Source organism: Thermobia domestica, chromosome 16, assembly GCF_964235325.1.
Source record: "Thermobia domestica chromosome 16, izTheDome1.hap1.1, whole genome shotgun sequence".
Taxonomy (NCBI): Eukaryota; Metazoa; Arthropoda; class Insecta; order Zygentoma; family Lepismatidae; genus Thermobia; species Thermobia domestica.
In genome coordinates this window covers 182,360,669-182,432,757 of record NC_137469.1, presented here as the reverse complement: position 1 = coordinate 182,432,757, position 72,089 = coordinate 182,360,669, and the positions used below count along the sequence as shown (strand labels likewise).

The window sequence follows — 72,089 nt, the reverse complement described above, 5'->3', positions numbered from 1 at the left end:
TGAAATAATCTCACGCAGCGAATGTATCTCTTCAATTAGTTCAGTTATTAGTTTACTCTGCGAAGATTTCTCCCAGCACGTTTGATCGTCATTTGTTTTCACCTCACTGATTCGAGTTTTGCAGTAACTACACTTTGCTAATGTAATGTTATCAATTTCGGGTATACTATTACTGTATTTACAGTTTCTACTTAGAGAACTCTTTCTTGACTCACCATCAGATATTTTACCATTACTAACTTGTTGAATTTCTACCAAATTTTTGTTGTTTTGAGGACCGTCTGTTACACCCACCACTGCAAGCGCCGCCATGTTAATGTTGGTCTCGAAAATATCACTGCGGATTCCCACTGGCAAAACCAGAGTAGTGAATACAGGGACATTTTATTGTGCAAAAGCCAGGAGCAATATATTATATAAATCCCCTATGTGGAGGCTGTGTAAATTATACAACGATATTGTAAATAAGCTTGATAAAGTGGATGTATTTAGTCTTTCAGAAAACAGGTTCAGATCATATGTGAAACAAGAAATTTTCTGTAGAAATAATTAAGAAATTTATATATATAACATTTGCTGTATGTACACAACACTGTAATTGGGTATTAAGCCTGTTGTGTTGTATATTAAATAAAATAAATAAATAAATAAATAAATAAAAAGTTATAACACATGAGCGAAATGCAATTTTACAATTTAAAACAACTAAAAATAATTATTTTACGACAAAACGGTATGTAGTTTGTTTAGGTATTTCGATTATCCACACAGACTGGGGTTAAAATCTGCCTTGAATGAAAGGGTGAATTTATTCCATCTGAAAATATCTGTTCCACTATAATTTTGTTTTAAGAAATGTTCGATTTTGATGTAATATGTTGTACATTTTCTTTTATTCTCCTCAGTAATCGCCTCTGCATGGAGTTAAAATTAGTAAAGATTAAAGTGGTAGACTTTCAAAGTTTCAGGATAACTTCCATCAAACGGAATCGATTTTGGTGGTATATTTTGTATATTTTCTTTGAGTATATTCCATAATCCCAAAAATTGCGAATTAAAATCAATCAAGAATAGACAGTGATCTTAACGTCCTAAAGTGGCCGGGGTAACTCTCCCACGCCCGATTAAAAATATGATCCACGATATCTTTCGTGAAAGTGTTTTACGTATTTCGTTGCAATATGACACATATATTTTTTGAAGCTTCATGACCATTCACACTACTTGGATTTGAAGTCTATCGAGAACTACAGAAGGACCTTGCTTTTTCCATTGATTAAAAATGCGTATTCTGTAATAACTCGCGTAGAAATATTCGATTTTCACACAATTTGATGTACTTGTTTGTTGAGTTCACTTACTCTCGATTGCTTGGAGTTAGTCATCCAAATATGAGGATTCTCTTATCTCCCCCATGATTTAAAGGAAAGTTATATGACAACTTTCGTTTTAAAATATATCGAACTTGGTCGAATATAGCATCATGTTGTCTACTGATTTTCCATTGTCTCAGCTGCTTAGAATTGAAACGAGTCAATAAAGAGGAAATATATACGATTTGTCCGATTTTATATTACACGATTTAAGTGAAAAACTGTTAAAAACCTGAGATTTCTATAGAACATACTCTGTATGTTCTGTTGGAGATTAGCTACTACAGTTTGAAGTTGGCATAATTGTGAAGGAAGAGGGAAGACGTTGTGCAGCATCACTAGTTTAACTCCATGGAGAGAGAATGATTGGAGAGCCTCAAAGAAAATGAACGACATATTTCACCAAAATCGACGAAGAGTAAGAATCATAATATTGTATCATTATGTTTTATTGAAATCGAATAATTTGTATGTGGTTTAATTTGGGAATTGTCTTGCATGTATTTGTTAACATTTATAAATGAGGTGGATTTTACCGCATTACTTTTGATGGATTGTAATCAGGGCTGTAGTCGAGGGTACACGGCGTATACCCTCTGCTTAATTTTAGTCATTAGAGTGTACCTTCTGCTTCAGGGCGTATAGCACTTTCTATCTTTGTTTCGAAGACCACAAAATTGCTTTCAAAATTCAGCAAGAATCGCAGGCAATAACATCGAAGAAGGCATTATGAAACTTACTTTAGCTGCAGAGGATACAGTGTTGGGAAGTAACGTAACGCAAGTAACGCGTTACTTGTAACGCGTTACATTTTAAGTAACGTTTCCTAGTAACGCGTTACATTTTTTCCAAAGTAACTGTAACGGTAACGCGTTACAAATTTTTAAGTAACGTACCTAGTTTGCGTTACTTTTTTCGCGTTACATTTCGGATGAGTAACTACAATATATGTATATATATTTTTTTTTCGGAAACAAATGTTTCTTTCCTGTAAGTGAATTTCTCAGAATAAAACAATCGAGCATGAACTACGTACGTCAGTGACCGACAGTCACAGACACACAGAGAAACAGGTAAGTTCGTAGTGCCACTTGCTGTTTTTTGAAGATGAGGACAGCCTTAGGGAAATCACGTGTACTGATTGCAAGCACCTGGAAGATTTTGTAGTAGATTTTGACAGCTCCAAATCAATACATTCAGTGAGTGAACCAGGAGTGAAATGATACCGGTAGTCTATTTTACTTTGATTGGTGTTGTTTTTATAAAGATGGATATCGAAAATATTTTACCGTTCGAACATTTAAAAGAATACTTTTTTCTTAAAAGCTGAGGATGATGGTGGACAGAATTTAAAAGGAAAATGTCTGAAGTGTCCCGGCAGAAAATATTTATCATCAACTAGGGTGCCATAATTAACGATTTGCAATAAGGGGTTAATATGAATAAACTGTGTTCTGATGAGCAGGCGTACTTTATTACTAGAAAATAGTTTGCTGATAGTATGTAATATTGGAGTTCTTTCAGATCACTTTGCTTATCCTATAGCCCAGTTGATTATAGAGTAGTGTAATGTTTCTCTATATTCTTTATTTTTAATTTTACATAACAACATTGTCGAGTTTCGAATTCAAGTCGAGTTTCGAGTCAAGTCAAGGGTAATATCCTCAAGTCGAGTTCCGAGCTGATTCAGTTTTTCGCGTCGAGTTTCGAGTCCAGTCGAGTTTGATAAATGGCTCGTTCGTTTTAAGTCGTTTTGAAAGAGTCGTTTTGTCTCATGGCCTGATTACACTGGAAAACGAAAGCCATGAGAAATGTAAGCTAAACAGTAATATGGAATACTTTTAGTGTTGCTCATGAGAGGGGGACACTGCTCGCATCTCGTCTCGTCTCGATAGCGAGACCACAAGAGATTTTTTATAACAAGCTCAGCTCGGCTCGGCTCAACTGAGAAGATGGCTCGAGCTGGCTTGGTAGGGATGAGCCATTTGCTCAGTTCGGCTCAACTGAGCTGAGGGCTGTAGCCGAGTCGGTTAGGTGAGCTGTTGGCTCGGCTCTCTTCTCGGTTCGGGTCGATAGTGAATGAGCTGTGAGCCGAGCTGCTCGAGTCCTTGACAATTCTAAACCCGGGCCGAGCAGTTTTGAAGATATTTGGCCAGTGACCTGTAACTTTCAACATTGTTTGGCTCGAGCCAGAATACTCAACCTAGACCCTCAACCCAAATTCAGAAGCTCGTGAACAATGTCCTTGACTCCTAGACTTCACGACTACCGAGGATGGCAATCAACTAGTTTTTTAGTATTCAACTACAAACCGCCTATCTTTCATTTTTATATACAGTGTTCTTATAATTATTATTATTATTATTAATAATAATAATAATAATAATAATAATGTAAGTTGTAGTAGTAGTAGTGTCATTGATAATAATTATACTATGTAATATACTTGAAAAATGTACTCGAAACTACACACCGGATTTGGCTCGAGTCGACTCGAAACTCGACCCCAATTCGAGTTGAGTTGGAGGAAATTTTTCGAGTCGAGTTCTCGGGTCGAGCTCAAAGATGTCTGTTTCTAGTCGAATCGAGTGTCAAAGAAAACTCTCTCGAACTCACTCGTGTCCATCCCTACAAGTAACGCAGTATGGCATTTTATTAATGTTACATTATATGAAAATGTTCATATATCAAGTAGAAATTTGTCCTTGCATTTACATAAAGGGATTCAGAACGTGCAATAATAATAATAATAATAATAATAATAATAATAATAATAATAATAATAATAATAATAATAATAGCGGTAGTAATAGTAGTACGGAAAATTGAAGTCATATTTTTTTCACATTTTTAAAGTTTCGGACCTAAAAGTAACGCGTTAGTAACGCGTTACTTTCGAAGTAAAGTAACAGTTACTTTTCTGGGGCAAGTAACGCGTTACTAACGCGTTACATTTTGAGAGAAAGTAAAGTAACTTGTAACGCGTTACATTTTTACAAGTAACTTACCCAACACTGAGAGGATACTACAATCAAAATATTTTGAACAGCTTACTGCCTGGCAAAGAAAAATTAATCTTTTTCAGATTAGGAAGACTTGATTCGTTCACTAGAGACAAATGGAATAAATATGGGTTCCATTTTACATTCCTGCTACACTGTCACCAATGTTATCTCTCATATTGCTGAAGAAATGAGGAACCAATTTGTTCTGTTAACGATCACTACAGATCAAAATTTAACGATCTTATTGACGAATCAACTATAGCTTGGAAAATAAAAGCGCACTTGTGGTATATGTAATTGTGTTTAGCAGGTAAAGCTCTATTCATTGACTTAATCGAGTTAGACTCCCAGGATGTTGAACCCATTGAGCACAAGTTGTTGAACTGTTTAAATCCATGGCCTTCCTGAAAATTATCTGAGAGAAAATTGGATTACGATTGCTATGATGGTGCTAGTGTAATGCTTGGATAACGTTCTGGAGTTGTCATGAAGATTGAAACAGAAATACTCTCAACTGTTTTCATGGCATTGTTTAAACCATAGACTTGAATTATCAAGTGTCTACGCTGTCAACGATATCCAGGGTACTGACCACTTCAATGTTTTTATGGATAAATTGTATAGTTTATACAACCAGTCCCTTAAGTATTGTCGCGCAATGGAAGAAGCGTGCCATGAGTTCGGTGTGCAGTTTCTGAAACTAGGACGAGTTCTTAGGATGCGGAGGGTTGTAAGTACACTCAGGACCGTAAAAGCTGTGTGGACATCATTTGGACACTCCATCTTCAATTCACTAACTCATTGCAGGATAGTACAATAAATCCTTCAACGAAAAGGCTTGCGAGTCTAGAATTTTTTGTGGATTTAGCACTAATGTATGACGTCTTGCAAGAGTTAGCTATGTTGTCAAAAGAGCTATAATCACCAGAGATAACGCTGCTAAAAGCTGATCATTTAGTGAAACGAACCATACAGGTGATTGAAAGTTTCAAGATGAACCAGGTGAACATATGCAATTTGCCTTGCAGGCTGAAAGTGATGGTATATTTCAAAATGTAATACTGGAACACAAGAAGATAGCTGCAATAAGCGTTCGTCAATTCATTCAAAGTGTGGCAGACAGAATGAGATCCAGACTGTGTTCTGACGCCGACTCAGAAAATAAGCAATTGTTTCGCGACATTTCAGCAATCGATTCTGTTAACATAATTAAGCGAAACATACGTCATGGAGAAGTTGAATATAAAAGAATCTACAGGTGTTTCAATCTTGATGAAACTGTCGCAATTCAAGGGTTAAGGGACTTGGCAGACAACCCTACGACCGAAAATATTCCAATAATATTAGTAAACCGGTGCAAGTAGCTCTAGAAGAAAACTGTAGTGTTGAAGGTAAATAAGATCTTTAAAGTAACGCTATTTGTTCAAGCTTTTAAAACTCTTTTACCAATGTTATTGAATTATTAAGGCTTTTCACGTGATAATTATGAAGTAATTTCGAGTTAAGAGATGTGAATAGCTGCAGAGGAAGAATTTATTATTCCAGAGGAAGTTAATGGTGGCTGCTCAAATTATTTTGTTCAAGCTTTCTACGTTTTATGTTGTTGTTACTGATATTTAAGGTGTTTAAAAGGTGTTTCAGCGACAAGTGTAAGGACAATTAAAAGTAGCACTTTCGAGTTTTATTGAGTAAACGGACGCGTAGCTTTCGAAAAAGACTATCAAAGTGTTAGTATCACATCTTACATTTTATCGAACGTTTTCATTGTTATTATTGTTACTAGCTGTTATTATTTGGATGTTATTATACAGGAAGGAATCGAAACACAAAAATGTTGGTTTTACAATGAGAGGATAGATCGATGCAAAATGGCACATTTTTGTTCTGAAAGAATATCCAGGCGTTTGAAGGTCGATGGTTGTGTTATTTCAGTTGATTTGTTTAGTTTTATATTTCAGTTAAAACTTTCTTCTGTGCTGAAGACAACCAAACTTAAGGTATGAATATTTTCAATATCACGACAATGTTAATACATAACTTTTAACTAGTGATGAGCGCAAGAGTCTCGGTCTTGCAGTTTTTGCAAGAGTCTTGCATGCAAGACCAAGACCAAGACCAAGACCAAGAGTCTTGCATAAGTACCGGAACTTCATGATTTTCTTTTATAGAATGTAAAAAGAGGAAAAATCATTACATCTCTCACTTGAATTTCTTGGCTTTAGTAAAAATGCCACTGGAGTGAATGTGTTTTCAGTAGTTTATGCAATCCGTGTGAGTCAATCTGCCAGTAGCGTCATTTCAGATTTAGCTTGGGGGGAGGGGCAAGACCCCTTGATATAAGTAAAATTTCGCGTTTTTCACTAACTTATTACTATTATATTGATAAAATCTATACAAATCTCAAACTCAGGGGGGGAAATGCCCCCCTGCCCCCCCCCTAAATGACGCCTCTGCAATCTGTTCCTGCAGCATATAGCTACAGTATGTCGTTTTCTGAGTTGGTTGTTCGCGTTTTCTGTAGATATTGCTCGTTTTCAAGAGGCACAGGTGCCACCTTGCGCCTGAGCTATTTTGAACAAACACAGTGTGCGTGGATTTTCGCAGGGTTTTTCCGTTTTCTCAGACTTTCTTCATTCCACCATTTTAGTCATTTCTCATCATCACTGTCTCCCTTAGAATTGGTGCATACACGTGGGACGTTAAACTGATGCTTCATTTCATTTCAAAACTTATTAGAGGTGTTCTTTTTCAAAAACTAAAGAAAAATGTAGTATTGAAAATCGGTAATTCCATACATCATAGATGGCGACTACATGGGTATTTGCTCCGAGACTCAAGCATCCGTTGGAAATTTTTAATGTGTGCTCATAAAATTAATAACGAAATAACATTTTCATGGCATTGACAAAAAATTAGTGCATGTGAGCGCAAGTTTGATTTCATGAGCGGATGCTTATACGTTGAATAATTGTTTATCAGTATAACTTTTAGCCTCCTTAGGTATACGACACATCGAGGTTTGGGCGATATAACATTATACTACAACAGTAAATCTATTTTATAAAATTGAAACTGACTATGTTCGAGTTATTCCTAATCTCTTGAACCACCCGCTCGATCTCGATCAAATTTTCAACATAGATGAGGTTTAGGCCAGGGAGTGTTTTCATCATTTCACTTTGACGATAAAACTTACAGGAGGGAGAGGAGGGGAGTTATAAAATAATAAATAAAACTTAATAACTCTTGAACTAAACGACCAATTTTGATCAAATTTTTAACATAGATGAGGTTCAAGCGTGGAATGTTATCAGTTCAGTTTGACGGAGCAACGTATGGGAGAAGGAGGAGGGGGAGATATACACAAATCAATATAAATAAAAATAAAAGTGACTAAGTTTGTGACTTAATAGCTTTTGAACCACTCAACCGATCTTAATCAAATTTTTAACATGTATGAGGTTCGGAACCGGAAAGTTTTCTTTTTTTTTTTTTTTTTTTTTTTTAAGTTTCACTTTGATGGTAGAACCTAGGGAGGGGAAGGTGTATATATAAAAATAAAACATAATAACTCTTGAAACACCCTACCGATCTCGATCAAATTTTCAACATGGATGAAGTTCAGTCCTGGAACGATTTTTATCATTTTACTTTGAGCTGCAACGTAGGGGAGAGGAAGGATATATATGTATATGTATGTATGTAAAAAATATATATTTAAGTAACTGTCTTTGTGACTTCATCACTCTTTAACCAGCCGATCGATCTTAATCAAATTTTCAACATAGGTGAGATTCGGACTTTGCAGGGGCGGATCCAGGTCCGACTTCTGGGGGGGCGGTGGGTTGTCATATTGCTACTTTTAGCGGCTCCAAACTTTGGGATGGGTTTTATATATATATATAATAAGAAAGTTTCCTCTTCTGGGGGGCGATCGCTCCGATCGCCCCCCCCCCCTTTATCCGCCCCTGGGACTTTGGGTGTTTTTTTGTCATATTACTTTGACGGTAGAACTTGGAGGAGGAGGAGGGGAGGGGAAGTAAACAAAAATAAATAAAACTTAATAACTCTTGAATCACCCAACCGATCTCGATCACATTTTCAACATAAATGAGGTTCGGACCTCAGATTGGTTTCTGTTATATCACTTTGATGGTGTAGCTTAGTGGAGGGGGAGGGGAGAGATATTTAAAAATGATCGAAAATGACTGATATTAGAGTGGAATCTATAGTTTTGGGGTCGCTGAGATAAACAGTAACACTTCCGATGCTGTTTAAATCCAAATTCAGCTTCGTAGCTTGGCGGAGAGGAGGGGAGATATATAAAAATGATCGAAAATGACGAATATTAGTGTTGAATTCATAGTCTTCGGGGTCCCTGTGTGAATACTGACACTTCAGATACCATTTACGACCAAATTCAGCCCGTAACTTAGGGGAGGGGTAGATACATAAACATGAGTTTTAAAAAATGACCAAACATTAGTGTCGAATCCATACTTTTTGGGGTCGCTAAGGTGAACATAGTTCCGATCCCGTTTAAAAGAAAATTCAGGACCGCAACTTGGTGAAGGGGAGGAAGGAGATACATAAAAATGATCGAAAATTACCATTATTATAAATATTGAATCCATGGTTTTCGAGGTCATTGAGATGAACAGTGACACTTCCAATGCCGTTCCTTGCAACATGGGGGAGGAGGAGATATATAAATTTATTGAAAATGATCGATATTAGTGACGAATCCATAGTTTTCGGGGTCTTTAAGATAAACAGTGACCCTTCTGTTACCGTTTAAATCCAAATTTAGCCCTGCAACTTGGGAAGGAGGAGGCGAGAGAAATATAAAAATAATCGAAAATGACCGGTATCAGAGAGCGGTTTAGTAATAGTAAAAAGTGACTGACTAACGACATATATTACTATTTTTTAAAATTTAACCCAACGAAGTGGGTAATTGATGCTAGTAATCCATATTCACAAATGAGACTGATTTTGTACAGTTATTTCAAATAACTTGGAGTTTGATGCCGTTATCTTGTATTTCTCGTCATCATAGCTATTCTGCCATTATTGGCAGGTTACTTGCTGCAACTGAGAAACTTCGATGTACGGTGGTCCTCAGCTAGTCTCTTCGTCTTAACGTAGCAGTTTTCCGTTTCAATACTGTACCTTCCTTCAACTGCAGCCTCCTTCGCTTCTTCCCTCTCTTTCCTTCCACCATACCCTCTAGCACATCCTCCTCAGCCAATATCCCAACCAGTTCCTCTTTCTCCTCTTTTCAATATCTAAAATTATTCTCTTTTTTCTCCCTATTGCTAATATTTCTAACACCTTCTCATTCGTTTTCCGTTCAACAGAGCTTATTCTCTCCTTTTTTCTCCATGCTAAAGTTTTGAAAGTCTGCAATTTTATCATCGCTTTTGTGTAATGTCCATGTTTCTGCTCTATACAGTACATATTGGAACCAGTAAAACAAAATCTCAGTATTTAATTGGAAGTTTGTTTAATACAAGAATTAGCTAATCGTGGTTGAAAAGAAGAATCTGACGCCTTTAGAGTGTAAAAATAATTTTGCAGTTCATGGTATCTCAATAATCTGAGCCGTCTTGATTTTCTTTCATGTGTCTCAGGGGTAGCCTCCCCAGATTGGGAACCAGTGGAGTGTTGGATCTGTTAAAAAGATCTAAAAAGATTACGAAACGTTGTGATTTATCTTATAGGTAGTGAAGAGTGGACAGCCATTAAAATAAAAAAAAAAGGTCATCGTATATGTTGTACACTATCATCATACTCACACGAAGGTAAACTATGTTACATTTAGAAACATACATTGTATTTCTGTTATTATTGGCACATTGTAGAATTTATTATCCCTAATGTCCAAAGTAAAATTTACCTATGAAAAGTATAAGATCATTTAAAAGCAAGATTTGCAAGACTCTTGCAAGCAAGACCAAGACTGGGTGTGCAAGACCAAGACCAAGTATTCCAATACAAGACCAAGATCAAGACTGAATGTGCAAGACCAAGACCACCCCTGTCTTGGTCTTGATCTTGCATTTGCTCATCACTACTTTTAACTATATAGAACCTATTAACTGAAAAAAAAATGTCAAGCTTTAATGATCTATAGAGGTAAATTTGGGCACAACTTTCTTACTTCTGGCACATCGGACGCGATTTTCTCTGTTCTTTCTCGCAGTGAGTTGGTTCCTTCTCCATACCTACTAGTGCTCTCAAACGGGTCGGGTTGACCCGACCCGACCCGTGACCCGACCCGACCCGAGTCGGGTCGGGTCAGCTCGGGTCGGGTTACGGGTCGGGTCGGGTCAGGTCAACTCGGGTCGGGTTATCGGGTCGGGTCAGCTCGGGTCGGGTTGTCGGGTCAGGCTACTCGGGTCGGGTCAGTCGGGTCAGCTCGGGTCGGGTTGTCGGGTCGGGTTATTCGGGTCGGGTTGTCGGGTCGGGTCAATCGTTTCAGCTCGGGTCGGGTTGTCGGGTCGGGTTATTCGGGTCGGGTCAATCGGGTCAGGTCGGGTCGGGTTGTCGGGTCGGGTCACTCGGGTCGGGTCAATCGGGTCGGGTTGTCGGGTCGGGTTATCGGGTCGGGTTGTCGGGTCGGGTTATTCGGGTCAGTTCACTTTGGTCAACTGAGTTTAGGATGAGTTTAAACTCGGCTGGAGTCGAAAGCTGCTGTTTTTCACTAGCTGCCTAATTAAAAATAGCAATTTTCAATTGATTTTATAGAAACCATAAATCTATTTTGAACACTTGCAGCTAGTGTTTTTATGATAAATGCTTATTTTTCTACTTGTGTGTACTTTAATTTTTAAATGTGGAAGATTGATTTTACCAATCGACTGTAGGCCCTAATATTAATATCTACGCCAATATGGAGTCTGAATTTAGAAGAAAACTAGAAGTTGTTTAAGCAACGCCAAAAGAGATATTGGATATGGACGACCAAGCCCAAGCAGGGCCGCGATGGCTCAGTGGTAGAGAATTCATCTCTGGTGCATGGTGTTCAGTAGCGTAGCTAGAGTTTTTTCAGGGGGGGGCAATGAAGGGCCCAAGAGGATTTTGAGGGGGACATCTCCAATATATATATATATATATATATATATATATATATATATATATATATATGTGTGTGTGTGTGCGTGTGTGTGTGTGTGTGTATTCAAGGTGAATGTTTCCATCTTTATTGTTCATGATTTTACTCTTTGGAAATAGTGAAAATATAAGAATTTAGTACCTCAAACAACTAGGATTCATTAATGCAATTGATTTCTAATAGAAGTAAATAGTTATTTAATCATGGCGTTTAAAATATGTGTAGCTAGTTGACTTAAGTGGAAGCAAATACACTTTTACAGGTAAAGAAAATAACTTATAGGTTTATGCCTCTACTTGAAGAGGATCTTTCTATTCGTGTGGGCAGCAGCAAACATATCCACAACTTGTTAAAGATCTAACGATTTAGCAATTTTCTTCTCAAAATAAAGTAACACTAAGTTTTTCAATCTATCATGAGTCATTGAATTGCGTATACAAGTCTTCAATCTTTTCAAAGAAGAGAATGACCTTTCACATGTAGCACTAGAAACTGATATAATCACAGAGATGATACCTAGCTTGTAGGTTTCTAGGAATGCGTTTTTGTAGACACAAAGAAGATCAACGAAATTCGTTAAGGAACCAGCTTTCGTTTTCTTCTTGTCTTCATACAACTTAATTGTTAGAGCAACCCACATTATGCTTTATTTCTTGTTTAATTATGCTTTTTTTTTAAATTATGCTTTATTGTTAATTTCAATGATTATTTTACATTAATCGTGTATAATGTATATTTATTATACATTAAATATTCTAAATATCTTGATCTATTTATTGATATTTTTTTGCAACTAGTTTCTCTCATATTTAATGAACTTTCTACTTAATTCATTGTAAAGAGATGTGCTTTGCTCCAATAATTTTTTTCTATCATTTGTGTGCGCCTTACAGGTACATATATACAGAAAGGGAAAGTAAAAGATGCCACCAAAAAGTACAGAAAGTGCTTAAGTTCAAAAAGTAAACATAACAATACAGTGACGACGCCAGAGGGGGGCAAGAGGGGCGAGCGACCCCTAGTAGCTACTTCTGCCCCCCTGACTAGACTAGGCTGCCCCTCCAGACTCGTACAATCTTTAAACATTCTTCACGTAGTATTTTATATCAGTATCATAACCAATCTCATTGACAAATTGTAGTCTACTTTCCATGAATTTACTATGTGGCAGATTAATCCTCAAGCTTTCTTCTTTGAGCGTCTGGGTATGCACGCATATTTCTGTTTTCTAATTTAGCCCCTTTTGAGGTAAATTTTAGTTATACTTCTTTCTTATGATTTTTAATAATTGTGCCTAGCGAACAATAGTAGATTTGGTCGACTTGTTTTCTTCTCATTGGATCAACTTCGATTGGAAACAAAAGAAAGGTAAAACCAGTTACGTAACTTGTTTGTATTTATCCAGGTTTGAAGTTTTCAGTTTCATATTTTGTTTTATTTAAAACTTCTTTTTTCTGAAACATTATTCTCGGCTTCCAATATTCAGAGGATGTGCTTATAACAGCTTAGTTTGCAACTACCAGGGCTTAATTTTTTGAAGGAGATAAAAAGAGTTGTGTTTTCCCTTCCTGCAAATGATAATAATAAAATTATGGAAGAAATTGATTCCCAATAAAATGTATTGTCAGAGTGCTGATCTTTAGTTAGTAATTGGTTTATACTAGTGCTCCTTTACTTATTTTGTTTAAAAGTACTGACGTGACGTCTACCATATTGACTAGGAACTGCTGAAAAATTCGTAGCCCAACCCAGAAGGAGTGCACGTGGATTGGTGAAGTTTTACTTCTTCTTCTCTTCCCCCGAGAGTCAATATACTACCTTGTACAGTGCTCCAGCTTTTGCAGAAAAGTTTAAAAAATCTAGATTTCCTCGCACCACTGTTCGTAGCACTACCCCTATCAGATCTAAAATGGCGTCTTTCAAGTGTTATTTAAGTTTGGGAAATAAGTACACGTAATAGTTACACGGAGCTAAATCTGCGGAATAAGAATGATGATCTAGACATTGAAATCCTAGATTATGCAATGTCAGTTATGTTCGCAGGGGCTTGATGGACAGGTGTATTCTTCTGAAGGAACAGAATTCCTTTCTTTTCATTTTCCGCAGCGTTGAACTTTGAATTTTTCTTTCAGTTTTGTAAGTAATGTATAGATTCTGGATTAAATATCTGACCATTGAGGAGGTAGTCTACCACTCCATACTTATACCAGAAAAATGTTCCAAACAGTTTCTCAACCTACTTCTGTGTCTTGAACTTTTTGGGGCGATGGAGAAATGAGTGCTACTACTCCATTGACTGTTGTTCCGATTCAGGATCATAGTGGTACAACCATATTTCATCTATGGTTACTATTCGTCAGCGAAATTGATCAGCATTACAGTCAAATTGGAAGAAGACTTCTCTTAATGCCGTTACCCTTTTATTCTCCTGACATATTTTGGGAACCCATTATGCCGAGAACTTGCGCATACCCAAGCCATTCTGAATTATGCTACCGACGAGTACCAAAGAAATGCCCAGAATCTCTGACACAAGTTTTGCTGAAAAGGTAAAAACTGAGAAAGCGGGGTGCAGACCTCAGACTATAATAAATATATCGTGAGTTTACTATACACTTTAAAAACTATATAAATAATAGCTTAAATTATTTTTGTCACACAAAAACTGGGGTGGCCTAGGCCCTCCGGCCCCGGGCTATATCCACCACTGGGTGAAATGCTGCAAATTTTAAAGAATAATGTCACAAATTGCATCCATGATTCCAGGAAGAGTCACTGCTTTTAATCATCCTGGATGTAAAGCATAATTTGTTGAGAAATTGCTACGTTTATACTAAGCCACTTACTTCTTCACCACTGTATATAACGGAGGAGAGTCCCGTGGTGTTTCACTGATTTCCTAATTAATTTACTTCGGTGACTTTCCTTGGTGGAACAAAAATGTTATAACAGTAAGGATCTGGATGTTCGTGAAATTATCTGTTTGGGCACACATAATCACTTCAGAGGCCTGAGAAACAATAAGAATTTCATTATTAATATGAAAATATTTGTATATACAGAGATATGTTTTTCTAAACTACGGTTTCATTTTTCTACCTAGTACCTACACTCCTTCTGGATTGGACTACGACATTTTCAGCAGCTCCTCGTAAATTCTCTCTCTGGCTATATATATATATATATATATATATATATATATATATATAGAGAGAGAGAGAGAGAGAGAGAGAGAGACGTAGCATATAGACGAATGTGTTACTTGTAGCATACGCGAAAGTAATTCAATTTATGTTTAGGCTTCAAAAGTTTCATTGAAAAATATTTCATGTGCAGACGTTACTTATTTGTTAGTTACAAATTTTATTTGAAATAAGTTTAATTTATAATCATATAGATCTAACATAAAAACAGCAACGAAATACACAATGTAATGTAAAATAAGTCAAACGTAATAAATATGTCATTTTTGGTATGGCAAATAGCCCCCCCCCCGAAAATGTATCTGCCCCTCCTTTGCCCACCTAAGAACTTAAAGCTGGCGTCGTCACTGTAACAATATAGTTTGGAGTTCTTGCATACTATTCATTGTTGGCAGAAAAATTTCTTCTTTTACTTTTTTCTTTTCTCCACATCAAAGGATTTCACCGAAAAGTTTACAGAAATAAAAATAAGCTTTTCATTGTTTGCATTGTTAGGTTCTCAATGATTTTGCATTGTAAATATTGGCTTTAAAGATATTAACACAGTATGTTAAACTTTCAGTTAAAGAGAATTTTCCAAGAATTGTGCTATATATTTTAAATTATGCTTTATGCTTTATTTTCTAAAATTATGCTTTTAAAACTAGTTCCCCAATGTGAGTGCATTTTGGTGTTCACCCAGTGTCGTCACCATAGTGCTCTCAAACGGGTCGGGTTGACCCGACCCGACCCGTGACCCGACCCGACCCGACTCGGATCGGGTCAGTTCGGGTCGGGTTATCGGGTCGGGTTATTCGGGTCGGGTTGTCGGGTCGGGTCAATCGGGTCAGCTCGGGTCGGGTTGTCGGGTCGGGTTATTCGGGTCGGGTTGTCGGGTCGGGTCAATCGGGTCAGGTCGGATCGGGTTGTCGGGTCGGGTTATTCGGGTCGGGTTGTCGGGTCGGGTCAATCGGGTCAGGTCGGGTCGGGTTGTCGGGTCGGGTTATTCGGGTCGGGTTGTCGGGTCGGGTCAACCGGGTCAGCTCGGGTCGGGTTATCGGGTCAGGTCAATCAGATCGGATCACGGTTCGGGTCAGTCGGGTCGGGTCGGGTCATCGGGTCGGGTCAGTCAATTCGGGTCACGGGTCGGGTCGGGTCGGTCTTCAACCCGACCCGACCCGACCCGTTGAGAGCACTAATACCTACACACATTTATGTTACTAATGGTGTGATTTAAGTAGAGTGTCGTCAAGAAAATAGCATGGAATGCTTTTAGACTGTAAAACAGAAATGAACCACTGATTGGAAAAAGGGAATAAGTACAATTTTTTGCGATTTTAACCTGAGATAGCAGATGTGTTCCTTTAAGATAGCTGCATCGTTGAGAAGAAAATAGGAATGTTTGGGCAACTCTATATGACCAATGTAGAAGGCAAAATCTCTCGCTGATTAGAAAAAGGGAATAACTACGTTTCTTATTTCCTTCTTCCAGTCACTACAGGTCACGACCACAACTGTGAGACAGTGTGTAAGTATTTATAGACAACCACCAGAGCCCTCTGCTGCTGTTACGATACTTCACCTTCTTTTCGCATTGCACAATCTATAGAGAACTTTTTGCCCCAGTCAGTTACAGATTTACATGTTTTCAGTGATACAAGTGGTGGTCAAAACTGCAATCATTCAATGACATGAATGCTTTTCAGCCTGACAGTGTCATAACGGTTCACCACTATAAACCAATATTTGCCTGTCAGTGGTCACAGTTTTTAAAATGTGACCGAAAGTTTGCTGTAATCAAACCAGAACTCAAACGACACAATCGCATTTATTTACCAGCACAATATAACCACATGATTACGAATGCAAGAAATACTGATACTCCATTTCAGGTTTACGAACTTGTCAATGAAGAAATCTTAGATTTTAAACATTGGTGGTAACCGTTTTACAAAAAATCTTCAGGTAGCATTGTGGACAAAACAGTGAAATTCCAAGTAAGTAAATAGAGACAATGTTTATAAAGCAGAATCTCTAGGTTAAGTGCAAGTAGTGTTGTAAATAGAAAAAAAACCGTTCGTTTTTTTTCAGAAATGTACGTTTTTTTTAGAAAAAAAACATTGCCTCTCGTTTTTTTTCTAAATTTCGTTTTTTTTTCAAATAGTTATTTGTAATGTATCTTACGTCATTTAAGTCTGAAGTATTTTTATGTAGGTGTAATTACCATAAAATGCAACATAAATTAAACACTAGAAACTGATACGGTACAAATATTTTACAATTTATATGAGTAGTGTACCTACTAAGAATCCGGGTTTCTGTACTGTTTCACCAATATCAACGAAGAAATAAAAGTAGAAATGTTTTTTTTTTTTTTCGTGAAAGTAGGCCTTTAATAAGTACGAAAATAATATAACGAACAGTATAAAACGCAAATAACTTGTCTAAAGGTAAAAACTAAAACTAATTTGCCTACTAATATTTTTCTGAATATCATATATAAATAATTTGTCGACTTGATATATGATATGCATTGCTGGCTCTATCATATGTGCAACACGTGCATTTCCACGGGGCTGCAATATCTGTCATAAGTATTTTATTTAAAATAAATATTTCTTGTTGGAGACAGACTTCATGATCATGGTAGCTAAATTTACTAAGCTGACCTTCTATTTGAATACTACATTCATAAATTATGTTTAGGTCTCTTTAGTTTAAGTCTCATGATCAGTGCTAAAGCAAATGGTAAAATAAATCCCAGAATAAACTGCTTGATTGTTGTCAAATACAGGAACTCAATTCTCGAATGCCTGCCCCCTTTGGTTAGTTAGCAGAGCTTCTCTTGTCTTTGTCGCAAATAGGATCGTTATCATTGAAGGTGGAAACACTTTTTTTTAAAAAAAATAACAGATGTAGAAGGAAAATCAAGAAATAAAGGTAAAAGAGCTAGTTGCACTATAATTGCAAACTGATATGTTGAGATTGAAACTCGATATTGAATTCTATAAAATGGATTACCATCTTTCAGATGTATTTGCTTTATCTTTCACTAACATAATAGATTAATATTTAAAGAAAAAAAAAACAGACACAACAATATTGTATTTGTAGTAAGTATATAAGCCTTTCTGAGTGCGGGTGTAGTTTCCCTCCCTTTCGTTGTTCATGCTGGAGTAGCATACTTAAAATCGTGACTTTTAAGATTTGTTCTTTCTGGAGAAAGAGGTAGGCGGCAAATTACATCATTGCGCGGGCGACAAATTGCCTAGGGCAGGCCCGATAATATGTACACTCATGTCCAAAATGATTGTTGCATATTTATAACTGTCTTCTTGTAAGAATATAATTTGATAATGATTTTGCAGGGTACTTTTAATACTGATGCTGTGTGTATAATCTGAAAATGTATATTTATGATAAATTTCAAAGGAAAAGAATTATAAATACGAAAATGAGAAAGAGTAAAAGAAAATGTTGCTAAATGGACAAGGAAGTTTAATTTTCGTTTTATTGTTCTTATTTACTGCTGTTTTGACATGAAATTTTCTACATACATGTCTTTTCCGATTATACCATACTAACATTATAAGAAATACCAGGCGGATTCGTTATCAAATTATATTCCTAGAACAACATATTTATAGACATGGAACAATAATTTTGGACATGAGTGTACATACAAGACATGAATATAGGATAACATAATTTGAAGTAATGCAGGGTGTTTCAAAATGAATATTAGGGTTTTGAAACTTTATAGTATCTATTACAATTAACTTACAATTATAAGTATTATCAAATAAAAGAGCAACTCAAACAGTTTTGTACACACGCATGCCATGCATTGTTTCCTCTGTCTGCCGTTAGAAAGAGCAAGTAGCAAAGATGGAGACTAGAGACCAGACAGCTTTGTGTGTTTTAACCTTGCAAAGACTGAATCTGTAGTTACAGTGCAACCGTCTGTATGAATTGAATGTTTTGTGCCATATGGCGGAAAGTTTATAGGCCTTTCTCACCTATTGACTCAATGTGTGCCATGTGACGAATAAAGCTCACATCGAACACTTGAAGCAAAAACTGTTTGAGGTGTTCTTTTATTTGATGTATTTATAATTGTGCGTAAAATGTAATAAGTACTACGAAGACTTAATTCCCCGATATTCATTTTGAAACACCCTGAATTTCTCAGCATCAGTATTGAAACTAAGATGTAAAAAGGAGAGATTATGATTGTTTACAACAACGATATTATTATTAGTCAAGACTATAATTACTACAACAACACAAGTTAGTAGTCAAAAAAATGTAATTAAATGTACACTCGTAACCCTTTCGGACCCACATGGCCAAAGTGGCACATACGCGTGTGTCACTTTTTTAATCCGCTCCTGTATGGTCACTAATTAAGATATCGGTATATATTGTTTTGCCAAATATGGTTGGTCCATAGTTTATCATTTTAGTTTCTTCTTCTTCTGTGTGTCGAATTTCCTTCTCAAATTTCACCCGTCAAAAATTCAAGAATTTTCGAATTTTCTTTATTACTTTTCCCCTGTAGCTTCATTCGTTATAGAGAGACCTCCTTAAGACTTGTCAGGTAGATACGTCGGATGGATACCTAATTGTTGACATCAATTGGATGGGCTTGCGCGCAGTGTTGCCAACTACGGAAATTAAAATCTCCTTAAATTTGGGCAAAAAATTCGAAATTTTTGTTATAAACCTACCTATACGTCCCAATGCAAGTCAACTTACGCCAGTCGAACATTTGTTCTTACTGAACAAACTCGGGTACAGATCGTTACAGTGGAGTAATTAGGGGACGCACGAAAAATTCGGATTTAGGTTCTAACTTTTGATTTTCCCTACTTTTCTGTTTATCGAAATATATTTTTGGTAATTAAAAGCATTATTTCTTAAATATCGCCATGATACTTGTAGGATATATTAGTAATGTACCAGTAATTATTTTAAGATAGTTTTCGTCTGGTAGCAGTGTTGCCAGCTACGGAAAATTTTAATTCAAGATGTTAGGGGAAAATTACTGTTTTGTCTACTATATCCCTCTTGTTGACTACATAGGAACAAAAGTACCAGTATCTGAAAGTCTTGTCTTTGCCCTTCACAACACACTATAGAAAGTTTCAATACGATAGTTAGGGGAAGTACAGTTGAGGTTTACAGTAGACCTTGTTCTCTAAGTGGAAAGATAATTGATTTTTTTACGTAGACTGAAATATTTTTTAATGATCTGCTTACTTTATTGGATATCGTCACAATACTTGTAGGGTATATAATAGGGATACCAAAGTTTCTTTTAAGATAGTTTGTGTGTGTCTGCTAGTACTGTTGCCAGCTACAGAAAATTTTAATTTCCGATTTTAGGAGGTAATTTTGGAAAAAATCCCTTTTTGTCTCTATTATTTCCCTCTTATTGGCTACATTCGAACAAACGTACCACTGTCTGAAAGCCTCGTCCTTAGCCGACACAGCGCATCATAAAACGTTTTGGTAGAATAATTAGGGAAAGTACAGTTGTGGCTTATAATAAACCATGTTCTGTAAATGGTAAGAAAATTGTGCATTTCTGAGTTAGAATGAGATTTTTTTTTAAATTTCATGTTTACTTTGTTAGATATCGCAATGATACTTGTAGGATACATTCTTAGGGTACCTAGGTTTACAATCTGATAGTTTACGTATGTTTTATGGCAATGTTTCCAGCCAAAACAATTAATTCCCGATTGTAAGTGAAAAATTCGGCAAATTTCCCTTTCCCCTCTATTATTTCCCTCTTGCTCGCTACGTTGGAACAAATGTACCACTACCTGAAAGCCTTCTCTCTAGCCTACAGAATACACCATAAAAAGTTTCAAATAGGATAATTAGAGAAGCTGTAGCGTCGGCATATCTGTTGATTTTTGCTTTTGAGGCGTAAAAAGTGTCAAAATTTCATGTGTATGGAAACAGATTTTTTTCTTTCTCTCTTTGAATGGAAACCAGCGACTTCAGGTTTTCACTGTACCTTGTCAACGCACCAAAGAATCTTTTTAGGTGAGTTAGACCCATATGGCAACAGTGGTGCTAGATACAAAAAATCTTGAATTTCGGTTAGGGATTTTTTGTAAATTTTCACCCCTACATTTCCCTCAGTAATTTCCCACCCGCTCGCAACACTGCAATGTAACGTACACCAAAAAATAGCCACATTCCTTTTCTAAAAAACAAGGTCTTAGCCATATCAATAGGGTAAATGGTTTTTGAGGAATACGTCACTAACTGACAAAGTATGAAAACGCCAAAAATGATCTGGGTCCGAAAGGAATAATCACACGATTTTGCTCGTATATGTACAAGGAAACAAACGATTTGTAAGTCACGAGGGCTTCGACTCAAGTTCTATTGATTATTTCAATAATCTTCAACATTCATCAATAAATAATAGCTGCCAGAAAAAAAACAGACATTTGAAAAAAAACATGAAAAAGAACGATGTTTTTTATTGAAAAAAAACTTCACAGAAAAAAAACCGTTTTTTTACAACACTATGTGCAAGCTCATAAGTTTATCAATGGACTAAGAACTGATATTTTTCAATCACTCAAAAGTAATGTCACAAACGTTCCACTGCCAACGTCAAAGGCATACGATTGGCAAGTCAATCAGAAAAAGATCAACGATTCTTCACAAATCATCAAATACTCTACATACCTGACCAATACAAACAGTTTTATAGGATAATATGTTCATGGAAAACCACTGACCAAGAAACTGTAGAAGACGAAGATGCAAACGGATAGGATCCTACGTAAACCCAATCTACTGTGACAACGTATTTTGCTACTTACTTTGTTCAGTTGTCTATTGTATTACTTTTCTTGCTGTACGAATAACATGTGCTGTACAGAAAAACGAACGATGCGAATAAAAGTGTTAGAAACCTAATATGCGTGATAGTTCGAATACATATATCCAAGATTTAACATACAACATTGCATTCAACATGTACATTTTCATAGCTTTCTATCATAAACTGCACATTACACAATTACAATTGCATACAACTTTAATTGATTGGAAAAAGGGAATATATTTTCCATTTTTAAGCTTTTCTAACCAATTGCAGTGCTGCAATACAAGATTCTTCTTGTTGTCTTAGTGTTTGTTAGTTGTCTTGCTACAAGTAATCAATTATACACTTTTTGCAACAAGTACAAACAACGCCTCGAGAAGGTTTTTTAGCGTTATTGAAAACTTAGGTCTGATGCACATATTCCCTGTTTCCAATCAGTGATTCAAATATACTCTTTATTTTTTAATTTAATTAATTAACACATGCGTTTTACATTGTTCTTTAAAAATGTCTTCTATGACAATCACCTATGTTTATGACAATCATAAGTGATAACAAAACAGTGTATACCCTCTGAAAATTTTAGAACTACAGTGCTTAATGTAACCTCAAACAAATGTGTTCTGCAAGTCGATATGCATGTACCTAGTTTCTTTAAAATCGGATATGTTTCACATGGTTTATGTTGAAAAATTGCCTTGAATATACATGTTCAATTTATAACATGAATGGATTTTATCACTGTACCCCTTTATTCTTGATGAGTTGCAACTCCAGTCACCAGAGTTATTTGGCAAGTTGAAGGAAGGTGTATGTTTCAGTATGCAAGGTGTATATACAAAGTAAGATAAGTTAAACGTAGTTTATATTAGAAATTTGTCTTCCGATAATATTAGAAACTTTGAACGTAGGATGGATTTTAAGTCATTCAACCCCTTTATTCTTGATCGATTGCAACTCCAAGCCAGATTCTTTCTTCAAGATGAAAGAAAACATATATCAACTAAAATTGAAATCTCGTATATTTTACGAGAGTTATCGTGGAATAGACAGTCGGACAGACACACAAGTGCCACGCGCGCTACTCTCGCCTAACGTCCTCAATTTGCTGTCAAATCCAAGAAATCATGCATCTGTGTAAGGATATTCATGAAATCATACAAGATTTTCTCCGTCTGATATCTTCAGTATGATTTCCGAAAACCTCATTTTCCTGACAATGTTACTCCTATGGATGTTGAAGAGCTTCATATATGCTGGACTTATTGCCTGACAGAGACGCCATCTTCATAACAAAATCAAGATTTCTATCTCATGCTTTACCGAATTCCTACTCAAATATGTTAGAAATTGGTGTAAGTTCCTTCCTAATCCTTATTCTGCAATTATTTTTATATATGTCTACTTCAATTGCAGTAACATCGAGTACACAAGAATGAGGTTGCTTACGGATAATCTTAAAACCAACATTTATAGTGACTCTGCCCTACATTAGTCTACTTTTGATATTTATGTACACATAACCAATAGCCCGAACCGCCTTTTCTGGTACTGTTCAGATTGAACTTGTAATCTTCGCAAACCAACATTCCTTCTTCTTTTATGGTTTCAATAGACAGAACTCTCTCCATTTTCCGATCAGAGCAGTGGCGTGTTTTGTGGGCTACCGGGCCTACTGGCGGTAGCCCTAGAATATTACAAAATAAAGTTATTATAATATAAACTAATTTATATTGATAATTTTATACTTATTTCAATGATACGAGTTTGAGAGCTTTATGAATATAGAAACATCCATTAGTTTCTTTGCACGCAGTCTGTTTCGTTTCTTAAGAGATCGACATGGCAAGCTAGCAAGAAACCTCTTCTCTAGCTTACTTCAGCAAGAACCGTGGTTATCAGCACATTCTTCTCGCTCCACGCCTCCAACTCCTTCCACAGCGTACGAACGATCTGCCAGGTAGCGCCAGTTTCCTATAGAGAAATCGGTTTCTTGAGCGTGAGCGGAGGGTTAAAGGGAAGTTATACGAGTAATTAGAGTGCATTTTGGAGGACTTGGGGAATTGCCCCGATATCTTGAGCCTCGTTCCGTAGCGGTTTGCGTCACCGCAACGCAAATTTTGTGTTTTACAGTATTTTACGATAGTCGGCATAGCCGTTATATAACTTGTTTCATTAATTGCGTTAAGTTGCGAAAGCTCTTACAGACTGAGGCTCCTTCATTGGCTAATCACCTATTTCAGTGTTCAACTATTCCACTTACTCAAATGAGTAGGGTTACAACTTATCCAAAGCAAAATGTAGGGATACTTCATGCAGAAAATTAGGGATGGTACCGAGACCGAGACCGAGACGAACTTTTATATACCGAGACGAGACCGAGACCGAGACAGACTTTTACATACCGAGACGAGACCGAGACCGAGACAGACCTCTATAAATCGAGACGAGACATTGGTCAGTCTCGAAAGTCTCGGTCTCGTCTCGAATATTGACAGCTATTTTGCCTTTACTCAAAATTTGTTTCACTGTTGTGTGAGATAATATGGGAACGGTTGACTGATGTACAGTGGCGTATTTAGGGGGTAGGCGTCGGGCTCAAGCCCCTCCCGAAATAAACTTGTGATCATTTTTTTTCGGATTGCACGTATAACACAAATGTTTCTTACCCGTTCCTCAAGCTTCCCCCGAAACAAAATCCACTTCTGTTGTATATAATCTCCTCCCTCCCCCCCCCTCTCTCTCTCTCTCTATATATATATATATATATAGGCACGGATCCAGGATATGATGAAGAGAGGGGCTAAACCATACTTTGCCTTTTTATCCAGTGTAAAGCAGGATTGAAGTTCATTTTATTCAGAGTATACCTGAGCGTTAAGGGGGGATATGGCCCCTATAACCCTTCCCTTGGATCCACGCCTATATATATATATAATGCTGAAAATTTGTACCATGTTGTATGAAATATTGAAGGGAAAATTCTTCTAGATACTCTGCAATACCACTAGATAAACAAGCAGTGTTGCCAACGCAAAATAAAGTTTTTCTCAAATTGCACTATGTAAGGTATTACCTATTTCTAATTTAGATATTAAATAAAGCCACGATACCACATACATTATTCAGTTTAACAAAGGACAATACAGTATCACCAACATCAACATTTTGGAGATCTCTAATAACTCAAATAGCATAGACGGTGCAATGCGCATCATTTGTATCTTAGTGTCAAATACTATGATCATGGTATAATGTATTTCGAATGAATGAAGGATCAAAGTTACAAGAAATGAAAAATTTTACTTTTTCTAAAGACTTCACTTCGAAAACGTGCTGACATATCACGTCTCATCATGTAGATGCTTCCAAAAGACTTAAGTGATCATAATGTCATTTACAACAATTGTTATTTCAAACCATTTCAGAGATACCAAACACATGGATAGTGATTGTTGTACTGCTTAAAATAACGTATTTGTGTTAATTTTTTAAAAATGATTGTTGCTTTAATTTACTTCTATAACATTACAACAATAGTTTTCAGTGGTTTTAGTTACAAGTCGAAGTTCCATTATTTTAAGTAGTGTTGCCAACTTAAATAAATTGCTAAATATTATTCTAAATATAGTGCAAATAACGTAGCTAAACTGCAAAATATTTTAAAATTACTCGTAATTTGTTTTATGGTGCAAGAATGTTTTCAAAAGACGATGTTTCTCGTAGTCTTTATAATGTCAATGTTAATGTCAAAGTTTTGGTTCCAGCAATAGATGTAAATGCAAATTGTAACTGAAATTAAATGTAACTGATAACTTTTCAGTAACCCTAGTTGTTCCCCTAAGCCTTAATCGTGATGTACACAAAACCATGGTTAATTAAAAGTTCTAATTACACCCTAGTAACATTTCAGTTGTTTTAGTTTGACCACCGACCACCTCAAACTCGATCCATACCATAGATGTATGCAGTTATTCAAGGACTTACAGTTAGTAATACATATCGTGTTGATTTTTGGTTTGATTTGTTTTAGTTTAATGTCCCTCGATTATGCTAGGACGTCTAAAGGAGACGTGGAGCTAATGATTATAATGGAATCCGAACCACTTCGGTCGTTCAATTATACTCCCAACGGACATCGAATTCGGGACCACGCGAACCGAAGTCAAGTGTGCTAGTCACTAGACCAAATGGAGTTCTCACATTGTGTTGATTTAAATCATTGAGTCAGTGTTGTCAGATTCGAAGATCAAAAAGTAGCGTGTCTGTGCTCCAAAAGTAGCGGATTTGAACTATTTGTAGGACAAATATATACAGTAGAAATGAATTATTTGGCAACTAATGACTGGTACTAATGAAATGATTTTTAATATGGGCTGGAAAATGTGCTGGACATATTGCAAGAAATTATGATCGATGAACAAAATCAATTTTAGACAAAATACCACGAGATAAAAACAGCCTAGGAAACGTTCTTGTACAAGAAGGTTTGACGAAATCAAGAACAACTGGGGAGTAACCTGAGAAAGAATTGCTCAAGATAAATAGTTGTAGAGAAAACTTGGAAAGACCTTCATCCAGCAGTGTGTTGATAATGGGTGATTATGATTATGGTTATGATTTTATTATATCTGGACTTCAGATATAAACTAAACCGTTATAATTTCGTAATTTCACTGTTCTTCAAACTATACTAAGTAATTACAAAGTAATAGGATGCTTTTAGACTTATATTATTACATCACTAGAAAGAACATAGCCTATTAAAAAGAGTATTGTTAAATAAATTTCGACCAAAAAGTGACTTAGCATAGTCTACTTCTAAAGTTAATATATATATATATATATATATATATATATATATATATATATATATATATATATATATATATATATATAATATAACTTTTACTGGGTAAGAAAGGGAAAAAACGGATCCAAAATTTAACGAAATTCGTACAGCGAAAAAAAAATATTTTTGACTCTTCATATTGCAGCAAAACTACGAAAATTAATAAAAAAGAAAACTAGAAAGTTAAGAATTACTCGTATTGCCGAGACAGACAAAATAGATACATATAGCTCGAATTACCTATATACTTATATAGGCCTAATATGTATGTCCATGTTTCACAAGTAATTTTCAATCAATATAAAATTTCAACGTAATGAACGCATGATTAGTTTTCTGCAATAAAGATCACGTGCACCGCTGAGAGCTCAGGAATAAGCCGCTGAGAGCTCATCTATGTTACGGCACTGGATATATGCTTATGTAATACATTACGACCTTACAAATTTGTATAAGAAACAGAATGTACTTAAAGTAAGACGCGAACTATACGAAACATAGGACTTTGAATGTAACTTGTTTGGTGATCCAACCCGAGAACACAGGTAGCAAAGATGAGTGTCGTAGCTCACACCATAAGGTTAAGGAAATTCCTGTTTTAAGGTGTCAATTAAACACTGATATGTGAAACGGTAATAAAGCATTTGATCAATTTGAAACAATGTATATTGTAGTAATAATTTACCCTATTTGTAAAGATAATGAATATTATATTATGTTTTTAAAATGATAGTCAAAGCAGAATGTATTGAATAATAACTGAGAAATTGTAAAATTTTAATTTCGGTACGATTAAATACATTAGTGCTGCTATGTTTTGCGTTATCCGTTAGGAGGTATTGAACAATTCTGATTCAAAGGAAGGAAATAGTACTGGGTTAATTTAATAGAGTTTAATTGTATAGGCAGTACTGAAGCTATTTGAGACAAAGTCTATTGCTGAAAGTGAAATATGAGTTATTATTAGGGTTTTATCCCGGGTATGTTATACCCACTGATGATTGAACCTGGAACACACACATGAAAAGCATTAGCGCTAGCAAATTAGCTACGAAGAGGTACATCATACCATAATTCTAAGTCAAAAATGAAGGCAAAAAATAAGAAGTGGAAACGACAGACTGTACGATAATAATACTTTCACAATTTTAATTTCACACTATATATTTCGAGACTTTCGAGACGAGACCCGAGACGAGACCGAGACTTGGCCTTCGAGACCCAGACCGAGATCGAGACAGGCATCTGTTGGCCGAGACGAGACCGAGACCGAGACGGCGATTTTTGACTCGAGACGAGATCGAGACCAGACCGCTACTTATCAACTGAGACGAGACCGAGACTGTATAAAGTCTCGTCTCGTCTCGTCTCGATACCATCCCTACAGAAAATGAAGGTAGAAATGTACGCTCATTTTTTTCGTAATAACTAATAAGATAATAACAGTCTTTCTAGTGAAGAGCAAATCATGTTTATTTACTTCATAAAAGAAACTGTGTTGTACGGTTTTCTTGTTTTGAAGATCGTATAATAACGTGAAAACTAAGCGCCAATAATAATAATAATAATAATTATTATTATTATTATTATTAGTAGTAGTAGTAGTAGTAGTAGTAGTAATAGTAATAGTAATAGTAGTAGTAGTAGTAGTAATGTACAGGTGTTATAAAGGATAGCGGAAGTCCAAGCCATCAAACCAGTATACGCCACTGGATCAGAGAACGTGCGAAGACAATAGAAGAAATAATAGTAACTGGGTAGATTAAGGTGTTTGACTAGCATGAAATAAAATTGTTCACTTTTCTTTTCTAACTCGTAGAGTAATGAAGTTAAACGAAAAATGGATAGTTTATAATGAACTAAACAGTATGATTTTGAAAGTATGATGGAATCACTATTCTTTTAAATGTATTTTCTGTTTTGTAGTGTATGACAGAAATTTTACTCCTATTAGAAAATCGATTGTCGCACTAATCAAACAACGAAAACATCCGAAAGAATCGTTAATAATGGTGATAGATGCAAAATTATATTGTCATTCGTATTGCGCCCGTCAACCCCAATTAAACATGACTCGTACCATTGTGAAGGAGAGGAAACTTCTTTAAACTGTCTTTAAAAATCTAATACAAGGGAAATGTTACGATTATTGTTTGGGGAAAATTATAATATAAGTCAATCTTTTAAGATTTTTTTTTCACTTAACGTTTGCATTCATGTTTTCAATCAGGAATATAGCCAGGATTTTGTTAAGGGGGTAGGACACATAAATTCTTTCTCTCAAATACATATAACCCGCCTTAACTGAGTTGTTAACCCTTTTCGCACTTGATACGCATGATTCCGGGTTTGATTCTCGTTAGAGAATCAAGATTGTTCGGTCTTGAGGCAATTTAGGAGCTAGTTACAAAAAGAATTAACGACTTCCAGTTCAGAATGAGAGAAAATAACGGCTTAGTAACTACAAATATTTTAATAATAATAATAATAATAATAATAATAATAATAATAATAATAATAATAATAATAATAATAATAATAATAATAATAATAATAATAATAATAATAATCTACATTTGATTTTACGTCCAGTAGGAACTCGTTTCTATTCATAAAACAAATATTCTACGAAGGAACTGTTCTTACAGAATCGCCTCCTGGATGATTCTTCTGATTTTAAAACCTGTTGTGATGACAAACTAAGAAAAATATTTAATATGTAATATTTATACGAGGTGTATTCAAAATACATTTATTGATGTGGAAATCCGAAGCACAAATCTCCTTGAAAGTAGTCTCCTTGGTAATGCATACACTTCTCCCAGCGCTCCTGGCATGGTTGGAAACACTTCTCGAATGCAGTTTTTGAAATGGTGAGCAACCGTGCCGTGGCATTCCGCATGTTGTCTTCTCTTGACTTAAATCGGTTCCTTTTAGTGACATTTTCAGCTTGGGAAATAACCAAAAGTCACAAGGAGCCATGTCGATGAGTAAGGAACCTGACGACACACAGGAATGTTGCGTTTGGCAATGAAACCCCTGAATCAAATTTTGCGGATACTTCTCATCCCAAATTCTTATTCAAAATTCAATGTGCCGATCCGATTTAATGGTTTCCGCTTAGGTATCGACAAGCTTTTGACAAAATGTGATGCAATATCCTGCTCAAGTTTTTCTCTCATTTTGCAAAAAAAAAAAAAAACTGAAATTCGACGACGGCTCAGTAAACGTATTCGTTGGCCGACTGACGCTTTCTGGGACGGGGAAAGATTCACGACTGCGCATGAGTATCCCCTCTACATCTACACTAAAGAAATCTCCCGCGCAAAAAAAAAGAAATAATAATAATAATAATAATAATAATAATAATAATAATAATAATAATAATAATAATAATAATAATAATAAGGTTCGATACTTTTGTACACACCTAGGATATACCTAACCAATATTCTCATTCAACAAAATTTTAGTTTGCCACTGTCCCTAGGATTTAGGGAAATAAAAACGATCACCGAGTCCACCACAACTTACAGAGTTGCTCACCATAAAAATTGCAAGATAAATTTTATGTAGTAATTGTCTTAAATTTTTCGTCTGCCCTTATTGGCGACTTGTACGAAATTAGAATAAAGGCGCTTCTTTAGACTGTCGGGTGAACTCAGCTATTTAATAGTTACGCTGAAGCGGTTTGTTTGATTTGCATGTCTCTTCAGACCCGTATTTATAAGTAAGTGCTGTTCTGTGTTCGAGCACAGGGCGGCAGAATTTAGGAGGCGGTAAAATTTTGGATTTTTCTCAAGATTGACAATAAAGTAATATTTAAAACTAGCAACCCGCAGAGTCCTGCGCAAGCGCGAGAAAATTGTTAATGTGTTTAATTCGCTCTAATTACAGTAGTTACTAATTAACTAGCTTATCTGATTATTTTTTAAAATTAATCCTCTCCCACCCCCACCCCAAGAGGTGAGCATGAACTTGAACATTATGAAAACTAATATCGTGAAACCCAGCGTTTCAAAAACTATGAATTCAACACTAGTATCTTTCGTTCTCGATTACTTTTAAAATATTGCTCCCTCCCTGGGGCGTGGAGTAGGACTTTGAAGTTGAATTGGATTTAAACTGTTGCTATTCATTGCAGCGACCCAAAAAAGTATGAATTGAACTCTAATATTGGTCGTTTCCAGGGAGTAGCAACAAATTTTGTGCGGACGGCGGCCAATTATTTACAGCACAGAGGCGCACAATATATAAATACGGGACTCTGTCTCTTGTATTCTTGCACTCACGCGTTTGTATTTTGCCGAAGACATCCATCATGGAAAGAAAGTTAGAGCCGAAGGTAATGCAGTACAAGAGTTAAAATATGGATTTTAAGGTGAAAGCTTCACAAATTTAGGCCTAAAGTATTTAATTTGAGTGTCCGATAAACTCTTCCTAAGATAATTTAATTCCTATGTTATTTTTTTTTCTCTTGACAAATAGAAAACCTAGCAAAAGCTTCGGACATGGCAATTATAGGACAAATTCACACTGCCTACAGCTGTGTAAAAAAAAAAAAAAAAAAAAAAAAAGCTGTACATATTAATGTATGATTCTTTCGATAAATTAATGAATCTCTTGAAAAGATACTTGTGCCTGGCAAATAAAAGAAACGCTCCGAGTCGTAAAGGACAACACGTGGTTATGGCACTGTAATTTCAAAAAAGAATATAATTAATGGAATGCTGGAAGTTTTCAGTTCATGTAGTTAATATAGAAAATAATTGAAATTCAGAAACAATAAATTCCGAAATTTTGTGAACAATGAAATGGGAGCTCATGACCAGATAAAGCCACACTAAGAAAAACAAAACGGATGTGGCGTACGTAGAAACGTAGGTTACATGCGTAAATCTTGTAGTTTTTGGGCTTAACGTACAACCCTTTGTAATATCCTGCCGGAAACGTGTAACCGAAAACGTATATTTTATACGTGTAAGTCTTCAGAATAAATGCACTTTCCGTAAGAAATAAAGAGCTGTATATAGGTAGTCAGGATCTCACATACAGATGGACGTATATAACATATAGCTGACGTATGTAACGTACGTATACGGAAAACTGTTACATGTCAGACATCCTTCAACGGCATGATGTAACATCTAAGGACAGTGCCTATGTAGCATATGGATAACGTATGCTCCTTAATGATTTATGTAGTAAACATAAGGATTCCGTATATTTGTACAATTTACCGCTGTCTGGATAAAAAATTGTACTTTTAAAAAAATATTGTACCTTTTTTAAAAAAAGTTTTTATTTTTTGCTTTTCAGTGCGTTTTTAGGTCAGTTTTTTTTTAAATTTATTTAATATTTCCAATATTTCGTTACCCCAGTAGTTTAGTTTGATATCTAAACTAAAGGTATGACACAAACTTCATACGAAACGTGTCGGTCTACGAAACTTGAGTGAACAAATACATATTTTTAAATCGCTCTATGCGTTACAGACATACACGTGAGCATACGATATTAGCCCTCAGCTGTTAACAAGTTTCAGGTCCAACTCCAAGGACTGTCAGTAGATCCTGATAAAATTTGTATGGAACCTGTGAGAAAGTATAATCTTCGAAAGTAAAATAAAGAATAATCAAAATCTGTACATCTATGTTGAATTTGTGGGTGAGCATGCACACAATGAAATCGGTTAATTATGGTAATTTTACGGTAATTTTGATAAATGGATTGATTTAGAGTTTAGCATTCTATATACACAGAGATTATGTGTAACGTAGGATCCAAATCACATGGGCTCCCACCGGGAATCGAACCCGGGTACTCCGAGCCGAACACATCTACAAAGAAGTTCAATCTTTTATCATGTTTTAAAGTTCAATACATATCATCTTTCTTTTTCTATTTCTCTGATTACTGATGCTCTGTCGCAAAAAGAGACAACTATAAACTAGGAAGAAGACTACGTATAAGCAAAATTTCATATTTTAACTTTGAGTTCTTTCTGTGGAGTGCGTCAATATATGCTCGTAGTATCAAGTCTTCATGCTATAATTTGGAGTTCTTTAAAAATCAATGTGTCACCGTAGAATCAAATCTTCATCTTTTGATTTGGAGTTCTTTAAACATACATTTGTGTTCTAGTATCAAATCTTTATGTTTTAATTTGGAGTTACTTCTAGAGAGATAGTATATCAATGTGTGTTCGTAGGTATGACATCTCCATGTTTTAATTTGGTGTTCTTTCTGAGAAGACAGTACATGGCTGTTTGCTTCTAATATCAAATCTCCTTGTTTTAATTTGAAGTTCTTTAAACATCAGTGTGTGCACATGGCATTAAATATTTGCGGTTTGATTTAGAGTTCTTTCTCTAGAGATAGTACATCCATATTTGCTCATAGTATCAATATAGTAAACACTTCAAATGTAGTTTTCTTGACTTTGAAATAAATACTGATAGTTCATCCAGGCAATATTGTCATTTTGACCTTACTTCATAATCAACTACCAAAGATATATATCTGCAGCGATGTGAACAGCATTTATATAAACCATTAATACCAGGACCAGCCAAGTCAGAATACTCAATAATAATAATAATAATAATAATAATAATAATAATAATAATAATAATAATAATAATAATAATAATAATAATAATAATAATAATAATAATAATAATAATAATAAAAAGAAGAAGAAGAAGAAGAAACAATCTCAGAGTCATTCTTAGACTGTGATAACCTTACTGCACATAACAAAAATATTCCTGACCGCTGTCCATACATATCTTTTTGATTCCAGGGATTTCATGCCAACTTAATTTTATTCAAGTCCAGCTGTTACGTACCGTCATTTCTTCATTCAGCAAAGCGATATCTTCTTTCTAAGTACAGCAGTAGTTTTATTGATCGAATAACTTCAATTCAGAATGCTCTTATCATTTGTCCGTAAGGGCTACTATGTCTTGGTGGAAAAGTACAAATCTCTAGTGGTTGAGGCTCCTGGTTAGATCCCAGCTCGTGCCATATGAACTTTGTGTTGGACAAACATCGTGTGCATTTGTTTTCTCGGGAGTTTCCAATTTCCCCCACTTTCTTCTTTCCACTATTTCATTCATTATCATTATTACCATATCTTCTAGCATCGGTGCATAATCGTAGGACATTGAACTGGAAATCTCATTTGATGTCATTTGTCCGCAATTCCTCTATTTGATGCTTCCTGTATGTTTTCCTTATCATTACGTTTACCCATTCGTTTTCATAAAAAGAAAATGGTCAGACTAATGCCACTCCAAGCCTTCATTTCCTTCAAAAAGTAGTTAAACATAAATTATGACGTAATTTGGTTCGTAGATGTGATGAAAATTTTACACTTAGCGTTAGCCACAAGACGAGCCGAGACGAAAAAGAGTTATCTCGTCTCGATTCTCGAAAAGTTCTTTCTAATCTTTTCAGAATTCTTGAAAATATTTTCTCGTCGTGTTTTGTAAATTTAGGTACAAAATTTATTCCTTCACTTTTTCTTAATTTCGTCCACAAGTTATTAGAATTCTTCCGCGAACAAGATTTAAACGTATTTATTATTGGAGAATATTGTGTAATGACTGGTGTAACTTTAAACATTGATCAATGCTCTTCATTGTGTTTGTACAATCACTTTATCAGTATATAATTTTATACTAAGAAACTGTAATAATAAAACTATATTTGAGATCTGAGACTTGGGTGAACTAGTGTTGTCCACGAAATTCAAGAGATTTTTCCTCTTATCTCGAATTTAAAATATCTTATCATTTCTTGGACAATCTTGTTTATATTGTACAAAATATTTTAATATTGCGGTGTTGCATTAGAATTTAATTAATTTAAGCGCTATACTATATGCTCAAGTTAAGCTCTAGCACAGCGTTTCCCAACCGGTGTGCCGCGGCACACCAGTGTGCCGCGAATGGACCGCTGGTGTGCCGCGAGGAAATCGAAACAAAATTATTAATTCTATAGCAAGCAAATTGCAAAACAGGAAAAAATGTATATTTTTGTATTTCACATTACTATGAATTTCTACCATGGAAAAAATTACTGTAATTGTAATATACGAGGCCTGTCTAAAAAGTATCCGACCTTAATTTTTTCCACGCAAAGTAGTGATTCTCAGGCGGCGCCACCGTGCACGGTGGAAGGAGGAACCTTAATGCGCATGCTTGAATTATTTTTTCACCGCGTTCGCGTGTGCCAGTCATGAGCTGGTGGTCGCGAAGTGAGGTGCTGTTGGTGGTGTTCGTCGGATTTAGTGTTTCTCGCAAGATGACTGAACGAATTGAGCAAAGATACTGCATCAAATTCTGTCAAAGGCTGGGTGATTCTCAAAGCCAAACAATTCGTAAGATTCAGCAGGTGTTTGGAGAAGATGCGATGGGTGTAACACAAATTAAACAATGGTTCAACCGATTCAAAGATGGCTGCATTTCAGTCGAGAGTGAGCAGCGTAGCGGCAGGCCCCAAACTGCTCGGAATGCAGCTGTTGTTGAGCGGGTGCGAAATTTGGTGATGGCAGATCGCCGTTTGACAGTGCGGGAGATTGCAGAAGATGTTTGAGTGAGTAAAGATTCTGCACATGCAATTTTGCGTGACGATTTGAACATGAAACGAGTAGCTGCTAAATTTGTACCCAAGTTGTTGTCTCAGGAACAAAAAGACACCCGTTTTGACGTTGCACAGGACCTTCTGGACACCACGAACACTGATCCTGGGTATCTGAATTCCGTGATAACTGGAGATGAGTCATGGGTGTACGGGTACGACCCAGAAACAAAACAACAAACGTCTCAATGGAAGCATCCCGATTCTCCAAGGCCGAAGAAAGCACGGCAGGCCGAAGCAAAATCAAGGTGTTGCTGACTGTTTTCTTCGATGCCCGTGGAATTGTGCATCACGAGTACGCACCGGAAGGACAAACAGTGACAAAGGAGTACTATCAAGATGTTCTCAGGCGACTCCGTGACGCAGTCCGGCGCAAAAGACCAGACATGTGGACAGCGAAGAACTGGCACGTCCATCATGACAACGCCCCAGCACATTCATCCCAATTGATCCACACGTTCTTAGCCAAACATGGAATTACAACCGTTCGCCAACCTTCCTACTCTCCAGACCTGGCTCCTTGTGACTTCTGGTTGTTTCCAAAATTGAAGACACCTCTGAAGGGATCCCGTTTTGAGAGTAGAGAAGACATAATGCGGAACACGACGACGGAGCTGAACAACATTCCAAAAGACTTCCAGCGGTGTTTCCAGCAGTGGAAGGATCGGTGGGCTAAGTGTGTGGAAGCACAAGGGGCCTATTTTGAAGGGGATTAGGGTCCCAAATCTGTCAGGTATTCGCAACTATTTTTCTGGCCAAAGGTCGGATACTTTTTAGACAGCCCTCGTATTATTCTACATCTATTACTGTGTAGACAATATTTCGGCTCGTACACATTTCCACGGTTAGCTGCTATGTTATGCTTCAATTGAGAGTTATACTAACACCGAGAAATGGAAGCACTTGTACGGTACGCGTCAAGTGAACGTTCGTAGAACACTCATTCGCACGTGAATAAAAGAACAACACTTTGTTCAACAGGTGTGTTTTGACTTCGACGCATCGCAAGCTGTGTGATGGCAATAATATACACCGGTTTTGGTTAAAACAGCAAAGTTAAAAGTACAAGACATTTGTTTGTTCGTTCGTTATTTAGTGATCTTCGTTCTTAGTGTAAGGTTGGATACAGTTTCAGAAAAAGAAGGCGCATTTTTTTAAAAATCCGAGTCCTACATTTCATTGCAATTGTTTTCAATCTTAAAATTAGAATAAAAAATAAGCATAATGAATTAGCATAGGGAAAAACCAGTGATCGAGCTATCATCTTTCTGAGAAGGAGATCAGTAATCACAGAAAAAATTACTATGGTATTTTATATTTGCAAATAATAATAATAATATTTGAGTGTGCCGCGAGAATTCAAGTTAGCCCCGTAGTGTGCCGCAAGTTGAAAAAGGTTGGGAATCGCTGCTCTAGCAGAATAACTTCCCCATAAATTATTCAGTCCCGCGACATCTGCACTATAGAAATGAAATGAAATCTGAGATTTATTTGGTCTAGGAATTAATTCGTGCGGGTGGACAAAAGATTGCGCAACGAACGGAGCGTCCCACAGGTCCGTGTATCCACACATGTGTTGCAAACCCCTGTCATCGCGTATCGTTCGTAGTATAGGGCAGTGGATTAAAGCGTCAACAACACCAGTTTGTAGTTAAGTGAACATGGCGCAATTTGTGCCTGATAAAGTGTTTTTGCGGGGTGTCCTGCTGCATTACTTTAACATGCAGAAAAGTGCGACTGAAAGTCATCGTATTTTGGTGGAAGTGTATGGTGACCATGCTCTAGCTGAGAGAACGTGTCAGAAGTGGTTTGCACGGTTTAGAAGTGGTGATTTCGGCTTGGCAGACCAAGAGCGAGCTGGACAGCCAAAAAAATTTCAAGACGAAGAATTGACAGCATTGCTCGAGCAGGATTCGTGTCAAACGCAGGAACAACTTGCAGCAGCATTAGGCGTTGATCAAACAACAGTCTCCAAACGCTTGAAAGCCATGGGAATGATTCAAAAGATGTCACATTGGGTTCCACATGAATTGAAAGACAGAGACGTTGAAAGACGAAAAACCATTTGCGAATTGCTGCTTCAACGACAGAGCAGAAAGGGGTTTCTGCATCGAATTATTACGGGTGATGAGAAGTGGATCCATTACGAGAACCCTAAACGAAAAAAGGCCTGGGTGAAACCAGGTGAACCAGGTCCATCACAACCAAAACGAAATATTCACTGTGCAAAGGTTATGCTGTGCATATGGTGGGATATGAAAGGTGTGGTGTACTATGAGCTGCTGCAACCGGGTGAAACTATGAATGGAGAACGTTATCGACGACAATTAATGCGTTTGAAGCAAGCTCTGGCCAGAACACGACCAGAATGGGAGAACAGACATGATAAACTTATTGTTCAACATGATAACGCTCGCCCACATGTCGCAAAACCGGTCAAAACCTATTTAGAAAATGTCGGATGGGAAGTTTTACCCCACCCGCCGTATTCACCAGACGTTGCTCCTTCGGACTACTACTTGTTCGATTGCATGAACAACGATTTGATTGGACATCGGTTTACTTCTTTAGAAGATATCGAAACATGGGTCTCTGACTGGATCGCTTCCAAGGATGAGGACTTCTTTCGCCACGGAATCCGTACATAGCCTGACAGATGGGCGAAAGTGGTGGCTAGCGATGGACAATATTTTTCTTAAGGTATTTATGTATTTTGTGTTTGTACTACAGCTTCAATGTGTGCGTACCAACCGCACGAATTAATTCCTAGACCAAATACATTCCAAGTTTATGCTGGCTAGGCTAAAGGAAACGATGATGATGAGAAATGAATGATATGGTGGAATGAATAAAGTGGGAGGAAACGGGATAACCTAGAGAAAACTCACGCATACAGTGTTTGTGCACCATAAAGCTCACCTGACACGAGCTGGGATCGAACCAAGGACCCAATGCACCAGAGCTGAACGCTTAAACACTGAGCCATTGTGGCCCTATCTGCTGTATTAGCATTATTACTTTGTAGTGATAATCTACATAGCATTAGAAAATGTTTTGGATAATATTTGAAAAATGTAATTAGAAAACTGTATTTTGAGTATTTATAATACTTCTAGAAACTGTTAACTTATAGGAATCCTTATCAGCAAGCCGATGAAAAATTAAAATGTTATTTTAAAGATGACTAAAACTGAGTGAACATCGTAAATTCTTGTGTTTGTCTTGGATTTAAATAACTTATTTTCCTACATATATAACTTATTTTCCTAATGAATTCTCAGAATATATACCAAATGATAAAGTAATTTTGCAACGGCGTAGGTTTTGCGAAAATATTGATCAGTATTAAGAAAGCTTTGCATATGAAATGTCTGGAAGCATGTACCATAGACTAAAGGCACCTTCGGAGATAGGATTTCCTGGAATCCGTGGAAGCAAAGAGGTCGGAAGTCGATAAATCTTATTATTGGACAAGACTTTGGAAGTTTCTAAGATAGAGGTTCGGTGTCTTATTTCTTCCCCTGTCACATGGGTCACGGGGGATCTTTTTAGTTTAATGTTACCCAACAATTGGATTTTGCGTGTGTATAATGAACAAGGGTTTATTCTTGACGTCTCAAACCAATTTAAAGCAATTACTATTGCCATATTGGACGAAAAACACAATGGGATTTGGGAAGACCATGTGTTCGCTTGGAAATACAACACAGCAGCATCTCATTTGGTCCCTTCGTTGCTGAATATAATTGAATCAGCGCTGGGCGGATGCTTTCATTACGCAGTGCACTGTCTCTCTTCCCTTCAGTCGAGAGAACGTACGGAAGGTCGATAACAGGCCATTCTTTAAAATTCAATTTTTCCGGCTTCAATTTTCCCCCTTCTTTGTTTTTTCTCAGGTGCTCTATATAAAGACTTGCCACTGGCAACTGCAAACACTTCAAGCTTCCAGCAACCTTCGTTCCATTCTGACAGTAGTTCTCTGCATCCAGTGGTAAGTCACCTTTCTTATATTACTTCTTCCTTTAGATGGATTCTTCCCAACAAATTTTATACAATCGGTAAATGTTGATAAATGCATATACTGTTCTACGTCAGGCCAGTGTTCGAAATACTGTTTGCACAATTTTGAAAAAAAAATATATAAAATTCTCATATTTTTAATGTTTAGAACAATGGATGAAAATCTATAGATACTATTGAGAATTGAATAAATACTTAAGAATCAACTATCGGCAATTCAAAAGCACTAAGAGTAATTAACTGTGCATTGGCGTGAAATACAAACTCAAATAAATTAATAATATGTTGCTGTGATGGGCAATATTAATACTTATCGTACTAATAACTGTGCTGTTTACTTATAATTAATTGGAACAAGTTTTGAGTTTAACCTCTTACTTAAGACAATTTTAAAATTATTTGGGTAGTTATAATGCCAAATTAATTAATAATTTTATTCCGTGTTAATGATGGGGCATGGCCGAGTGTTGGATCCTTTTTGTTTAAATATTGGATTTTTGAATAAGTCATGGGAGCCAAATACTCGAAAGAGAAGTATCTTTGCCTGTCACTTTTAGAGACCTCCCAATATTATGTAATATGTAAATAGATAGTTTAAGTTTTCTGTTCTCATACTTTACCTCATTGCAGATTCTGCTTAGTTTTAACCAAACAGTAGTCTCTCTTTCTGTATTTGAAATTTCTTAGAGACTTTTCCATTTCGGAGCAGGATGCAGGATGATCTTTAGGTGCAAACTTGATTATTTTATATGAAGCATTGTCCTTGTTTATCTCAATTATTTTTCCTTTCTAATTTGCTAAAAGCCATTATAAAAATTTACAAAATCTTAGGAAAGTCCTAATGACAAAAATATTATTATCTAATTGTGGAAAAATAAGAAGTATTTTGAACTTTAATTTACCCTAAGGTTTGATTTTCATTTTTTTCTTTCATGATTTTATCCGAAATATTAATTACTCCTGACAAACACTATGTTATTTTACCACAAGTGATTCTTGAATATTGCAAACACATTGCTTCAGCTTCCAACGATTTAAGAAAGATTACAAAGCCTGTCTTTGTGATTTTATAAAGAATGTTACAAAATATAGGATATTACAAAAATCTTTGTTCAGTTGAGTTGATTTTGAGTTTAACGTCCCGTTCAGCACCGAGGCTATATGAGACGTGGACCTACTGATTAACGTGGAATTCGAACCACATGAGCTCCCGCCGGGAATCGAATCCGGGTCTCTCACGCCAGAGGCGCGTACGCTAACCGCTTAGCCACGAAGGAGCTCTAATCTTTGTTCAGTTTCACACACAGAATTGACATTATGATATTTATGAATAAAATTAATGATGATTTTTTTATTTTTAGTTCGAGGTTTCATTACACTTTTGTAGTAATCGGGAACTTGCATATTCGAATTGGAATACCCGGCCACCGCGACTGATCATTGTTTTCCTTCATCCCTATAAGTGAATGCTGAATAAAACTTATTTCCCCAACTGACATAAACTTATTCTCGAATTCATTTATCCCTTCCATTTCCGGTCAGAAGTCTTTTATACCAATACAACATTTCAATAAATAAGAACATTTCTCTCATCTGGAAGAAGAATGAGAAAGAAACAGCCATAATAAGGATTTTTTCAAACATAATATCTTAGTGTTAAGCGAATCATATTATGTAACTTATATGCAGATAACTGAGTGACAGAACGTTTACTATTGGTGGAAGGGCCACTGGATTTCTCCCAGGCTATCGTGTCCGTAGCTTTTTTTTAACCTTCTCCTGTACTTTACAAACCTTTGTTAGTCATTCATATCCTTTATTCTAAAAGCGTAACAATATGATGTGAAATTAACTTTCACCCCATACCATGGAAAAAGATGAATTAGATAAGAACAATAATCATTTTAGGACGTGGCCAGGGAGGGATAATCCCTCGGAACTAAGAAATTCTGCTCCGAAATATTTGTCTAATCGGGCTCATCCTCGGCCAGTGGTATCTTGACAGCACTACTTTGATCCCTCTTTTATTAATTTTGCTGCACAATTCCAAGACATTCAAAGAACGGGTGAGAATACTCAGAAATAAATGAAGTCTCGAATGTACGTTGTATGTATGCTTTATATATATACATATATATATATATATATATATATATATATATATATATATATATATATATATATATATATATATATATATATATATATATATATATATATATATACAGGGCCGGATTAAGAAGGGGTGCACCGGAGCACGTGCACCCCCCTCCGTTGTGAATATACACTATCTAAGGTCAGAAGTTAGCAGTAAAAATTGCAATACTTTCAGAAAATTTAATGTCATGTTTCCGTTTCGGGCTTAAAAGAAAGCGGAGCTTTCCAAAAACAATAGTTTTAAGTCAATTCTTCACACATACAAGAGATGTCGATAGGCATTTACAACATTTTGCACTCCCCGTCAGAAAATCCTGGATCCGGTCATATATATATATATATATATATATATATATATATATATATATATATATATATATATATATATATATATATATATATATATATATATATATATATATTCAGTAATTTTGCAAGCCACGGAAAGAAATGTTAATCAATGTGTAGTTTTTATTAGAATTTTTGAAACAATCCGATTTAGGATCACCGTATGCCATTTTCAAACAGGGCTATAAACGCACTTTTATGCGATTTTTAATTTTAGGCTTCCAAGCTATATACCTACCATCGGAGTCTTAGAGAACGCGGCGTGGGAGATCAGGGTTCGATTCCCGGTGGGAGTTCATGTGGTTCCGATCCTACTTTAAACCGCAGGCTCACGTCTCATATAGCGCCGCTGCTGAACGGGACTTTAAACTTAAAATCAAATCAAATTAATTCTTAGAGAACCCCTATGTCCATCCGTCCGTCCGTGTGTCTTCAGGTATCAGAGCAAAAATGCTAAGAGGCATCGAGGTATGGTTTTTTACAATTAATTTAGTGTCCCTAGAATAGATTACATCTCCGTCATAACATTTTATTTCTACTGGAGGTGGTTCAAATTACCCACTTCGGGCTTCGAGGTTTGTCACTATAGAACGAAAACGGTAACAGGCAGTGAAAAGCGCTTTTGCAAACGGTTCAGCGTCCCAAGCATAGATCTAATCTCCTCTGTTAACACACTATTCAAACCGAAAGTGGTAGAAATTAACCTTTTCCGGTTTCAACGTTGATCGCGATAGAACAAGAAACTATAACAGACAGCGAGAAGCGTTTCTTTTCTCTTTTTTTTCACTCGATTAAACGTTTCAGAACAATATATCATCACCATCTGCAACATTCTTTCGAAATTGGAAGTTATTGAAATTTAGTAATACTTCGGGTTTCAAGATTGATTTTCATAGAGCAAGAACGGAAACAGATGTGTGAGAAGTGGTTGTTTGCAAGCGTCTCAACAACATTAAGTTTTGTGTGGAGACTCATTGGTCTCTTTAAATCGGAAGTGCTGAAAATTTATGATTTCTGGTCTCAATACTAATCGCATAATGGATACAACGAAAATGTATAGTGAGAAGAAAGAGACGTAGTGGGAGAAGAATATTACAATTAAAACAGATAGCTTTTACAAGAGGAGGAAAGTAGTATGCTTTGTAAGCTGTTCAATTTGTTCTAAACGATGATTCAGAATCTACAGTTTTATTAACGAACTACCCTGTTAAATTACTTTCAGATTTAAAGTTGTAAGTTTTATAAGAAATGTCAACCACAAATTTATAATGAAAGCATTGCCGCACTGCCCAGCCATTATATTACTGCATCAGAAAAATGTTTTCTAAGTGCGGCGTCTGATAAATACACACACAGACACACACACACACACACACACATATATATATATATATATATATATATATATATATATATATATATATATATATATATATATATATATACTTAGAATATGATCATGAATTTTGAACAATCCACTTCAACGTGAAATAAACAAATAAAGCAAAACTGTATTTATTCAATTTCCTGAAATTTCCATACGAAGTGAATTATTCTTCGCATCAAGTTTATCATCGTATGTAGATGCGATGCATTCACGTTTGTCTGGCAATACTGATTAGTAAACCAAAGTTAAAACAGAAAAATAATTGAATATAGATAATATGAAGGCAAGATTTATTATTTTATTACTCTTGTTAGTCTAATGAACAATGCTTATAATCATGAGTTTTATTTCGAATGAAAATGGTACGGAAGAACGGATGCTAAGTCTCATCTTCAATAAATTCAACATCTTATATTATGAAGAAGCGAACTTCTACCTATAAATCCAAAATGAACGCGTTGGAAGATGTGTTTTTAAAAGAAAAATAAAGCTGCAACAATAATCCACGTGGGCAATTGTTTGTATTTTTAATCTTCCGCGGAAACAAATTAGGATGATCGATCTGGAATCAGATTCAGATGTGGAATATGCAGTGATTGCTTAAAAGACAATTTTGTTTCGAAGCTATGGATAAATTATCCAGTCACATGCAATTGACAACGCTTCGGGAAGGGAACAATATATTTGTTTATTATGAAACAAGGCATTTCATGGGAATAATGGGTTTCCTACGACGAAAAGAGAGAGAAAACAAATGCTGTTTACTAGGAAGGCGTGGGTTGGAAGTCCATATAAAACAGCTTCCTGCTAATCCTCAGTCCTAGAGCCTCCCAGTCGATCATTGAGGAAACTGCTCTCAGCACTACACAGGTAACAAAATCGTTTTTTCTATTTCAACTTTACATCGATTCTTCTCTTATATCAGTTTTAATCCTTTCCATTTCTTCAGTCAGGATTTAATGTTATTCGATATATCCCTACTCGTCTTAAGAGACTCAACACGGCGAAATTAAAATACCGCTAATTTTACAGTAATTATCTGATATCTTCAAATAGATAAAAGATAATCGAAATGTGGAACAAGAGGGCTCTAGACAATATTATTTTACATGAGATACCGTTATCACGACTCACTTATTTGCCTTGAATTTCCAGCCATTTGGAAAATCGGCATTTATTTTGGCGTCTCTAAATAGCTGCAAACGGAAAACACTAGGTGACTCGTGATAACGGTACCTCACGCAAAATAATATTGTCTAGGGTGCTCTTGTTCCATATTTCGATTATATTTTACCTATTTGAAGATATCACATAATTACTGTAAAATTAGCGGTATTTTAATTTCGCAGTGATTAGGTCTCTTAAGCCTTTCCATTTCTTCAATTGGGATTTAATGTTATTAGATTATACTCATCTTAATTAGTCTACATACTAAATTTCAACTTGAGCAAATTAAAAATGTCGAAAGTTACGAGCGGTAAAAGTGTTCAAAACATAGACCTTTCTATTTTCTGTATTTTGTTTTATTACTATGTTGAATTAGACGTCTTACATGTCTTAGTATACACACCAAATTTAAGCTTGTACAATCTAAAGTGTTTTGTTCCTCTTGAATTTAAAAAATAAAGTTATTGTAAAGAGGAGACGAATTTTAAGGTAGCATAGTGTCAAAGATTGTTAAATTGTATTTTATATTTACTCTTACTTCTCTTTTCTTAAACAATTCAGAGGAGCCATTTATGAAAAGTATGGCTTTTATTACCAAAACAATGAAATTTGATTAGGCTGTTGACTATCAAATTTTACATAACATTTACCATAAAATTATTTACAATAAAAAACTATTTTATTATTTTAAAATTTTGATTAGCAGGAGACCTGCCATTCTGTCTTTATGTGAGTTTCTATTCTGATAGAATAGATATTGCTGTTAATAAAAAAAGGGTAAACTTACAAAAGGAATATTTTCGCCATCCTGTCCCTTTTGAATTTAGAGCTTGAAACTATTTCCATGAGCAGCCTAACGAATAATTTAACACGAATCTGCTTTACATTCCCTTCCAACCAAAAAGACCCTTTAATATCTCTTTGACCACTTATATAGGCCCCTTTTCACTTTTACATCCTTCATTTGTAGGAGAGTATCTGTTTGTCTTTCTCTTTTTAGTTTTGCTTTCTTTTCTTGACCTAAAACTATTTTGGAATTGGAAATTGTTTTGTTATTTTTAAATAAACATTTTAGATTTTCTTTTTTTTCTTTTTTTCAATAAACTGCATAATATTATTAGAAAAGTGTCAAAAGTTATCGAGGGGATCTAAGTTTTCCCCAAAAATGTAGAGCCTTCTAGTCCTTTCTACTTTTAGACTGCTTTCGATTTTAATGGATTTTTACTTGGTTCTCATACTAAATTTGATCATACGCAAACTAAGGATCAAAAGTAACGGCAGATAGCATTTTGCAAAATGTTATAGGTGAATGGGACAACGATTTGTAGCTTGATTTAAAAATGAAATCAAATCTTTGAGTTTTACGTCCCACGGTTATGCCGGTTAGGCTAAAGGAGACGGTGATGATGAGTAATGAATGAAATGGTGGAATGAACAAAGTGGGAGGAAACGGGAGAACCCCTAGAAAACCCACGCACACGGTGTTTGTCTACCACAAAGTTCACTTGGCGGGGGCGGGGATCGAACCCGGGACCCCAAGCACCAGAGGTGAACGCTCTACCACTGAGCCACCGCGGCCCCCGATCACAACGAAGAGTATTTATTTAAACAACAGGTGACGGTGTTCGAAAAGTACTACAAATTGATTTCGGGTTTGCATGTGTGCAGAAACTGCATGATGTAGCTACTTATCGGAAAGCTCAAGAATGAAAAGTGTGAACGAAACAATGAAATGTGATTATTGTGTTCCTAAGAAGCTACAATGCTCTTGATACGTGAAACGTATTGTCATTGCTTTAACACAGATTTAATGTAATTTTACAACACGAAGACGATGAAAGAATTTTACAACACAATTCTCCATATAGGATGGTAGTATAAAACGCATATAATTCATCCATTTACTTTGTCTTTCTCCCTTGAGGTCTTCCATATGCTCCGCACCAGTTTAAGTAATTTTCGATATGTTAAAAACTTTTTACGTTCCACGGTTATGCCGGCTAGGTTAAAGGAGACGGTGACGATGAGAAATGAATGAAATGGTGGAATGAAGAAAATAAGAAGAAATGGAAGAACCCCGAGAAAACCCACGCACACTGTTTGTCCACCACAAATCTTACTTGGTGCCAGCTGGGATCGAACCAAGGATCCCATGCACCAGAGGTAACGCTCTACCACTGAGTCATCGAGGCCCAAAAACTAAAAATAGTATATTTAAGAAAATGTTTATATATATGTAAGAAAATGAGACCTACGAAATGGTATAAAATGAAGTAAAAGTGTTTGTAGATCTGGATATGCGTCGTGCGAGGAGGGTCTTCAAAGTACTTGTTAGTTTATTAATAGTTTTTAAATTTTAAATGGTTTATTATTGTACATTTTTATGTTGTTTATACAAGTATTATTATTATTATTATTATTATTATTATTACAGTACAATAGTAGTAGTAGTACAATAGTAGTAGCAATTGTTATAGTAGTAACAATAATAGTAAAGTAAATAATGGAGTGTAATGAAGATTCCCAGTTCGTTGATTCATTACCTGAATCATTCCTTTATAACACTAAAAACAGAAACACTTGGAATAAAGATTTTGATCACAGACTTAGAGGCAACAGCAAAAATGAGATTTGTTAAGTTTTCAATAACGCCCGAAAGAACTGACCAATATGGAGATATTACATACAAATAATACATTATCTCTACGTCACAGAAAACAATTAAATTCGTTCATCTTCTTACAAACTTTTTCTTTTTTATATCCACTTTTGGTAATTGTCGTATAGTATATCAAAGTGTATTTTAAATTTATTTATTTATTTATTTATTTATTGGTTCTTTGGGTTGCACCTTAATCTGTAAGTCCAAGTCTCATATAACCTCGGTGATGAAGCAGATACTACCTGATATACTCCAATACAACCAACCAACATTTTTATTCCAGTTAAGATCTTTGTAAAATAACCTGATTCCAAAACACTTATAGAATTAAAACATATCTTTATACGATTCTGGTTCTCCATTATATAATTTGCAACAGACGGAACTTGTTTCTCGAGAAGGAGATCTAAGGTAACATTATTCAGGCGAAGAGTAGAGCTTTCTGGACATAATGGCAACTGGCTAACTCTTTGAAACGGCACTGAAAAGATAGTTGTTTCAGTTTGTAATTGTAGTCTTGTAGTCTTTATAAAATTCAAAATTTCAAACTACAAATACAAATCCCTCAGCATCTATTGGATATAAAATGATTTCACAATTATTTATGAATTAGTTGTAGTCACCTGTAGTTACCGGGATGTAATTCAGAACCTACATAAAAAGAGAGAAAGAAGAATGTCCTAAAAGAGTTTCTCTACAATTTCTTTGCCTGGGTACTTATCCTGCAATGTTATGAAAACCCTCACAATCACGGCGTAAATATCGGTTGCATACATGCGAGGCGTTCTCAGAAACTACACAACGCGTACACATTTCACCGCACAAATTCGTCTCTACCGAGTCTAATATATATATATATATATATATATATATATATATATATATATATATATATATATATATATATATATATAATCTGCGATTAGATCTTAAGAGGCACGCACATTATATTATTATTATTAAAGATTAACTCTTCCATTCGACCAACATCTACTCCAGACAACAGAAGTAAGTCTGCAACTTGAAATAACAGAAACTCTATGTTGCGTACAAATTGGAGAGATTTGCGAATTGTATGGATGTATATTTGAAAAGAAATGGAATCATAAAACCCCACATAAATCATATGAAGCTTTCAGAAACTAGAAATCTATATAAAGAAATCCATTGCATCTTCGGTGCATTCTTATAACATAGAATTTAATACATGTTCGTGTAATCTAAGAATACATATTCTGATAATATATAAACTGAGATACTAAGAACTGTTTTTTACAAAAGTTCATATTTGTATCGTATTAATACTTGTTACACTAGTGCAGTCCAAAGGAGCAATGAATTAGCTTTTCGATTTGAATTTTGAACTTCTGAAATCAATAACGATATATATAACCTAGAAGCCAATTATTACACTGTAAAAATTATATGGTCACATTTACTGACTGATTATCGTCAATTCTGGCTGCCAACCGATTACTCTAAAATTTACGGTATTACTGTAACATTATTAGTTATAGGTCATTAAAAAGGCCGTATTTATGCCCTATTACCATAACTTTAACTCTAATACCGTAAATTTTAGAGTAATCGGTTGCCAGCCAGAATTGATGGTAATCGGCCAGTAAATGTGACCGTAATTGAATCGGTTTCTGTTAAAAGGGTGTATGTAACCTTTTTTAAGATTTTCACTTTTTTAAAAAAAAAAACTGTATATTAGAGGTAGATGCAACGATTTGTGTTAAAAGGAAGTGTATTCCTTGAAATCAAACAAACTAAGCTATTAGGGTTTGGTGGGACCCTAAGCTATTGAAGGTAATGGGGTCCTTTATGTGTCCAGATGAACGTAGGCATCCTATATACAGAAAGCGGGCTACGAGTAGCAGGTGGGGCCCCATTACTTACATCATAGGACTAACACAACACGAAGTACTGTTGTTATGTGTAGATTTTATCTTATTTACTATTTTTCTTATATTTTGGAAACGTAAATCCAGTTTTTCCTTATTTTTGGGGCCGCCCAAGAGAGTGGGGCCCTAAGCTAAAGCTTGTTTAGCTTATATGTAAATCCGGCACTGAACAGGAGCATAATAATGAAGAGGGTTACACAAGGAAGTGCCAGAAACTCTTTCCTAATTGCGATCCCAGCGACCTTCCGTGTGACGGGGGTTTCTCCATCATCAAACGAGCTCTTGTGAAACGTGATCTACTTTACACTGTACATGAATTGACGGAGTTGATTATTTGCAGCAAGTCTGATAAATTCACTGTTGTTCAATTCAGTGTTGAAGGTGTCTTAGATTTCAGGTCATTGTGGCCATAACACTAGCATAAGAAGAAAATCTAGTTTCTCTGTAGACAAGGAACAGAGAAAAGATAAAATAACTTTTGGGATCCACAGCCTTCACCACTTTATCTATTCTGCGAAGAATCCATGAGTGTGAAAAGGTTTTCCAAGTGTTAATGAACTAATGAAATACACTTTCACCAGTCATTCAACATTACGAAAACTGTTTTACTTCCTAAAACTAAACTGAACCGAGCAGGAGTTGTCCCTTTCAAGCTGAAATTATTCCTTTCTATCGTCCAATCAGTAACGTTAAAGAGAGTGACTTACAAAAAATACATTATGTTATAAGGTGTTGACACTTTCAGAATACTGCATTGTTTGTTCTTCCTAAAATATTGCATTCTGCTGGTTTGTGCTACTACTACATTATTCTGAAAAGCACAGTAATAAGTGTAATGTTTATATTATTATAATATTATAATATGATATAATATATTAATGTGCCCTGTTGGTAGGGTCTATCAGCTGTACTGGAATCTGGACACACGCTCAGGAATTTGGGAAATAAAACTTAAAGTTAACTCACTTGGCTTAAAAATAAAAATCCTACTACTAAAATAATATTTTCTTATGCAATGCTACTTCTCTGCATTCCCAATTATGTCTCGTTCCACAACAAAAATAATAATAATAAAAAATTAAACTTACGGTGGCCGAGGTATATTCCAGCATTAACCTCAGCATTTTCTGGTATCGGTAAACATGGAAGTCAAAGTACTTCACAAGTCGGAGTGAGGCAAACACTGATGACAAGCGTTAATTCAGAACTTATCCTGACAGAGATTAAATATTTTTTAAAAAGTAATTTTTGGAAGACAAAATGTTTGCTTTCGAATTATTATTATTATTACCAATTACTATTATTAGTATATCTGATTTTCATCAATATACTTCCAATGTAACAATGACTAAACTTTTAGATATATTTCAGAAAAACCCTGGTTTTACATTTTACGTAACAATGTTTTCTGTTAAAAGGGCGTATGTATCCAAAACTTTTTTTTTTTTTTTGTAGATTAAACAATAATTTACAGTTACATCCTATATAGCTAATAAACAATAAGTAACCATGTACACATAATTTTCTTTTTTTTTTATCAACCGAATCGACTCGTGAGAAAACAGTTTTTTTGCCATTTCCCAAAAACTTTCTTTATTGCACATACACCCTTTTCACAGAAATCAATTCAATTATTTACAGCGTAGAATAACAGGATAGAAACTTATAAACTTAAATTTTGTATTTATTATGAACTAACTCAAGTGCTGGAACAATAGGTTTGTGAAAAATATTTCAAAGTCATATTCGACTCTTTTCCCCGCATACTTTATTCTAGAAAACTTTGTGTGGGGCCAAAATGAAATTGTTCTGGGCTGCAGTGGGACACTAATTGGCAATAGAATTTCACTTTTATTAGCTCCGGGGGAACGGAGAGTCAGTTGTCCAATATTTGGAAGGAACACTATCAGGATGTGTGTTTCTCGTTGGGATGTGTTTTTCAATTGAAATGGAATGATGAAAACCCTATTCCACTCTAGTGCACGAACGTCGTTAGCGGGGGAGGGGCGGAGGGGGGGCGCGTCCCCCAGATTTTAGTCAAATGTATTCAAAGAAACTAAGACAATGTAGTGTATATAACGTTTATCGGAAAGTGGATTTTGATTTTGATTCATCCGACCCCTCTGGATTTAAAAAGCTAACGACACCAGTGCCTAGTGCCAACTATTTTCAAAAATAATTTTAACTGTCGAGGGTCTCGTGAGATACTATACTTTTGCCTTTAATTTTGAAACCCATTTTGATTTTGAAACTTCAGAATATACATTTTAATGAAAATAACATGATGAGAATCCAGCTCGAGCCAAGTGCTAACTATGTATATTTCACAACCCATTTTAAAAGGTTTACTTTTCTCGTGATGATGAGAGAAACAAGATCAATTTGCATATGAAGTGGAAAATTATGGAAATTGGCCCCCTTTCCCCAGTTTTGAGGCGGAATTTTTGCAAATGCTTTCAACTTATTAAATACTAAATTATATTAAATACTTCAACATTTTTAATAAAATTATATATACAGTGACTTTAAACCGGTTAATTTGAGGGGCTTGTGAGATACACTATATTTTGCGTTAAATGTTGAAGCCTCTTTTCCCCCTTCAAAAATTCATTTCTACCGGTTCATCCGTTTACCCGTGATTATGGAATAGACAATATCAAGTTTATTTTTATATACGAAGATAAATGTTAGAAATTGCCCCTTTCCGTCCTCAGAAGTGCAATTATCTCGAATAGTGGGATACGCGCGTTCAATTTTTTTTTTTTTTTTAATAATATGAAGAGTTATGAGGAACGGGAATGGGGAATGGCGGAAACTTCATAACGAGGAACTACATAATTTGTATGGTTTACCCAACATTGTTAGGGTCGTGAAGTCTAGGAGGCTTAGGTGGGCGGGTCATGTAGCTAGAATGGAAGAAAGTAGAAACGCTTTCAAAGTCTTGACAGGAAGACCAATCGGAAAACGACCATTAGGAAGACCTAGGCGTAGATGGGAGGACAATATTAAGATGGATCTCGCAGAGATTGGAATACAAAGTAGAAACTGGATGCAGTTAGCTAAGAATAGAAGTCAGTGGAGAGCTTTTGTGAACGCGTCATTGAACCTCCGGGTTCCATAGGCCATAGAGTTAGTTAGTTAATTATATGAAGAGTTTATACTCCAACTTTCATGTTTTTAACATCAGTGCTTCTTGGTATTAATTTTAAACATCGTCTCCCCCTCTAGGATACGCAAAGAAAAGTTCTAAATAGCTTATAGTCTCTTCTCTACAGCTACCTAGAAGTATACCAAGCTAACAGTGTCACTTGTTTATAAAACACAAAGATTTATTTTTAAATATAAGAGGAGCTGAAGTACCTGGCGTATAATGGAAAGAATGCATTACCGCAAATGTTTGAAACGTACCTATATTTGTCCTCCTTTCCGTCCTTAGAATGCATATTTCAGTCAAAATGAACTGTTAAAAACGCATCTCGATGCAACTGTTATGTTCGAAACTTCATTTGAAGCAGTGTAGTCGTCATTCTTTGCGAAAAATTTCAACACCTTTTCTTCCCTTAGGGTAAAAGCTTCCATCAAATTGTAATGATAAAATCCCAACCCACGTAGAACCAATTGCTAATTATTTTCAGAAATTGATTTCTTTGAATCAAGAGGCTGGCTGGTGAGATACTCTTTCTCTGGACTAAATTTTGAACGGTATGCATTTTTGAGGATAAACATTTTATTAAAAGTGACATTAGGAATGTCCAACTTGAGCGAATGTTCCACAATTCATTTGACAAGTTAATCCATTTTCCTGTGATGATGAGACAAATAATGTGAATGCTGTTAATATATACACTGAGAAATATGCTTTCAAAAAGACCTTATTTTCTTCCTGAAAACCAGAATTTTCTGTAATGCTGTGATATGTTTTCACTAATTTGTAATAAGAATTTTATATACTTATTTTCATATTTCTAACATCATAAGAGGATTTGAGATAGTCTATTTTTGGCATAAATTTTAAACCATGATACTGGGCCTACTTTGAATTAGGCGACATTTTTCAATTACCTGTACATTGAATCAATGAACTAAGTGTACTCTTTCTAGTAATACATTTAATGTAGGTGTATAATATTTATTATTATTAATAATAATAATAAATAAATATACATTATAATTACATTTTGTGAAACAGTCGCATATATCATGTTTAAACATCTGATAAACGTAAAAAAAAAATCTATTTCATCACACACTTCTACACCTAGCACTCCATTTTCGACAACGACAAACACATTCAATGTATAATTATAAATTTGATATAATTGAATAGAAATAACAATTAACTTCTTACACTTTGAAGCAAAAGGTGAAACTGGAAGTGAGCCGCTCTTCAACTAAAAATTTAAACTCGTATCTTTCCTTTTAATGATGAACCTTATTTTCTAATGACGCCATATCGGAGCTGTGACTTGTGTTGGTAAAAAACCCAAATACTGTAGAATATCTAATCTTATAACATTTCTATTTCAGTATCTCCCATCACATCAACATGCAGAAGTCCATGATGTACCTGTGCATAATGGTTGTAGCTCTTTCCGTGCTCATTCAGTGTACTGCAGCAGGATACCGGAAGCCACCATTCAATGGAAGCATATTTGGGAAAAGAGCAGGTAATATAAGAAAACAGTTAAGATATGTATATCTTAATTTTCTATCTAAGTTCAATTACTTTAAATAAGTTTACATCCACCGTGAATTACTATTTTCAAGTATTTGCATTTTCAAGTTTAAATGGTTTGCTTAAACTCTTTTCTAAATAAATAAATAATAAGTAAATAAATTTTACAATATTATTAGCATTTAACAAAAAAAATGTATAAAAATGAGATATAATGTCTTACAGTATTTTGAGAACAAATTCTTCACATCCAAATAAGAAAAAAAGTTCATATGGACCTGTGTTCAAAAGTGGATAGTTTGGGAGTTATAGAGTGCCTAAAATGTGAAATAACTGAACTCCACTAGTATGGGAAGTTCAAAGCTCGACTAGTATGGGACCTACCGTAGTCGGGTCAAGACATCACTGAGGAAGTCTTATGTGAACTATCCAAATATCCGGGTTTAAGAATGCCCCGCTCACCAATTATTAGAGAGGTAGGTGGAGATTGATCAAGTAGCTACTCCCAAACAGCTTCTTTAAAAATGATTGTGGAAGTATCGGAGGTTGTGAAAGATGGATATTTGGATAGTTCACATGCTATTTCCTCAGTGATGTCTTGCCTCCACTTACGGTCAGTCCCATAGTGGTGGATCTATGCACTTTTGAAGTTTACTTGTTTCACGTTTTCGGCATCCTATAACTACGAAACGATCCATTTTTGAGCACATGTCCATATGAACTTTTTTCTTATTTTTATCTGAGGAATATATTTCCAAAATATTGTGCAAATGTTTGTAATACCCTGTATATCAATCAATAGATACCTGTATATACCAATCATTGAGCTAAAAATGATATTAATGAGTGCAAATCTTCAAGAATAGTGAAAATCAAAATCAAGCATAGTGATATTTGTAAAATTAAAGAATTGCTTATGTACAATACCCGCACCACCTAGTCAGAAGAAACTGAGACTGAACAATTCCATTAAGCTTTCATTCTGACACTTGCAAGATGTCAGTACACAGTATGGTGAATGAGATATAGACCAAAATTATAATCAACTCTTAAAGTTTAATTCTTCTCTAACTAGTATAATATTGTTCACGAATAAAAAACATATATAAATCGATAGGCCAGGTCAAGCTGAATACAATGAGAGACTTAAGAGTAAATTCTCGTACATTGTTTTGGAGAAAATTGAGAAAATCAAATTTTTACGACGTTAAAATTTGATTTTCTCAATTGCTAATCTGATGCCGTTTATATTTTTTACTGCGCTAGAATACATTTAATTACTTACTTAGTTCCATGTATGAAATATGTACTTTATTAAGGGGGCCGCGGTGGCTCAGTGGTAGAGCGTTCACCTCTGGTGCTTGGGGTCCCGGGTTCGATCCCATCCCCGCCAAGTGAAATTTGTGGTGGACAAACACAGTGTGTGTGGGTTTCCTCGGGGTTCTCCCGTTTCCTCCCACTTTCTTCATTCCATCATTTCATTCATTACTCATCATCACCGTCTCCTTTAGCCTAACCAGCATACGCGTGGGACGTAAAACTCAAAGATTTCATTTCATTTCATTACTTTATTAAGTAGTAGATCATATCTACTCTTATTTGATTCCTTCTCACAATGACACACATAGCCTATAACAATAATATGTATATGTTACTATGAACAATAGTCCGTAGTGTATGATATTTTCTTTTCTGGCCAAATCTGCCTATTTAAATTATTTAGTTTGGGCCAGACATGAATATATATGTAAAATACACTCCAAGGATGTTATAGATAGAGGACCTGCCCATACGTATCTTCATCATATTAAATCGATGAAGCCAAAAATACAACCCAGCATCGGCACGTCTGATTGGCTACTCTCGTTTCTGCCATCGTTTGATTAGCTACTTTCGTTTTCGCCATGATTGTTGGCTCTAAACATTGCGATCCTATTGGGCGGAGTGGGCAGAGTAGGAGTGGCGAAACTGTGACGAATGGCTTCAAGATTTTGTTGTAAGGGCAGATATCCTCTATTTTATAAGATGCTTGATACACTCATTCACAATGGTGTACCTTGTATGTTCTAAAATAACTATATAAAGCAAAGATATCTAAGTCTGGCCCAAACTAAATAACTTAAATAGGCAGATCTGGCCATAGAAGAAAATGATATCATACGTTACGGACCATTGTCCCTAGTAACATATATGTATTATCGTTATAAAAGCCATAACAATCATACACACTCTTCAAACAATGAGGCACTACTTGCAATAAGGGAGAGGCTGTTCTAATGAGGGTCGTTTGCTAAATTTTGGTTGAAATAATTTTCGTGTATTTCCAAAATGCTCCGCACTTTTATGCAGATTCTTGTTCGAAACGAATAGAAATTATTGAAAACACAGGATAACATCACTCTATTTGAACAACTATCTCTTTCACCAACCTTTTAAATGAAATTCTAAAAGACATATTGAGTTTCGATTCAGCAATAAACTTTACAAAGCGAGATTTGTATTAAATGCCATAGTTATTTTCATACATTACATGCTTTTCGAGTTGGATTTTATGTTATTTGTCCTTCAAGCAATGGTTATTTTATTTTTTGATATCTAACGTAGAAGTAAAAATAATAATCATAATGAAGAATTCCTTAGAAGAATAAATTTGTGCATGAAATATTGTTCATCTTTCACCATAAGACAGATTTTCCTAGAACAAGTAGTAGGTTATTTTGATTGCATAATACATTACAGCACTTCCTTTATACATAGTGTATAATGAATTCCTACATATGCATTTCATTAACAAATTATTCTAAAAATAAATTTCAATGAATCATTTGAAATAACTCTTTGTATAGTGAGTGTATACTTGCTCATTCCTAAAGATTCTGTATACGCCTTTGACGTTGCCCATGTCAAAACTAAACAATTGACTAAAAATGAATAACCACGAGCGACGTCCCACTGGCCCATTCCCCGGCCAACTGAAGTGCAAGCTCTTGACTAATCTTGGGCTTAAATCCCATTCAGACTGTCACGCTCTAAGAGTAGCGGCCCCGAAATCTGTGATTTCGACACTAATGTCAGTCGTTTGGAAATTTTATTTTTCATTCCTTCTCGCCACCACCACATGGCAATAGGGGCTGAATTTCGACTTAGACGTATTCATCTCATTGACCCCAAAAATTATCGGTCGTTTCTCATTACTTTTACATGCATCCCTAGCAGTGTCTTACGTTTACAGTATCTGATTATTATTATTATTATTATTATTATTATTATTATTATTATTATTATTATTATTATTATTATTATTATTATTATTATTATTATTATATTTATATTTTTAGATTTTTTCGTATATGTGAACTTGATTTTAGAAATGAGGTTACATACCGAATTTCATTTCCTAATTCCTCAGACATTTTCAACATAAATTTTAAACCATCTCTTCCTCTTTCATGCTCCCTCCAAGCTCGCAGAATATGAACTGGAAAGTGTATAGCCAATGTTTCTTCGACAAAATCAGTTTAAGTATGGCAAATCAACGGTGTGAATTTTGTATACCGGACAAACAAACAAACACAAATCACAAACATTCACTTTTATATGACAATCAGAAGTATATTTTCACGTTTTCATTATGGTATTTTGTAGCTATTTAGAACCTAACAATTTGATATTGGTATTCACTTTCGTTATAAGGAACTCAAACTTTACGAAAGCAATTTTATGTGTTTGGATGATTCAGTGCAATAGTAAAAGTTAAACATAGTTTTATTCTTAGAGTCAATCGTACCAAATTGGTCTAAACGGACTAAACAAAAGAGTACTATACTGGATAAGTTCGACAGTAATTAAGTTCATAGTAACTGGTGTCAAAATTTGACATAGGTTCCAGATCTGATGAAGTGATTTTAATGGCTAAAAGACTATTATATGGCAATCAATACAATACTGCCGAACTATTTCCCCACAACTTATGTTATTTCCCTGAAACAGAGATCTGGTAAATGAGTAGGAAACAGAATATTTCTAAGCACAACCACACTCCAAAGATTCTACCTTTCCATGTCTGCGTAATGAGGCAAGTTATATGGAAATGACCGTAGGAGGGGGGGGGGGAGTCATACCTCGAATACGTAACTGAAACTTTTGATGCCGACGAAAATATACTTCAATATTTAAACCAATTAATAACTAAATCTTAACGCAAAAGTGTATAATCTATTGAAAGAATGGTGTTAAGGGAGGCCGTGACCAATGAAGAAGTGATAAGCGTTGAATAAGTTTGAAAGCAGACATTGCTTTTCTGAAGTGATATGTTACGAAAATTTAGGAAGCCATGACAACTACTTGATTGGAGTTTAACATCCGTAATCAGCAGTAAGGCTATATGAGACGGGTCCTACTGCTTACGTGGGACACAAATCACTAGTCGGGATTATATTTCGTTCAAGTACCCGTACCGGGAATTGAATTCGAGACCATGTGCATAGAAACAACACACTTTATTCACTTGCCCAGGAAGGGCTATTTACAGACGCTAGGGAAATAGCAACCTTGGAAGATGTCTGATCTTTCCTTTAGGGGATAAGTGTAAAGAAAGGTAACAGCTTTATACCTTTTCTTTTTTTAATTATTCGAATTTCCCATTATTTTATTCGATTAATAATTTCATTTCGCATTTCGTCTAAAAGTTTTTCTGTGCAGTTATTATTGTTTACTTCATAATATTTTGTAATAGTATCATTCGTATGCAGATATGAAGAATGTTTATAGCATTAGAGTAGTATTTATCAGACTGCTGCTTTGTGGATAATGTAATAATTTATAATGTTCGAAAAATAATACAGTATTTTGCTAAGTCGGATTTCACTCTACGTATTTTTTAAAAAAATAAGAGAAAGGAATGCGTAAGGCATATAATCGTTCAATATTTTACTTATATCTCCCATGCAATTGCAATGAAATGATCACTTTTTCTGTATATCAAGTACCTGATCATTGGGTAGTAATATGCTTCTGTTTTGTTTCCAGACTATGACGGCACAGGCAAAGCACTATCTGCCCTTTGCGAGGTTGCTTCCGAAGCCTGTTCGGCTTGGTTTCCATCAGCTGATTCCAACTAGGAGGTCCAGGCATGGTAAGTAACGATCTAATTATCTTTGTCTCGCTTCTCTAAATTTTTCGAAACATTGCAGAAGTCAAAAATTAATACTAGGGTAACTATCGATGATGCCACCACTAAAAAGATGACACGCTTAAAAACGTTTCTAATTGCTCTGTGCAGTGAAACTATTTTAAAATGTATCTATGCATGGGGTCACTAGAGAAATAACTTTAAAAGTTAAGATTATCTGTGATTAGTAGTGCACAAATCATCTGTGTGACTGAATGTGTGAAAATTGTTACACACGAATGAGGAATATGCAAATATGCATTTAATGTATACATTGGATGAGTATAATGATGTACGCATTCCCATTCAATTGATTCCCTATATTTCTTCCCTATAGCAGCCCTACATGAGATGGGTTGTACCGTGGTTGACAGGAAAAGCGCGTACTCAGTAGATAGAAGACATCATTTCCTGGTCAACAACAATCCAACTACTAGAATACCACAAGTGAGCAGGCAGTTCCGGGGAAATCGGCTGTCTGTGTGATGCGTGTTACAAGCACATTTGTACCCATACCATAAACAATGAATTTAGACTCAAAGCGATAGTTAGCTCAAAGTTTTGTACACGGTTTCGGCAGTACTGCTAGTTATATACTAGTATTCAAACCATGCAGCAAAAGTGCTAGTTACAGAAGAAGCATTAATGGCATTATCGATTTTGATAATAACACCATGCCGTAAACGTCGCCAATACCTAATGTTTTTTTCTACCTAAATTTGTTAGGTTGCTAAGGTCCATATTCTACTTCTATTAGTCAATTTTCTAGTTGAAATAAATGAGGACAACTATTACATTGTATGATGTTCTCATATAACAGTTTATTTCCTCCAGTAAAATCCGTGATACAGCATGCGTATACAGCAATTGTAACTTATCAATAATAAATAAATCGATAAATAAATAACTTGTTAGTAATTTTTCAACTTTTTTCTTCTTTTATCCGGTAGGTAAAGTAGGGATCAATTCTACATAGTTGAAATCTGCGTTCTTAAGTTTTACAACAATGTACGTCATGACACTGTTCTGAAAGAATCGAGTTTTTTGTGATTTTTAAAATGTCTTCTTCTTCTTCTAGTGGGTGGTCAAAATGGGAAACAATGTTATATCGTTGGAATCTACATTCTATAAGCTTTACAAAAATGTTAATTAGGGGGACGTAGGAGGCGCATAAGTAAAACTTTGCGAATAGTAGTAGCGCGTGGCGGCCATGTTGCAAAATTCTCCATGGCGGCCTTACCTCACCTCGCAGAGTGGTAGACTTTACGCCATCATTTTCCTTAGGTATTTGTCCATAAGAATCCGTTAATAGAAATTGTGTTGTAATTTTTTCCCGATTCAAACATAATTTGCCTAGACTATAGTGTAGAAATCGAGTTTAAAAGCATGAATAATGACAATAAATGCAACAACTTTCATTTCTAAATGGGATCCAATTTGACTAATTTTCATCATCTGTATCTTTTCAGGCTGTGCAAAAGGCAACGCAGACACGAGGTCTCTACAATGTCGTCTAAGATGACATGGAAGAAATGAGTAGCAAGATCTTAACAACTCTTTCCGCGTTGCAAAGCCATTCCTTTTTGTAAAAATCACTCAAATGTCTTAGAGTAGATTTAAATAAACTTCTCCTTCTCACAAAGCATCAAATGTCTCCAATGTTTTTTCTTTACTTTTTCCTTTAATTTTTAAATTTAAGTATGATGACTATTAAGGTTAATGTGAGTAGATCTTGCCAAAAGTTTCTTCCTGTGTAAAATTTGCCTTGGTTCAATCTTCCGATAGAATTTTTAAATTTTGATGTTAAATTTTTGCTCTCATAGAACACCTCAAAGCACCTCAAAAAGAAATATCCTACGTTTTCGCTAATCCGACCATGTTTTGCACAAAGAGATTCCGAATTGGCGAAAGTGCCGGAGTACTGAAGCTTTTCTAATTTTTGTGTTTACATAACGTTACAGTTCTTCATTTACGTGATAATAAAAGTGTAACGTAATATACATTTAACAGCACATTTTTAGTCTCAAAATGCCGTATGTAGTAATAGAAATTGAACAACAATCTTTGCAGAATATAGCACAGACAGTTTTTATTTTCTCGGAGAATTTTCTGCTTTCCTAACTCAGTAGTTCATTTCGCTTGCACCTATCGATTTTTTTTCTGTGGTAATCATTAAGATGTCCTATATGATGGCATCTTAAGCTGTGCGCAGGAGAACGCACCACAAGGGTATGCATATGCATATTCATGTAGTATCCTTGCTGTTAAGACTGTCTCCTACTCACTCATTTATTAAAGACAGTTTCCGGTGAGGATTACTATTTATCAGAGTAGGAGAAGCGTCGGCTGACTCCATAATGGGCGAACAATGCATTTCATTGGATCTGGGAGCAACCATGATACATCAACACGGTAAATTGAGGAAGGTAGATCGCCCACAAAATGGGCTTGAAGTGCCAGTCTAGCAGAGGTTAGAGCTCTCGGCCCAATTGGTAAATGGGCTACTAATTCATGCCATTGGATCCGGTAGAGTACATGGTACCTCAGCACGTGGAAACGAAGTAGTTGGGATTGACCAGAAATGGAAATATTCGAACGATCCTATCGGGGAAGGAAAGTTTCAGTCGGTCTCTTAAATGGAGATTGATACTTGTATTGGGTGCGGTAGGAAATAACTAGTAACATTACTTTAACATGTTCATTGTACTTTCAGCACGTAAATTTGGGTGAGATAGAAATAATAAACCGGGCGCACGACTCTCCGAATAGTTCTCTTGACTCACCTTGTAGCACAGATTTCACTTTGCACATAAAATTCCAAGGATGTTGTAAAATAGAGGATTTGCCCATACAACAAAATCGTGAAGCCAACGTCACAGCTTCGCCACACCTACTCTGCCCACTCCGCGCCACTAAGATCGCTATGATTCGAGCCAACAATCATGGCGGAAACGAGAGTAGCCAATCAGACGTGCCGGCTCAGACGATGCTTCCTTTTTTTTTTTCTTTTTTTGGCTTCATTGAGTTCATATGATGAAAATACGCATGGGCAGATCCTCTATTTTATAACATCCTTGTAAAATTCAAACCTGGGTCCTTGGAAGTCACTTTGTCTATTTCTTTTTTCTGCAACAATTTCCCACACTGATGTTGGAACGAACACAATTTCTTTATTGAAATTTTCCCAAACGGTGAGTGTTATACACAGACATTTTTTCTGTCTCCACTTTCGTCACAATCAAAGGGAGAGATGCAAGTGCATTTATACAAGCCAATTGGTTTTGTACAGTTTCTTTCTAGCATGCATCTAGCGCTTCTGAAATGCACATTGCTTCCTTTGAATCTACTGCGAGCAGTACCTGAAATATAAAATACGTGTGCATTAACACCGACAGTATTCTACCATTGTTACAAAAGTATATGTACAGTTCAGTTTGCATCGTTCTTTAAAACAAAATGATTGGAAGAAACTACCTGCTGCTTCTTTAATGTCCTTGAGAGGCCTACTATAACACAGCGACGGCTTGGAAACATTGCTTTGAAAATCCCCACTCTATAAGATGAATTCAGAAATACTTTTTTTCACAGCAGAGATCACATTATTTACATCTGGAAACTACTCGAATGTCTTCGACCATGTACAACACAACTTACTTGGATCAACTTTGCATAGAATACTTGTAATGATTTTCTTGCTTTAAGTATATAAGGTGCTGAAACTGTGAGCATGAATATGAACTAGTCTTCTCTATCTCGAGTCGGCCATAAAATTTATGAAAATAAGACATACACGAATTAAGAAATAATATTCGTAAAATAAGCAAAGTTCCATGAAATTGGACCAAATAACTTAAGTTTTGAAAATGTATTAATTTCCCCTTCCAAAAAAAATAGTAAATGAGGACTGTTTTTGTAAAAAAAAAAAAAAAAAAAAAAAAAAGAGAGAGAGAGAGAGAGAGAGAGAAGAAGAAGAAGAAGAAGAAGAAGAAGAAGAAGAAAAGAAAAGAATCGAGAAAATGTGTTAATTGTATTGAAAATTAAAGGCCCGCAAATCTGGAATTACATTCTTTAAAATTATTTTTGAAATCGAGAAAATGAGGTAACTTTATAAAGGAGAGAGACTACAAATGAGAGTACCATCGAAAATTGTACTTACGTAATACATCACGAACTGGTCTTGTTACAGTTAAATGATTTATTTGTTCTTAAGCTTTCGTCAAAATCAAGTGTGGTGTTCCTGGTTCACTTTGACTGTGTTTTCCAACGACCACACTAGCAATATATCGACCATACGTATCTTTGGTTTCGTCTATAGATAGCCACTCTGGAAAATCTGCAATATCATCCCTGATACTTTCTAAAATTTGCAAAATATATAATTTTAAAAATATAGTTTTCCATGGGCAGTTTTATTGTTCTATATAGCTTCACATGTGATTGTTTCTACTCGGAAACGTTATGTTTGCATGTCCGAAATTAAAATGAAGATAGTTTGTTTGTTTCTTTCGATTGTTAAATAAAACGTTGACTGCCATTTTACCATTAGCCCTACAAGAAGAACTAAGTTAAGTGAAAATAGGAAATGAATAATACAGAGGGAATAATCGATTCAAGGTCGTAACCACTGCAAAAATAACTTACTTCAGAATACAGTGGACCAATATAATTCTTTCGTAGTGTTGACTCATCTGGAAGTTTTTTTAGTGCAATACTTTGCGAGGAAACTACGAAATTTAGGGTTCCACAGCTTTATTAAAGAAATGTTAGCTGCGATGAGCGCTTTGTACACGTCACCAGCGAATCTATCTTCACTTTTTTTTTTTTCGTTTATCAAGTAAACTTTCAAGTGTTTGCTATTTGCAGGTTTTGCTACAATTTCTTAAGTGAATGGTTGTCTTCGTATGCTGAACTACTTCATTTTTTTTTTTTTTTTTTTTTTGTCGAATGATATCTGAAACAATACAAAATATCTATCTTTGAAATAAAATTAAAAATCTCTTAATAAGGTAAAGTTTAATTGAAAATAATAAATGTGTAAGGATTTGAACAGCTAACTAAATATATTGGCTTCATTAGACATGTATAATACAAGAAAGAGATGCACAAATTCCTAGCAACTGGTTCTGAACGCTGATTGGCTGGTCAGAACGGACTCAGTCAATCATGACGAAAGTTGAAAAAATAGCAACTAAACAGCATATATCCCTTTCCCATGATCTGGCAAAATATTTACTACAAATTATTTTTTTTTCAAGAACTTGCCTCACTGTTCGTCAATTTACGTCCTCTGTTCTTTAGTATTCTTTCTCTTTCTGTATTTATATTATAGTTTATTAAAATATTTTATAAACTCCTAGATTCACACTATTGCGATTCACTAAAAGCAAAGAGATTAAGTTGAGATTAAAATATCCTAACTAATGTATTGAAATTATGGTCATTTGATAGTCAAACTCTGAGTAATACCCTAATCAACTGAAAACATCTCCAAACGATTCTGATTGTCTTTTGAGTGACGGCGCTGAGAGGTGAACCAGAGTTTACTCCAACTAGAAATTACACCATACTGTACAGAAAATTGCTCTCCTGTCTGTTTGTAACGTAGTCTCCTATAACCCACTGCTTCAGTAAAACAACCTTCGATGATTTATCCTTGGGCATCTTCACACAATGTAAACAACACTACCTCAGCGAAGTACAGTGTGCAGATTATTTAAGATCAAAAATCTTCCTTGCCTTATAGGGCAAGGAAGAAAGCGGAGAAGGGAATGCACGTGTTCTCTCTGTTATTGAAACGCGAGAGAGTGGGGGTAGGAAGAATAAAATAGCGAACACCTGTGTTTGAAAATTTTACTCTCAGAAACATCCCAGGGACGAAACATTAACCAAGGAAACAAATATCTTTAAATAGCCCTCAACTTAGTTATTTCCTACGTAATACGCATTTGTATGCGCTTACGCAGTAAATATGTACTAATTCCTGAAATATGCATTTATATGCGTTATAAAACTCTTTTACTTCGGTTGGTAATGGAATGAAAGAATTTTAGAACCTGGTTGCATACTAATTGGTGGACCGGAATAAACTATGCAAATACGCAAAATCCGCACTCTAGTCACATATATTTTAAGAACTATTACACGTAGCGTGTTGAAAATTTAGATAAATATTTGAAATAGTAATTTAAACAAAATGACTGTTAAGTTTCACAGATATGTTGTTTTATTTTCTAACTATTGTGAATTTCCCGCTTCGCTAGGTTAAAATAAAAAAAAATTGTGATATGTTCCGTTAGTGAGTCATTTTTTGCTATTACTGAGGCGCTCTCTGATATCGGCCATTTTCGATCATTTTATATCCCCCTCCACTCCCTTTCCCCCAAGTTACGGGGTTGAATTTGAATTCAAACGGCATCGAAAGTGTAACTGTTGATTTCGGCGACTTCAAATACTATGGATTCGGCACTAATATTGTTCATTTATATACATAGGATGGGTGCGCCATATATGGAATACGTTCCTAATATGAAATACCAGTCTATTTTGTCTGCTATGTGCTCCCACCGAATAGACTTTAAGTAAACTTGTACACAGTGACATCCTCAGTCTGCGCATGAGTGGTTTGCTGCCGAACGATAACATAACATTTCCTTTCCTTACAGAATAGTTTTTTGAAGAACTTGAGTTTTTCGGACGAACATTTCTAGGCTGCTGAATATACGCAAAGAGGCATATATTATTGTTGAGTTTGTGATATTCAGATTACATATATAGTGTAACATAAGGGCATAAGGATTCAGTACACAGAGAATCACGTAAGCGTGTGTAGGAAGATAACTATCCAAAATGGCGATTTTCCTAATATGGAATACCAGCAGGATCCTAATATGGAATATTCCTAAATAGGTTCATCCGTATGTGAACTAGAAGTGAAGAAGAATAACTGACTTGTAAATTATAATAGACCTGACATTCTTTTAGACCGTGCATGAGGGAATTCTCCTAGTTGAAACGTTTGGAATTTCTGTTGTCTTCTACAAGGTGTCCATAAAGTCTGGATACATGGGGAAAAGCACAATTTAGTCAATTTAATGTTAATAAATAATATTTTCTACATTATTTCCTTGCTGTTTAATGCATAATTTGATGTGCTTTGCAAGATTAATGTGAACTCGATGAAATAGGTCCGAATTGCCGTCGATTTCAGCACACCGACTGGTAATGCGTTCTGTCAGGTGATTTAAATTTCTAATCTTCATTGAATAAACTTTCTCTTTCAGCATATCTCAGAAAAAGAAAACAAGTGGAGAAAGGTCTGGCGAACGAGGGGACCATTTCACATGACCTCTTCTCCCAATCCACTGAGGGAAGTTGTCATTCAACCAATCTCTAACAGCTGCAGCAAAATGGGCAGGGGTCCCATCCTGCTGAAACCAGTCTGGAAGTCCCTCACTCAAACGCTCAATTTGAGGCATCAGTTTGTCTCTCATCATGTTTAGATAAGTCTCACTAGTTTTATGTTCATCAAAGAAGAAAGGTCCTAGTACGGAACGGGGTTTAACATACTGCCTGTTTCTTTAAACTCGGTGATTAATTTCCCGACGGCAGTAAAACAAATAGGTTTGACAATGAGGGTGTCGAAGGTTAAATTCTTGCGCAGTTTTGCGATACGATCATCCTTTTCGTCCATTTAAGAGTACCAACTCGACTCGTTCTTCTTTAGTCAGTCATAATTCAATCTGGAAAAATAAAAACAAATTACTAGAATTCTCTATTTGCCCACACTTTATGGACACCCTGTATATGGGTATCTGTTTGTGTGTATCTGTGTGTCTCGCGATAACTCCTGAACGCATGAACCAATTCGAATAAAACTTTCACAGATTAATTATTGGTTTAAATGTCCCAACTGCCGTGTCGTCTACAGTGCTAAGTGAAGAGAATAGCACGACAGTACCGATTGAAGTAGTGAGTCCGCCACCACAACTGCAGCCACAGCATCGCAGCACACGTAGTCGAAAGCAAGGTGGGCAAAAGTACTTACGTGTACTCCGCACAAAAACGATTTAGAAGCTGCCTCTACTTCATCACAACGGGCCTTTACCTCATCATAGCAAGTAATTAAAAAGATGTTTAGCTTTCTAAGCCCCCCAATCGAAACAGCCAAAGAAAAGGACGTCACACTACTACAAATTAGATAGTTAATCCGAAGAGTTAGTGAGAAACTTGAACAAAAGTAGTGACAGTTTAAGTGATCCTACTGATGATGATGACTATGATGAGGAAAGCGGACATCGTGGTAAATTGTAGTCGCTCAGTGCAGGGGAGGGAGATTGGTTAAAATGCTCAGTTTGTAAAAGATAATCCCACGAAATGTCTCCCGTGAAAGGGGGAGAAAAATAAGTTTGTGGCCATTGTTCTGCAAAGTAAAACTGGAATCAAAATTTAGACGCCTTAAGACACGCTAATCCAGTATGTTTGAACTTTTTCTTTTATATAGTTTTTCTTTACTTTATTTGTCGCACGTAGTTTGATTCCCCGAATGTTTCGTTCTATTATTTTTATTATTGGTTGTAGCTAGTAAACATGCTTATTCAAAGTTAAAAGATATTATAGCTACTCCAAAAGTTAAAATAAGTAGATATTATAGCCTATTACAGAAATTTACAAACAAAGACTTAATAATGAATAAGTCAAGTCAAGTTAGATAATTATCTTTGTACTACGTAAAATTCTGGTATTTCTGCTGTTTCATATTTTAATTATCTTAAGAATGTTATGAAACTTTTTGTGTACTTGTCTTATAGACCTACCAAATATGAGATATAGGCTATAATACCTACAACGCAACATTTGGATAATTCGAGCATGGGCACGATCCCTGCTCAGACCACCCATCCTGAGTGAAGTTTTCCTCGTTTTCCTCAGTCCTATCAGGTATATGCCGGGATGGTTCTTTTCCTGAGGTCAAGATCGAGACCTTTCTAATTCGTACACTTATCTTAAGAATCGATGTGAGTTAGAGGCTTGAACACTTCATATGCTTCTTTCCTTCAACTAATATCTAACTAAATTTATTTCTTAAATAAGCAAATAAATTGCTCGAATGCATTGCCCATGCTCGAATTATCCAAATGTCGCATTGTAGGCAGACGCGCATATTTTGTTCTAGTATTCCATTTTAAGAACAGGTAGTGTTCCATATTAGGACCAAGGTGACCAGACGTCCCGTTTTAGCCGGGACAGTCCCTTATTTTCAACCGTTGTCCCGGTTTTTTCTGATTCTGAAACGGGACGCCTAAATGTCCCGTTTTAAAGCAAACATGACCCAGGTGTCCCGTAATTATTATTCAAAATATAAATGGTCAATCCTAATTCTACACTCTTCCGTACCAACACTCGTTGGGAAGGTTCAGCCGTGGACTTCTGAATTTTCAAATGGGAATTGAGTGTTCGTGGTTCAAGTGAGAATTGAGTGGGAATTCTGAGTTTTCAAATAGTTAAAAATATTTTTGGGTAGTACTTATGTTAGAAAATCTGTCTTATAGCTCTTACTTGTGTATTTTGTAAATTGAAAACACTGCTGAGTCCCAAAATGCAATATGGAACTCAGATATTACCCCTCCCCCTTCCCGTCGCCGATTCATATGCGTCCCGTTTTTGCAAGTAAAATTTCTGGTCACTTTGTATTAGGAGCGGGGTGTGCCTAATATGGGAAATTGAGTTTCTTTCAATTTTGTAATATGGTAAAAAATCAATAATGTGGAACAAACTTTCATACTTGTATTTTGTTTTACAAAGGTACCACAAGTATTATGATGTATAATATTATTATTCTGGAATACACGTTTCTGAAAAATAAAGAAGAAACAAAAAGTATTCCATATTCGGTACCTTTACCATATATATACAGGGTGTTTCAGATAAAACGTCCAGTGCTTATAAATCCGAAATGGCTGAGAATAAAAAGATGAAACAAAAACTGAGATAGGAAAATGTCATAGGGCGCATCACATGGTGTTGTTGTGGTAACCCCCAGGGCCCTCCTTCAAGGGGGCCCAGGGGCCAAATACAAATTTTCAAATAGGAACATGTATTGATTCATACCTTATTCAATAGTACTTGAAAAACGAAACAACAGGAAACAATTTTCGATTTGGGCCACCGTTTTTAAATGGCCGCAAAAAGTGGGTCCTATATCAGATAAAACGTCCAGTGCTTATAAATCCGAAATGGCTGAGAATAAAAAGATGAAACAAAAACTGAGATAGGAAAATGTCATAGGGCGCATGACATGGTGTTGTCGTGGTGACCCACAGGGCCATCCTTCAAGGGGGCCCAGGAGCCAACTTCAAATTTTCAAATGGGAACATGTATTGAAACATACCTCATTCAATAGTTCTTGAAATACGAAACAACTTTTGTAGGAAACAATTTTCGATTTGGGCCACCATTTTCAAAATGGCCGCAAAAAGTCCTGTATCAGTTTGAAGTTGGCTCCTAGGCCCCCTTCACTGAGTTTCCTGAGGGTCACCACAACAACACCACTTGATATGCTTTATCATCGTTTCTATCTCAGTTTTTGTTTCATCTCTCTATTATCAGCCGTTTCTGATTTAGGCATAGAAGCCTTGGACGTTTTATCTGATACAGAACCCACTTTTTGCGGCCATTTTGAAAACGGTGGCCCAAATCGAAAATGGTTTCCTACAAAAGTTGTTTCCATTTTCAAGTACTATTGAATGAAGTATGATTCAATACGTGTTCCCGTTTGAAAATTTTAAGTTGGCCCCTGGGACCCCTTGAAGGAGGGCCCTGGAGGTCTCCACAACAACACCATGTAATGTGTCCTATGACATTTTCCTATCTCAGTTTTTGTTTCATCTTTTTATTCTCAGCCATTTCAAATTTATAAGCGCTGGACGTTTTATCTGATATAGGACCCACTTTTTGCGGCCATTTAAAAACGGTGGCCCAAATCGAAAATTGTTTCCTACAAAAGTTGTTTCGTTTTTCAAGTACTATTGAATGAGGTATGATTCAATACGTGTTTCTATTTGAAAATTAGAAGTTGGCCCCTGGGCCCCCTTGGAGGGCCCTGGGGGTCACCACAACAACACCATGTGATGCGCCCTATGACATTTTCCTATCTCAGTTTTTGTTTCATCTTTTTATTCTCAGCCGTTTCGGATTTATAAGCACTGGACGTTTTATCTGAAACACCCTGTATAAATAATATATATATATATATATATATATATATATATATATATATATATATATATATATATATATATATATATATATATATATATATATATATATCCCCTTCCCTCTCCCCTAAGTTGCACCGTCAAAGTGAAATGATAAAATACACCCCAGACCCGAACCTCATCTGTGTTGAAAAATTGATCGGTCGGGTGGTTCAAAAGTTATTAAGTCACAAACATAGTCAGTTTCATTTTTTATTTATATAGATTGATAATTATCAATTAAATTTAACAAAAACGTGATATGGCTCCGTGCTTCTTGCATTGACGACAAGTAACACACTAGTTTTCTCTCTCCGTTCCTCCTGCTTCACGTGGTTCTGTGTTGTCAACAATGCTCATCAGTGTTGCCACAGTCCTAGCTCTGGAGTGGGCTGAAAAATAGTACCAAATTGAAACAAAAAGGGCTGAATTCATTATTTTTTACCAGTGTAATACATAGCTCTATAACACGAAACTAAAAGAGGTAAAGTTCTAGAACATCTCCCGTCTTCCAAGAATCCAAATCAAGAAAATGCTTTTTTTTTTTTTTTTTTTTAACATCCAAATAGGAGGACCCTGAACAACCGTGGAAGTAGATGAAACTTTTCTCGCACGTGGGAAGTATAACAGAGGCCGCAAAATTAAATTTTAAAAAATATATATATATCATCTTCGGTATATATTGTAAGGAAACCAAACGCGCCTCTATTTCAAAGTGACTAATAAACCAAAACGGTAGTATGGCCATATATGACAAAATATATACACGACGAGGAAAAAATCAATCATCTCCGAGTTCGTGTGTAAACAGTACGTTATAATAAAATATAAAAATATAAATTATTGCACCTTATTCTCCCTTATTTCACGACCGACGGAGGATAATAAACTGTAAGAAGAATCTAAGGTAAGTAAACTGACAATCGTAAAAAATGTAAAACCGGTCGAGGATAACAGAATCTTCCCTAAAAGATATCACAACACATTATTAATAAATTGTGCTAAATTGGGTAGAATTGTACCAACTTTTTCACAAAAGGGGCTAAAAATGCTAGCGTGGTACCAACGGGCCGATGAATGACAAAAAGGGCTGAATTTGGTACAATTGTACCAAGTGTGGCAACACTGATGCTCATCAAAAGTGGTTTTGTTCTTTACTTACAGTTTTAGTGAAGAAGTACATTGTTTAGCGCTTTCTTGAATCTCAAACTAGGATGAAGCACGGCTTTGTAGAATAAGACACTATTCCCTATCAAATCATCAAGTTGATGATGATTCAGCAAACCTTTAAATAGTTCCATACAAATTTATATAGCAACTTCTGAAACTTTTTTGTGTGACTATGCTGTAAGGTTGCCAAATATAGTTAAATGTTCGGGACAAGAGGAATAAGCCATGCACCTCTTACAATAATTGTATCGACACATTAAAAGAATAATAATAATAATAATAATAATAATAATAATAATAATAATAATAATAATAATAATAATAATAATAATAATAATAATAATAATAATAATAATACGTATTTACAAGTCTTTCTGCCAGAGTTATGATGAACTACGGAAGTGCTGAAACGGACTCTCAGTTTTCGCTGTCCGTATTGAACTAAACTAGCAATTCCATTCCACTAAGCTAGTAGATCCATTCACAGTAAAAACAGATGATTGACATGATTTACATATTCAGCACAACCTGAGTAAACATGTATCATCATCATAGGTATTCTGTCATTATTGGCAAGTCACTTGCTGCAACTGAGAAGCTTCCATGCTCCACAGTCTTCCGCTAACCTCTTCGGCTTCACATACGATTTCTCTATTTTGATATCGTCCATTAATTGTAGTCTCCTTCGCCCGATGGAATGATCATCATCATAGGTATTCTGCCCTTATTAGAAGGTCACTTGCTGCAACTGAGAAGCTTCCATGCTCCACAGTCTTCCGCTAACCTCTTCGTCTTCACATACGATTTCTCTATTTTGATATCGTCCATTAATTGTAGTCTCCTTCGCCCGATGGAATGATCATCATCATAGGTATTCTGCCCTTATTAGAAGGTCACTTGCTGCAACTGAGAAGCTTCCATGCTCCACAGTCTTCCGCTAACCTCTTCGTCTTCACATACGATTTCTCTATTTTGATATCGTCCATTAATTGTAGTCTCCTTCGCCCGATGGAATGATCATCATTATAGGTATTCTGCCCTTATTAGAAGGTCACTTGCTGCAACTGAGAAGCTTCCATGCTCCACAGTCTTCCGCTAACCTCTTCGTCTTCACATACGATTTCTCTATTTTGATATCGTCCA

General features: G+C 35.6%; 1 protein-coding gene across 2 annotated transcripts; it reads left to right on the top strand.

Moving 5' to 3' along the window:
* Positions 1-38,890: 38,890 nt before the first annotated feature.
* SIFa (neuropeptide SIFamide) lies at positions 38,891-60,178 on the top strand. 2 transcript variants are annotated; one of them, XM_081741999.1, is made up of 4 exons: positions 38,891-39,022; positions 53,207-53,346; positions 58,383-58,488; positions 59,994-60,178. In XM_081741999.1, the coding sequence occupies exons 2-3, from the start codon at positions 53,226-53,228 to the stop codon at positions 58,472-58,474; spliced, it is 213 nt and encodes a 70-aa protein (XP_081598125.1). In that variant the 5' UTR covers positions 38,891-39,022; positions 53,207-53,225; the 3' UTR covers positions 58,475-58,488; positions 59,994-60,178. The 2 variants fall into 2 exon arrangements, with proteins under 2 accessions (XP_081598125.1, XP_081598126.1); XM_081742000.1 differs by lacking the exon at positions 38,891-39,022 and adding an exon at positions 43,668-43,813.
* The last annotated feature ends 11,911 nt before the right edge of the window (positions 60,179-72,089 follow it).

What these genes read in the sequence shown, in the direction of transcription:
- SIFa (XM_081741999.1), top strand. Translation starts at nt 53,226, where the DNA reads ATGCAGAAGTCCATGATGTACCTGTGCATAATGGTTGTAGCTCTTTCC. An exon ending in CATATTTGGGAAAAGAGCAG is followed by an intron (nt 53,347 to 58,382) that starts GTAATATAAGAA and finishes TTTTGTTTCCAG; the next exon opens with ACTATGACGGCACAGGCAAA.